Genomic DNA, 72,089 nt, shown 5'->3' with positions numbered 1-72,089 from the left:
AAAGTGATTTTTCAGTGAGCCCCATGAGAACTTGCTCCAATTAGCACCACTTGGCTAGCGGGATAGAGAGAGAAAAGTGATTTTTCAGTGGGCCCAATGAGAACTATCTCCAATTAGCACCTCTTGGGTGGGATATTTTTTTTGGTGGGTTTGGTGCAACTTGCTCCAATTTAACCCTCATGTTTGGATACTTTAGGGCTATTTGAGCCCCAACTAGCTCAAACTAACTCTAACCCGTGGATCCAAACAGGGCCAAAGTTAGTCTTGGAAAACACATTAAGCCCTATATACATGGACAGACGGAGTACATGATACTAGCAAACGCTCACCATTAGTAGTAGTTCATTGGTTGGTTTCGATTTTTGATTCAGTTGTTGTACTACTACCATCCTATAATCGTGTGTGTTTGTTTCTAGAATAAAAAAAGTAGGTAGTACTTACTGTGGGAAAGGTGAAGTGATGGTTGCTTCACCCGAGCAACTTATTACTCTGGGAATCGAGTACCAGCGGATTCAACGAAGAGAGAAATGATGGTTGCTTCATCCGAGCAACTTACTGTGGCGAAGGTGGGGCTCTGTGATTTGACTGCTCACTACTCATTATTACTGTGGCGCAACGACCGGGGTGAATCTTTCTGTGCAGTTGTGCACTCAATATTGTTGCATGGCAGGTGGAGCCGGATGAAGGATGTCCCACATGTCGGTGAAACGAAGTTGAATTGTTACTGGCATTGCTATCAATCCTTCAGGATTTGTTTATATGTACGCATAATTTTCCAGCATAATGAAATTGTACTGTGATGCTATGAAGGTTTCAACTTTGGTTCCCGTAGGAAAAAAGTTTCAACTTACGATTCATGTGTCCTCTTGCCTCAAGATTGTCTTGTTACAACATTCCATCAAATACAAATGAAACTACCATGGCTGCTAATGCATCTCAATGGTTTGCAGATCAACACCAATATTCACATCACAACTGAAGACAAAGTTGTGAGAAGGTGTACACAGGGCCGGTCCTGAGATTTCAGGGGCCCGGGGCGAAACTAGATGCCAATCCCAAAGGCCTTAACATAAACATAGAAAAAATATGAGAAAATATGTTGAATTTTCAGCCAAACAAAATATAGTTTTTTCTCGTATAAGTCGCTTTCTTTACTAATATATCCAATTGAGACTAACCTAATTTTTTGATCACAATCTAGAAGTGCGTCCATCGGCAAGACTAGCAGATGATTTAAATGCCCACAATCACTGCTTTGATATGTAAAGCCTCTTGTCTTATTCCTCCATTTCAATTATAAGCATGTCGCCGAACTAAAAAATTAATAACCCTAATCATACCTATGTATAAGCACTATCTAATAAAACAATTATCAGCGGCCAATTGCCACAGTGAAGAGGCAATGATGATAATGATTTATAAATTTTGATCAATCATCATGCTAAAATCTTATAGGGGATAGACTACATGTATAAATAGATTGTAACTTCTATACATTTTTTGCGGGTCTTTGTAACTTGTCTCCAGAGAGTTAGCATGATCGCACAGGAGACGGCGGCGTGATTATCTCCGGCAGTCATGTACTCCTCCGACTCAGGACTGCTATAACTCTAGGCGGTGGCGCCATGCACTCACAGGAGACGAATATCTGTCGCCAGTTCAGAAAAAAGATGAATATCAATCGCCATGCAGGGGCTGATCCGTTCCCTCGCTTCTGGCCTCTATTCGCATGGTTGTAGGCTAGTGGAAGGAAGGAAATTAAGATATTTTTATTCATAACTACCCTAAATAATCACATACAATAACTGCTACATGTTTCCTAATCACTGCTTCACTGGTAAGGAAGGAAATTATGAGTAAACAGTGCCCCTATTTAATAGGATCGTACATTAAAGAAAGAAATCACAGATTATGGAAGGACATCGTAGAAAAATGGAAAAAGGGAATCAAAGACAATACATTAACTTCCGCATTTTGGGGGCCCTCTAGCACCGGGGGCCCGGGGCGGTCGCCCCGTTCGCCCATCTCAGGGCCGGGCCTGGGTGTACAAATAAAGAAAAATATATAATTGATCGATGTTGTTCATAGGCATGGCTCCATTTCCTGGGCATAGTGTTCGTTGGTTGGCATCTAGTTTCACCCAACTCTGTAGACAAAAAATAGGTGTATGGAGGACATCACAATCCGATCATTTTGTGCAGCTCCTCTAAAATCGTGCTGATCATCCCTGTTTGCAAAGATATTCAGTCAATGCGATTACAATAATAGTGGAACTAGATGATGAAACATAACACACACAAATAGAAGCCGATCACCTCTGCGATCTCTCTTTAGGACTAACTACTTGTTGGAGAAGATTAGGCACGGAGTTGGATGAGGAGGATAGCAAAACCAATCTCCCTTTCTGCAGTCCCACAGAAATGTAAAAACGTTGCCCGTGTGAAATTTTGGCGGAACTGCACAAAACACTCTTAAGAAAAAAGTGATATGTGCAGTTCACCAAAAGGTTGCAATAGCAACAAGATGAAATGGATAGCCATGTTTGCAAAAGGAGGTAGAAAGGAAACAATTACTGCCCAATAACACGAGTTGGAGACACATACCCCGACAAAAAAGAAGCATATTCCATGTAATAAGGGAAAGATAGCAACATGGTGGTTTATCAAAAACGGTTTGAGGACGAGATTGCAAGATGGAAAGTACACCGGCCGAGATACGTTTTAAGCAAACAACTAAAGAAGATCCACATGCAGGATTTTCCACATGCAGCAACATGGGAAGATGGGCAGTGGAGCAAGGCCGGAGGAAGCTGTACCTGGGGGTTGACGGGATGTAACTAGGAGGGCGCCGGCGGCTGGGATCTACCCATACTGCGGCAGCGAGCAAGTGGCGAAGGCCCTACCGTGCTGGAGCTTGGTTAGAGAGAATGGCGGGTACCGCAGATCAGGACATGCTGCCTCAATGCCGTCGAACGGAGAAATGATGCACAGCCTCCCTTTTCGCCGGCGGACGGGACACGGCCGGATCAGTGACCAACGATGAGAGAGAGAGGCCACCGCCGCCTTGTGTGAGATAGTGTGACGAGAGACAAACCTCGGCAGGCAGGCTCCATTGTATATAGTGGAGTGGATTTTTCTTTTTTCCCGACGACAATCGTTTTATATTCTGTACGTGCCATTGAGGAATATAAATTTATTTAATACTAACACGTCAAGTCGAACTTTGTTCCATCCACGCGTGGTACACGACCCTCCTTCGAGTAAACAACCACTACACGCGTCAAATTATCACGTGGGCTACCTTTTCGTACATAAATGAACTCCACCGTGTACCCGCGCGGGTGTGGCCGGGAACGAAACTTGAGTACGTGCGTCGTGTGTGCACCTCTTGTTTAGGTGTAGGTACATACATGGGTGGGTGTGAGAGAGATGGTTTGTGCGAAACAGAGGCAACGTGTCGATGATATCTCAAACAAAAAAAAACGTAACATATGCAATGTGTCTGAAACAGAGTCATGGATATATCATATACAGAGGGAGCGATCCACGATAAGAGAGTGGAGGGATCATCGGTGTGAGATATCGATATAATCAAAAATAGGGATTAAGTGTGTGGGTGTGTGATCAATAAGAGTGCCATCGAATTTGTGTTTGCCCATGTGAAAGATACAGGGTGGCAGGCCTACTGGAATGCGAGTGGGCAGAGGTGCAGTTTTTCTCTGTGGCATGGATACCTACCTACAATGTTCGACTATCGGTGTGTGGGGGGGGGGGGGAGGGGGCAGAGACCTAATTATAGAGAGGTAGATCGACTAGTATATGTGTGGAGAAGGAGAGAGACCTAGCTATGTATTGAGGGAGATCGATCGGCATCCATGCATATGTGTAGCAGAGGAATAAGGTTGGGAGAAAGACAAAGGTAGAGTGTCGGAGGGTTGGTGGTGGAGTTTCTTCTCACAAATGGTGGGAGAGGCTTGCTAGACAAACGGAGGGTACGAGTGCAATATCAATAAGAGAGGGGAGATGTATGCCTGTCTATGCATGTGCGTATGAGGGACGGGTCGGGCAGTATGCAAGGATGATGAGGGGGACGGTATGGTTGTGGTAAGCAGACATAACTACATAGGAAGATCAATCGTCGTGTGTCCGAGAAAGGGAGAGACATAACTAGTGAGGTAAGTCGATCGGTGCATGGGGAAAATGAATTATAGTAAACCTAGCTATATGTAGGGAGATCGGTACGTATACATGCATGCATGTGTTAGATGCAAATAAGGTCCGGAGAGACAGACAGGGGGAGAGGGGTGCAGCTAGGGGGTGGTGCGAGAGGCCTACTATGTCGAGGGCAAAGGAGTGTGCGAGTATGAGATCAATGAAAAGAGGGGCGGGAGTGTGCACCTGCGTGGAACCGTATTGGACATAGGGGGGCATGGACGGTGAGAAGAGAAGAGGGGAAGTGTGTGTTTGTGGTAGGCACACTTGGCTAGAGAGGTACATCGACCGGTGTGTGTGCCGGAAACAAGGAGCCAGGATGCCTACACACTGATACGTATCCAACGTATCTATAATTTATGAAGTATTCATGCCAGGTTTACAACAATTTTATAGGGTTTTGGTATGATTTGCATGGAACTAACCTGGACTGACGCTGTTTTCAGCAGAACTACCGTGGTATTGTTTTTTGTAAAGACATGAAAGTTCTCCAAATGAGCTGAAACTTTTTGAGGATTTTTTTTTGGAACAAAAGAGACCCCCGAAGCTTTGTGGGAGGGCCAGAAGAGCCACGAGGAGGGCACGACCCACCAGGGCACGCCTGGTGGGCCTGGCTTGCCCCAGTGGGTTATGCTCACCTCGAGGCCCATCTTAGCGTGCAACCAACGCCAAAAAATCCTATAAATAGAGAAACCATCAGAGGTTAACCTAGATAAGAAGTTCCTCCGCCGCAAGGCTCTGTAGCCACCGAAAACCAATCTAGACCCTTTCCGGCACCCTGCCGGAGGGGGAAATCATCACTGGTGGCCATCTTCATCATCCCAGCGGCCACCACAATGAGGAGGGAGTAGTCCACTCTCGGGGCTAAGGGTTTGTACCAGTAGCTATGTCTTTAATCTCTCTCTCTCTCGTGTTCTTGAGATGTCACGATCTTGATGTATCATGGGCTTTGTTAATATAGTCGGACCATATGGTGCTTTCCCCTCTCTATCTTGTTGTGAATTGAGTTTTCCCTTTGAGATTTCGTTGTTATCGGATTGAATCCTTTTATGGATTTGAGAACACTTGATATATGTCTTGCAATTGAATACTCATGGTGACAATGGGGTATCATATTGATTCACTTGATATATGTTTTGGCACTCAACTCGCGGATTCCCGAGGTGACATTGGGGTAATCTATGCATAGGGGTTGATGCACGTTCTTGTCTTTGTTTCTCCGGTAGAAATCTTGGAGCACTCTTTGAAGTTCTTTGTGTTGGATTGAGTGTTACGAATATGAATTTTGCTTTGGTGTTATTTTAGTACGAACTCTAGGATAGATCAAATGGAAAGAATAGCTTTGTGTTATTTTAGTACGAACTCTTGAATAGATGGAACGGAAAGAATAGCCTTGAGGTGGTTTAGTACCCTACAAACAATTTATTCTTATGTTCTCTGCTAGATAGCAACTTTGGAGTGATTCTTCATCTCACTTTGAGGGGTGGTTATATGATCCAATTATATTAGCATTGTTGAGAGATTGCACTAGCGAAAGTACGGACCCTAGGCCTCATTTTCAAGCATTGCAATACCATTTTTGTGCCCCTTTACTATTTGCTACCTTGCTGTTTTTATTTATTCAGATTATAAAAATATATTTCTACCATCCATATTACACTTTTATCACCATCTCTTCGCCGAACTAGTGCACCTATACAATTTGTCATTGTATTGGGTGTGTTGGGGACACAAGAGATTTCTTGTATTTGGTTGCAGGGTCATTTGAGAGAGACCATCTTCATCCTACACCTCTCACGGATTGATAAACCTTAGGTCATCCACTTGAGGGAAAATTGCTACTGTCCTACAAAACTCTGCGCTTGGAGGCCCAACACGTGTCTACAAGAATAAAGTTGAGTAATAGACCGTGCGTGAACGACCTAAAGAGAAATAACGAATGTGCGTGATCGAGGGGATGCTGAGGGAGGGTGAGAGGGGGCGGGCGTGTGCATGCACGATAGAAAGTTAGCGCTAGCTAGCTACAAAGAGAAGAGGATCGTGAAGGTGTAAAAGATGAACAGAGATCATAATTCCTTATAAAAAAGTGGATTCAGATATTTGAAGAAGATATCATAGTGTTTTAAACCGACGCATGCATGAATCAATATATATAATGGTGATATGCATGGTGGGGTTATGAACATGTTATACTACATATAATATGTAGAACATTGATTATAATTTGGGATAATGTGTGGCTTTTGCAGCTCAAGGCTAAATACTTGTCATAATGTAGGGGGCGGGGCACTATACTTTGTGTGATAAACACAGTCTACATATGGAACATGGTTTAGATTATGAATATCTAGTTAGTACATCAAATGTACTATTATTTGGAATCAACATCAAGTGTATTCAAAAAATTAAATTCGAGTTCATATAGTAATCATGTGGTGTGTTGTTATGGTAATACACGAATGATGGTTGAACTTGGCAACAATCATGATTGTAGATTCTTATTCAAATAGAGAAATGAATTCAAATTTAATTCGAATTGCAGCGGCAGTATAGACATCTGGAATGCACTAAAATGCTGGTATGAGTAGGTTACATGCATTATACAGCCAGCGAAAAAATTTAATTGGACATAACATGGATTCAGAGCTTTGAATAGCGTTTGTATAGTAAAACAGGACAAGACTCTCTCTTTGTGTGGTGTGAATAGTTTTTTTTGTTTTTTCGTTGAGGGAAGTGCGAATTGATTTGGTACATACAATATTACATGTTAGGCTTGTCCCTAAAATTCAACCCGCGCCTTGTTATATCCCGAAAATTCAGATATCGTGCTCCCAAAACTCGCGCCTTCACAACCCGCGCCTTTTTATCCCTAAATTACAATGCGCGCGAAAAGTCCCTCCAGCTGCCAAATCCCAACACGCGAAATCCCCCTTCTAACCATGAGCCAAAAGGGCCGCTAGTTCAAATCGGTGGGGTACTTTTGTAACATACCCTACATTTTGGACAAGTGCATCCCTAAGTCATGGTTCCCCCCTCCCATCGCCTCCTTTTTGCCATTCAAAATCCCAGGCCGCCATAACCTCTCTGCTCCAGCCGCGAAACCCCACCCTCCTCCGTCAGCCACCTCATCGCTGCCCAGCCGGAGCCTCTTCCTCGACGACGTTGTCCACCACAACTGCTCGACGTCCCTCATCCACCTCCCCGGGTGAGGATCCGTCGTCCATCTCATCGTCTCGTCGGTTCAGCCGCCCCGTCCTCCACCTCCAAGGAGCTGCTCTGACAATCGCCTCGTCTATCGCGGATGCTCCATCCCCACAGCTCCGCCTTAACCTGCTCCACCGGAACCGCATCATCCTCACCGACTCCTCGGACGAAGTCGAGGCCTACTCGGCACCACCAAAGAGGTTGTACACTCATCGCACCGCACCTTCTCCTTAACTCGACCTCCCGGCACCAACGGTGCTCCATCCCGCACCCCCATGGCGCGGCTACCTCGAAGCCGGCGCCGCGGGCGACATCTCCACGACGGCTCTCCCCCAGTGCGAGGCCCCTTCGGCGGTGGCGACCATACGAGCCGGATCTGCTGCTGTTGCTCCGGCTCTCGCTCGTCGTACTACTGCTGCTCTCCCCCTCACTCGTGTTGTTGATGTGCTTCAATTTACCTACACTTCAGTCGACTGAATCGACTTTTGGGTTAGTAGATTCTCAGGGGGTGGGGGGCTCGCCGGAGTTAAGGAAGAACCACCCGCAGCGGGGAGGGGGCTCCCCGGAGAGGTACCCCACTATCTATCTTAGGGTTCAGGGTGGGGGCGGTGGTCGTCGGCGGTGGGGGGCGCGGTGGTGGGGCGGTGGCATGGGGATTGCCAGAGAAAAAGCTCGGCGCGAGGGGGAGCTAGAGGGCTGGCCGGGGCGGCGGCGGAACGGCGGTGGGGAGTAGTTTCGGGGCGGCGAGGCGGTGCGGGAGCGCCGGCGGCCGCGGGCGGCAGGGGTCAGCGGTGAGGCCAGTGGTGGCTGGCGGCTCAGGGGGGTTGTGACACCCAAAATTTCATTTGGATTTTTCAAAAAATTTATTTGACTTGAGGGAGGTGATTTAAATTTTTCCTTCAAAAGAACCCTCCCTTTCAAAATATTTTTATGGCAAGAGTTTTATTTGGTTCCACCCAAGACTTGATTTTGGTCTTGGAGATTCTTTCTTTTTATTTGGACTCAAACCAAAATACTTCTCTCTTGGAAAAATGTCTTTTGAAAATTTCTTTGAAAATGCCCTATGGCTTTTAAAATAATCCTTTACCACTTTCAACAAATCTCTCATGCCATGACCTTAGTGCAAATCCACTCTCCTAAACCTTCCCTCATCTTAGGATCATGATTTGCATCAAATCCAGCAAGTTGAACCTCCCCATATGATTATTTTCCATTTAAATCTTATCAAAACAATTTCTGCCTTCTATTCTAGCCCTTGGAGATTTACAAAGGAGCTACTCCTTCTGCTTTGATTTTTGCCCCCAAACAAATTTCCCTTCCTAGTCCTTTGAGCCCTCAACCAAGATCCATGAAGATCCACTGGTCTCCAGTTCAAATTTTTCAAACTATACTTGCTGCAAGTTTGGACCAGATTTGCCAAATTTGATGAAATTCATTCAAATCTTTCTCCAAAAATTCTGAGAAAAATCAGGCAACCCCTGGGTGCATTGAGAGGTCACCTCACCAAGTCCCAGCCCCAGGAAAAATTGTCTCCTTGCCAAATCATTCTGTCGAACACCTGCAGAGCATTGTCAAAATCAAGTTCAGTCAAGTTCAGTTAACAGTGGCTAAAACCACTGTCGTTTTCTTCAGTGTTCGATCTCAATGTTGCCAGTGCCCCAGTGTCGCCTTGCTCCCCATCCCCTACCCCTTGTTCCTGCGCCGCACGATCCCCTGGAACCTTGCGGACGTCGGCGACGAGCAGGAGAAGGTGCGCCGCCCCGTGACCGACGCCAGCGGCGGCTTTGCGGCCGCTAGAGAGAGGCGCAGCGCAGACGGCGCCACCCAGCGCCGCCCAAGCCACCGGAGACCGCCGCGTGGCCACCCACTCCCCAGTGCGTGCTGCCACCCTCGTCGTGAACCGCTGGGCGCGGAGCACGCTCTTTGCCGCCGTCGTGCCCGTGCGGCCACCCCACCGTGGACCGGCGCCATTACGCCAAGACCGACCGGGATTAGAGGGGGAACGGGACCAGTAACTCCCACTGATGCTGCCTGGCCACCTAAACCCCCTGCCAATCCACTGCCTCGCCGTAATTGCTCGCCGAAGATTATCCGTTCATGGCCACCCCCTCGATCCGCCTAGAAATAGAGGCCCCGAGCTCCAGCTAGTACCCACACCACCTCTACACTCCACCTAGACCACACCAAGCCACTGGAAGAGCCCCGAGGGAGCTTTCTTCCCCGACTCCGGCCGCCGCGACCCGCCACGGGATCCAGCTTGATTCGCTCCCGTGCGTGCACCTCTGCCTCCCATCTCTTGCCAGTAGCTCTCTAGTGCATCCCTCCTTCTGACCCGCGCGTCAATTCGGAGTTTGCAGCACCCACCGGAGTTCTCCACCATCACCCGAGCCGCCGTCCGCCGGAGAAAGTGTCGCCGTCGACGTGGTGCTCTCCGTCGGTCGAGTCCACCACCCACCGACGCGGAAGGACACGCTGAAGCTCTTGGTACACTCCGATCTCCCTGTCTCGCCGTGGTTCGACGCCGGCGACCACCGCAGTCTTCGGGCGCCGGCGAACTTTTTAAACCTGACATGTGGACCCCCCTGTCAGCCTCTATTCTCTTCCCCCTCGAAACGTTTTCTGTTGGCGCCTTCGGGCAAATACGTTTTCTCTTTGAGCTGGCGCGTTTCTTTCCGAAGCGTTTTCTGTTTTCTCAGTTAAGCCCCTGGAACTTTTCTGTTTCATTACAGATGAGTCCCTGGACAGAAACCCTTATAACTTTTTAATAAAAAGTGATTTTTGAGTGATTCTTTTTCTGACAGTCTTATAATTTTGTCTAGTTTTTTATGGGTTTATTTGGAAAAAAATTGGAACAACTTTTATGCACGCGTTGGTTTTCACGTTAGTATGCTTCTTCGCTATACCGTAGGTTCCGGAAGAGGTGACGGAGCCGTGAACTTCGCCGAGCTAGACTCCGACTTCTCCGAACCAGGCAAGCATGTTTGAACCTTTGATATGATAGGTGTTTTGCATGTTTGCGTGAAAGGTTGTGCGTGGCATATGAGTATCAGTGAGTATCTCGTTGCTTGTGAGGCAACTACCCGTGTGTTCCAAAGTTGCGATGATCTCTAATGAGAGATGGCCTAATCATGTGGTGACATGAAGGGCAGCAAGGTGGTACTGTTGTAGCATGCCAGCCTTGCATCATCCGACACTTTCCGACGTTAACGTGGACGGAGTCACGTTATCGTTCTTCCCCCTTCTGTGCTACCACATGTTTTCTGCCAGAATGCGGTTTAGTAAGTTGGTAACCTCTTTCCATGTACACACCAAACAGAGGGGCCGGGATGATGGTTCCATGGCCCTGGATTAAAGCCAGTCATCCGGTCAGGGGGCATGGGTGTTTCCGGTTGGGACCGAGAGGGGGGCACCCCTTAGAGCGCGCGTATAGAAATTTTGATCCCATGCTACGCGAGGTTGTAGCCTCCCCGTCTCAAGGTTTTTCTTGAACGTTGCCGAGGGTGATTCCTGGCTTCGGAATGTTGAATGGGTGTGTACTGGTTAGACGTGTTTCTTCCAAAATACCGTAAACGGAACTAGTCCCCGTGACTACTGAAATCCGTTGGCTGTGGTTATAGTACAAACTCTGCAGAGTCAAATCCTTCCGAGTCATCGTATCCATGGTCCAGTAACGTGATCAGCGTATCTATGTCTATGTCGTAGCCTCGTGGTATATTCTTCTTTCCGGTAAGCGAGCATGAGTAGTAAACTTAGCTGGACATTATTCCTGTGAGTGGACTAACCCTGTTGTTTATCTCATGTCTGATTATTCTCTTGACATGATTTAAGATTCATGTGTTACTAAGTTATGAATATAAGCCCTTTATGTGATGTCGCTCAGACGTCCGACTGTGGCATGTTTGTCTCTTACTTTCAATATAAGCCCTTTATGTGATGTCGCTCAGACGTCCGACTGTGGCATGTTTGTCTCTTACTTTCAATATAAGCCCTTTATGTGATGTCGCTCAGACGTCCGACTGTGGCACGCACTGTCTTTTATTTTCTGTTATAAGCCCTTTATGTGGTGTCGCCCCGACGCCCGACTGCGGCATTATTATTCTTGCAGTTTCCTCTCGAGGAGTCATTCAGACCCTCGTTTGGCACCCGCGGTATTATTATTCTTGCAGTTTCCTCTCGAGGAGTCATTCAGACCCTCGTTTGGCACCCAGTATTTATTTTGGGATTTCGGGAGGACTACCGCCCGACTTCTCTGTTATTTTCCCATGCATTATTATCTCTATGTCTGAACGCGCTTGTTAATCTATTCATATGCTTCATGTTTACATTTGTTATATCTTATGTCCGAACTGTCTTGCGAGTACTTTCATAGTACTCACCTGGCTTGTTGATTTGGCCAGATGTTGACGAAGGCGATCTCTTGGATGAAGAGTTTGATAGTGCGTCCGACGCCTAGAGGAGTCCCAGTCAGTCCCGTGCGATCCTGGATATTGGTCACTTGTTTCATATACGCTTCCGCCACCCGCAATAAGTCTCCTCGAGCCTCACTCCGACGCTCGAAGAGCTGTAGTTTTCAGGAGTCATATCACCCACTTCGCGGTGATATTTCCACCACCGCTGTTATCGTGAGTTAGTAGTCATGCCACCCCATCCGCCGTTATGTTTTATCGGCGTTCATGTAATAAATTGTTGAGCAGTCTCCGCTCAACCTTGTATTATATTCAGTACTCCTGGTATTTTTCTTCTGTGACCAAGATATTGTCTACCAGTGAGAAGGAATTCTTCTTTACTGGTCCGTAAAAGGGATTGGTCTCTCAATAAATATTTTATTGAAAAACCGGTCGTGACAGGGGTGGAGGTTGAAGATGAATTGTGATGTCTGCTAGACTATGTCGATATTTCCCCAAAGAGGAAGGGATGATGCAGCACATCGACGGTAGGTATTTCCCGCAATGATGAGACCAAGGTTATCGAATTAGTAGGAGAATCACACAACACCACGTGAACGGCACCTGCACACAAATAACAAATACTCGCAACCTGACGTGTTAAAGGGATTGTCAATCCCTTTCGGGCAACGGCGCCAGATATTGGCAAGAGGACGTGAGAAAGTTGTAAATAGTTGATAGATAGATCACCAAATAAAATAAAGTGCAGCAAGGTATTTTTGTATTTTTGGTTTAATAGATCTGAAAATAAAAGCAAATAAAATATATCGCAAATGCAAATATAATAAAGAAGAGACTCGGGGCCGTAGATTTCACTAGTGGCTTCTCTCGACAAAAATAGCAAATGGTAGTAAACGAATTACTATTGGGCAATTGATAAAACTTCAAATAATCATGACGAGATCCAGGCAATGATCATTATATAGGCATCATGGCCAATATTAGTAGACCGACTCCTGCCTGCATCTACTACTATTACTCCACACATCGACTGCTATCTAGCATGCATGTAGTTAAGTTCATGGAGAAACGGAGTAATGCAATAAGAATGATGACATGATGTAGACAGGATCTATTTATGAAGAAATAGACCCCATCTTGTTATCCTTAATAGCAACGATACATACGTGTCGGTTCCCCTTCTGTCACTGGGATCAAGCACCGTAAGATCGAACCCATTACAAAGCACCTCTTCCCATTGTAAGATAAATAGATCAAGTTGTCCAAACAAAACCCAAATATCGGAGAAGAATTACGAGGCTATAAGCAATCAGGCATATAAGAGGTCAAAGAAGACTCAAATAATTTTCATGGATAAAAAGATAGATCTGATTTTAAACTCAAAGTTCATCGGATCCCAACAAACACACCGCAAAAAGAGTTACATCATATGGATCTCCAAGAGACCATTGTATTGAGAATCAAAAGAGAGAGAGGAAGCCATCTAGCTACTAACTACAGACCCGTAGGTCTACAAAGAACTACTCACACATCATCGGAGAGGCACCAATGGACATGATGAACCCCTCCGTGATGGTGTCTAGATTGGATCTGGTGATACTAGAACTTGCTGTGGCTGGAATTGATTTTCGTCGACTCCTTTAGGGTTTCTACAATATTGGGGTATTTATAGAGCAAACAGGCGGTTCGGGAGGCAACCGAGGTGGGCACAACCCACCAGGGCACGCCTGGGCCTCCTGGCGTGTCCTGGTGGGTTGTGCTCCCCTCGGAGCACTCCCTAGGTGCTTCTCCGGCCCACTGGATGTCTTTTGGTCCAAAAAATCCACAAAAAGTTTCGTTGTGTTTGGACTCAGTTTGGTATTGATTTCATGCGATGTAAAAAACAGCAACTGGCACTTGGCACTATGTCAATAGGTTATTACCAAAAATGATATAACATGACTATAAAATGATTGTAGAACATCCAAGAATGATAATATAACAACATGGAACAATCAAAAATTATAGATACGTTGGAGACGTATTAGCATCCCCAAGCTTAATTCCCTCTCGTCCTCGAGTAGGTGAATGATAAAAATAGAATTTTTGATGTGGAATGCTGCTTAACATGCTCATCACATATTCTTTTCTTTGTAACATGGACATTTGGACATTTATATGGTTCAAAGCAATTGTCTAGTTTTGACATGAGGACTTAAATACTCGAGCATATCAACAAGCAACCATGTCTTTCAAAATATCAACGCTAAAATAAGTTATCCCTAGCCCATTATGCTCAATCATTGATCCATTCATGAAACACACTCGCATATTAGTTACACCCAATGCTCAAGTATGATCATAGTGCCCCTTAGTTGGTGCTTTATAAGATAAGATGGAGACTCAAATAAAAATAAAAAATTCCATAAAGTAAAAGAAAGGCCCTTCGCGGAGGGAAGTCGGGATTTGTAGAGGTGCCAGAGCTCAAAGCGAAAAAGATAGAGATAAAAACATTTTGGGTGGCATGCTTTTCCTGTCAAGGAGAACGATCGAGTAGTTCCCAATACTTTCCATGCTAGATATATCATAGGCGGTTCCCAAACAGAAATTAAAGTTTATTCCTTTTTTAACCATACTTTCATTTTCCATGGCTAGCCGTATCCACGGGTGCCTTCCATACCAACACTTTCCAAGGAATATATTATTTGGCAACATAAAGTAAATTCATTTTTCATTTCGGGACTGGCCATCCGTAATACCTTTGCCTTACTCTCGTGCAATGACAAGTGAATAAACACTCATCGTGAGAATAACATATCTAGCATGGAAATATATTAGCCACCCCCTACCAGTTCATGAGCGGTACGAGCACACAAAAGAGAATTGATTTTGAAAATTAGAGATGGAACATACAAATTTGCTTAGAACGGCAAAAGAATACCGCATATAGGTAGGTATGGTGGACTCATGTGGCAAAACTGGTTTAAAGGATTTTGGATGCACAAGTAGTGATCATACTTAGTGCAAAATGAAGGCTAGCAAAATATTGAGAAGCGACCAACCAAGAAACGAATAATCTCATAAGAGAGCATTGAGCATAATTAACACTGAATAATGCATCACAAGTAGGATGTAATTTCATTGCATAACTATTGACTTTCATGCTTGCATAGGGAATCACAAACCTTAACACCAATATTCTTACTGAAGCATAATTACTCATCAACATGAGTCACATATCACATCATCATATCTCAAAACTATTACAAGGAATCAAGTTTATTTTGTCCAATAATCTTCATGAAAGTTTTTATTATATACTTCTTGGATATCTATCACTTTGGAACTAATTTTCATGTGTTGCTTTTGATAAGCTCAAACAAATATAAGTGAAGATCATGAGCATAATATTTCTTTCTCTCAAATTAATCTAGGTGAAGCAAGAGAGAATTTCTTAAAAAAATTACTAACTCTCAAATAAATCTAAGTGAAGCAAGAGAGCATTTATTCAAAAATACTAAAGCACACCGTGCTCAAAAAGATATAAGTGAAGCACCAGAGCAATTCCATAGCTCATAAAGATTTAAGTGAAGCATAGAGAGCAATTCTAACATGTCATGGCATAATTTTGGCTATGTCAAATAGGTGTGTCCAGCAAGGATTCATGACTTAAAATAAAAAGCAAAACAAGCAAAGACTCATATCATACAAGACGCTCCAAGCAAAGCTCATAGTATGTGACGAATAAAAATATAGCTTCGAGTAAAATACCGATGGTCGTTAGAAGAAAGAGGGGATGCCACTCGGGCATCCCCAAGCTTAGTTGCTTGCTTCTCTTTGGATAATAGCTTGGGATGCCATGGGAATCCCCAAGCTTAGGCTCTTCTTACTCCTTATTCCTTCATCCATCGTAACATCACCCAAAACTTGAAAACTTCAATCACACAAAACTCAACAAAACCTTCGTGAGATCCGTTAGTATAAGAAAGAAAATCACTACAATAAGTACTGTTGCAACCCACTCATATTTTATTCTTGCATTATATATACTGTATTACAACTTTTCGATGGCAAAAACTCTTCAAAGCAAACCATAGAATCATCAAAACAAGCACACAACGCAAAGAAAATAGAATCTGTCAAAAACAGAACAGTCTGTAGCAATCTGGATATTTCGAATACCTATGTAACTCCAAAAATTCTGAAAAATTAGGACAACTTGAGAAATCTGTATATGAATCTACTGTAAAAAATTCAGAATTTTTCGTCGCTTCTTTGATTTTTTTAAATTGTAACTCTGGACGCAAAAGTTTATGTTTTTCAGCAAGATCAAATCAACTATCACCCAAGAAGATCCTGAAGGCTTTGCTTGGCACAAACTATACTAAAACACAAAAACACACTCATAACAGTAGCATAATTGTGCAAACACTCAAGAACAGAAAGCAAAAGACAAAAATAAATTTTATTCATTGGGTTGCCTCACAACAAGCGCTATCGTTTTATGCCCCTAGCTAGGCATAATGCAAGGATCTAAGTATTGTCATCTTTTTTCTAGATCCATAAGATGCCCTCATGATTGATTCATATGGTGGCCTAATTCTTGTTCTAGGGAAGTGTTCCATACCCTTCCTTAGTGAAAATTGAAATTTAATATTGCCTTCTTTCATATCAATCACGGCACCAATAGTACGTAAAAACGGTCTGCTAAAAATAATTGGACAAGACGGATTGCAATCAATATCAAGATCAATAAAATCTATGGGCACATAATTCCTATTTGCAAGAATAAGAACATCATTAATTCTTCCCATAGGATTTTTAATAGTAGAATCCGCCAAGTGCAAGTTTAAAGAACACTCCTCAATAGCGGTAAGACCAAGCACATCACATAAAGATTTCGGAATTGTAGAAACACTAGCACCCAAGTCACATAAAGCAAAACACTCATAATTTTTAATCTTGACTTTGATAGTAGGTTCCCATTCATCATGTAATTTTCTAGGAATTGAAACTTCTAATTCCAACTTTTCTTCCAAAGCTTTCACCAAAGCATCAACAATATGTTTAGTAAAAGCTTTATTTTGTTCATAGGCATGGGGTGAATTTATCATGGATTGCAACAAAGAAACACAATAAATCAAAGAGCAACTATCATAATTAAAGTCTTTGTAATCCAAGAGAGTGGGCACATCACTAGTTAAAGTTTGACCTCTTCAAACCCATTTTTATCAATTTTCTCAACAAGATTTCACCCTCCGAATTATCGGGACGCCTTCTAGCTAAAGTTGACTCTTCTCCAGTCCGTTTTTCATCAATCTTAATTTTACTAAACAAGGAATCAATAGAAGAAACACCAATCACTTTAAGATCTTTATCATTTTTATCTTCTAGCGAGATTTGTTTGGCGGCCATTTGTTTTACTAGGGTTGCTTGTGCATCAGATATTTTTCCTAGCAAACTTTCAGCAAAACCATACTTAGATTGGAGATTGCAAACTTCTCTACTAATATCATCAAGTTGTTTTGTTATAGCATCTAGCACAACAGAGTGCTCCTTAAGTTCTTCGGTAAAATACTTATGCTCAAATTGTGTAGTCATAACTTCCTTAGTACTTTTCTCAATTTCAAGAAAAAAATTGGGAAAGGAACATCATAATATTTTCTCTAAGGCATCATGACTACGCAAACAAGAACGCATGCAAAAACAGATCCGGCAAGAAAACGGCGAACGAAAAAGAGGGCGAATAAAATGGCAAATTTTTGTGAAGTGCGGGAGAGGAAAATGAGACGCAAATGGCAAATAATGTAAATCGCAAGGAGATAAGATTTTTTATTAGGAACTGGTAGATGTTGATGATGTCTCCCCAGCAACGGCGCCAGAAATTCCTTTTGATGTCTGCTAGACTACATCGATATTTCCCCAAAGAGGAAGGGATGATGTAGCACAGCGACGGTAGGTATTTCCCTCAGTGATGAGACGAAGGTTATTGAACCAGTAGGAGAATCACGCAACACTACGTGAATGGTACTTACACACAAATAACAAATACTCACAACCCGACGTGATAGAGGGGTTGTCAATCCCTTTCAGGCAACGGCGCCAGAAATTGGCAAGAGGACGTGAGAAAGTTGTAAATAGTTGATAGATAGATCACCAAATAAAATAAAGTGCATCAAGGTATTTTTGGTTTAATAGATCTGAAAATAAAAGCAAATAAAATAGATCGCAAAGGCAAATATAATAAAGAAGAGACCTGGGGCCCGTAGATTTCACTAGTGGCTTCTCTCGAGAAAAATAGCAAACGGTGGGTAAACGAATTATTGTTGGGCAATTGATAAAACTTCAAACAATCATGACGATATCCAGGCAATGATCATTATATTGGCATCATGTCCGAGATTAGTAGACCGACTCCTGCTTGCATCTACTATTATTACTCCGCACATCGACCGCTATCCAGCATGCATCTAGTGTATTAAGTTCATGGAGAAACAGAGTAATGCAATAAGAACGATGACATGATGTAGACAAGATCTATTTATGTAGAAATAGACCCCATCTTGTTATCCTTAATAGCAATGATACATACGTGCCGATTCTCCTTCTGTCACTGGGATCAAGCACCGTAAGATCGAACCCATTACAAAGCACCTCTTCCCATTGCAAGATTTCAATAGGTTACACTACAAAAAAAATACACTTCCGTGATGATACGTGTTTGTCACAGTAGGTCGCGTTTTTGTCATGCATGTACATCCATGACGATTTTATGACAGAATCAAGATAGTCATACCTGTGCTGTCGTAGAAATGTTCCATGACATTACCAAAATTAACATCACGGAAGTGTCCACTTCCATGACGATAAATCGCACGTCATAGAAGTGCTTTCGTCAAGGGTGACTGACACGTGGCATCCACCGTAACGGAACGCCGTTAAGCTATCGGGTCGGGTTTTGGATCCAATAACCCGTTAACAGCCCCGACCAATGGGGCTTTTCCACGTGTAAAATCATCATTGGCTGGAGGAAACACGTATCGGCTCACCGTTGGGACAGATGTCATCCGCTCATTGGACCGAAGGCGCCTATGATATGGCGACACGTGGCACGACCCAACAGAGGCCCATTCCTGTGAAAAGGCTGGCCCGTTTGACTTGGTCAAAAGGTGGCGGGCCGGCCCACGGAAGGCCTGTTAACGGCATGTTCGCATATAGCCCATTTACAGCCCGCTAACCCAGGGCCCGTTACGCCCTATCCGAATTAGGCCCAGTAGCATCATCTGGGCCGTCCAATATGATTCAGCCTGTTTTAACTTCCGGCCCATGTGTGGCCCGTGACTTCTTTCGGCCCATATGAGGACCTTTGTAACTCTTGGCCCATTAACGGCCCGTGGTGAAACTGGCCCGTAATGAACAGTGTATCACTTTATACCCATTAACGGCCCGTTATTCCATTGGGCCGTTTCCAGCCCAAGTTATCTTTCGGCCTTCTCAGGGCCCATTGATTCTTGGGCTCATTTGCAGCATTCGGTTACATACGGCCCGTTACTGTCATTTTCTGCTTGTGGGCCAAATTCAGCCCATCGTTACAGTCGGCCCGTTTGCGGACCGTTAATACGTTGGGCCGTTTTCATGTCAATTAACCCGTTGGGCTGTTTTCATAGAGTTATCAAATACGGCCTATTAATGGCCCGTTATGGTCCATGAATAGTACGACCCATGATTGGTGAAATGATGATACGCCCCGTAGAAGGCCCATGGATCCTACGGCCCATATGAGGCCCATGGATAGTACGGCCCGTAGAAGGCCCATGGATCGTACGCCCCGTAGAAGGCCCATGGACCCTACGGCCCGTAGAAGGCCCATGGACCCTAAGGCCCGTATAGAAGGCCGATGGATCCTACAGCCGGACGAAGGCCCATGGATCATACGGCCTGCAGGAGGCCCATGGTTACAACAGTCCGTGTGTTGCCATGATTATTTTGGCCTAGTTACCAAAAATAGGCTATTGTGGCCACTAGAAAAAACAGAAAAAGAACTGCAGTGACTACAAGCAAACAACTAAACAAGACAATAAGGAAATAAATAAGCAAGCAATTAACGCTAGCCTATTACCGCTATTACACATATTACATCCACTGGGCATCAAAGTTCGCCACCAGTGCAAATATAGGGAACAAAGCAGCACATTACATACACTGGCCGTCAAAATTGGCCACCAGTGCAATAAACGCGGCAGCAAAACGAGAGCATAACTGAAACAACTTCAGAAGAGCTCAAGAAACGTTATCCTGGGTATCCACCATGCTGGCAATAAGCTTAGCAAGCTGATTAGCTTTGTCCTGTTTGGCGCTAAAATCCTCCAACGCTTGCTGTTGCACCAGAAAGTATGCATCTGAATGCTCCAGGGACTTCCGCAGTCCTTCCGCTTCTTGTCGCAGCACAGCTCATCGATGTCTTTCAGCTTGTAGTTGAGACTCAAGAAACCGAACTAATTCAGACAGTGAGTTTGAATAGCTTGTGCAAGCGGTAGTGGCCAGTAACTCGAACACTAAACCAAGACAGGACTTTGGGGTTGTCTCGCTGTCTTCAAGATAGTCTTCCTTAGCTGTTTTATTAGCTTTGTTGGAGACCAACAAGGATGTGTCACTATCCTGAACCTTATCTGCATTACTTCCTTTACCATTGCTTAATAAGGCACTCTTCCCCAATATTCTGTCAGCATTCTAAAAGAAGAAACAAGCAGACACATAACAAGTTTAGCATGTACCAGTATATGAAACTCATTTCGGTGAACCAGTTCATTAGTAAGGTGGATAGGATTAAACTACCAAGTCTTCTATTGCCAAGTACTAGTACATAATAAAAGCATCAAACAAACATATATCTATGTCCTATGGTCACTGCATTGTCTTGCCAAATCAAAATAGAGACACGGTTCAAATCATATCAGTTCAAGACAAAGCAGCAGTGAAAGAATACAAAGCGTGGGAAACTACACGGCACAACAAGATTTCAGATGGGTACCACGGGTCTACATGTACAACAACACTATTGGCTCTGTTGTGATGCTAGTAATGTGCATGATATGAAAGTCAACTGTATACATAATTGAAATTGAAATCAACAGAGCTATAGATAAGAGCAAACCTGTTAAAGAAACATGCGTGAACATACCTGCTGTGCCATTGGAGTTTCGATTGGATCCTTTAATTTAAAAATAAGTTTGTATGAGTAAATACAGTGATACAAGAGCAAAGCAATCATAGTTAAAAAAGGCGCGCCTAAGTGAGCGCTTAAGCGCGCCTAGGCTCTAGGCGTTGGCAAAACGCATTGCGCATAACTACGCATAATCTGTGCATAACTGCGCATAAGCATGCGCTTTGGTCAGTAAAGCGCAAGGTGGTGGCAAAACGCACAATTAACGCCTAGCGCTTTTTTGAACTATGATAGCAATAGAATCTTAAATTAGAACAGTTGTTCTTCAAGTTTAGGCACTTGTTCTACATGAACAGAGTACAGTAAGACACAAGAATATAATACTTAAAAATAGAAAATGAGCTCATAGACCTTACCACATTCTTGGTTCGGGACCAGTACAGAACAAGGCGTTCCCAGTCATCGTCCAGTAAATGTGTCTCAGGAGAACGTAAGGGAATTTGATGAGTTTCTTTGTCGGTGAAGTACATTTTCTTCAGGTAATTCCGATACTGACACCATGCATTCTTGAAGATAGCAGAGGTATTAGCACAGGTTACCTCATCCTGAGTTTCCAAATCGGTCCTTCTCTACAGAGAAAAATGGGAAAATTTGCTGTATTATAACCATCATGGAGGTAGGATGTATGGGACGAAGCAAAGTAATTGCCATGAATAACATTACTTACACATAACTCCTGGAAAAACACCTGCAACTGGCATTTTCCTTCATCTTCAGTATAATATTTCCAAGATGAGAATATACGCACATACGATTTAACAACATCAAATGCGATAGATGCTAAACTACGACTAGCTTGTTGTGCTTCCTCCACAGGAATAGGCGTACTAACTCGTGGAGTTGGGGTTCGCCATGATAGTACTAGCCCTTTGGGCACTGGAGCTGCCTTACTAACTGCTCTTGTTTGGGAGCTCTGTGGTGGAGATGGTGATGTGTCAACAAGAACTGGGTTACTATTGGCTGGGGTTGGGGTTAGATGGGGTGAAGCTGGTTCTCTATCCATCGCAGTAGGGGTACAATCTGCGAGAGTTTGGGTTATGTGTGGTAGGGCTGGTTCTTGTGCATGTACAACCGGGGTGCTATCTCCACCAAGAGGTAGCACTGTTTTATTTGAAGACCGTGTTTTTAGTCCGCTAGATACTGGCATCACCCGCTCCAATTCAAATGGCTGATAAACAGGAAACATAGTTGAATGTACAGACATTGTATGAGAGACAGATGCAATAGATAGTGTGGAAAAAAGAGGGCATGAAATAGTTGACATGTATATTGTTTAAAAAACGGATAGCATGACATAATTTCACATATATGATGTCTATCTAAACTGGATAGCATAGCATAACATAATTCAAAGATATGATGAATAACTAAACAGGATCGCATGACATAATTCACCTACATGTTATCTAAGTAATCAGTATCGCATCATTTAATTCACATATGTGATTTATATGCTAAACAGAGGGCATTCGATATGATGTCTGAACTAAGAACATGGTGTTGAATATTGTGTATATGATGTCTAAACTATGCAATGCAAGACACTGTATGCATGATATGAGCAGTATAACCATGCCAAGTTAGAGCATACACCTCAGTGGGGGAATAGGGCTGGTCATCTGTCTCTGAATCCATCTCTGAGGAGCTATCGGAACCCAACAAGAGATTTGCTTCGACAGGTAGCACTGTCTGCTCTGAAGGCCTTGTTTTCACTCCATATTTTTCCATCTCCCACCCAAATGGATGATTCATAGGAAGAGCAGTTTAATGTACAAACATTGTCGACAAATGGAAATGTAATGAAGAAAAGGATGGGCAAGATATCATTCAAATATATGATGCCTGGTTAAACAGGATGTCATTGCACATTTCACATATATTATGGCTGGCTAAAAGACATGAGACTGCATAATTCCCATATATGATATAGAAACTAAACAGGTGGCATTACAGAACATGTCTAAACTAAGCAGATGACATATATGATGTCAAAAGTAGGCACTGCAAGGCAACATATGCATGATATGACTAACATCATCATGCCAAGGTAGAGAAAACACCTTAGGGGGTAAATAGGAGTGGACAGCGGCGTCTGAATCCGCCTCAGAACAGATATCTTCCTCTGGATTACAATCTGGAGAGGGGTGGGGAGGGTTTGCCATTGAACCCACCATGGAGCGATGTTTGCATGACATTGTATTGCCGCACAAAACTCTTCTCTTTTTCTCTACATGTTCAGCATGACTGTGTACAATATCTGACATGCATACGAACAAAATATGGTGAGATTATGTAAGGAGAGCATGCAGAAATTTAGAGTGATGGTAACAACCAGTGGATCGACGTGAATGTATAGTAATAAGTGATGCAACAAGTGTACAACCTCTTTGCCGTAGCCGTGTCGACCTCAGCATCATTGGGTTGGTCGCTGAAGCAGTTGAGGCAGAGGTGGCTGTCGGAGGTGTGGAGGAAGATCTGAGGAATCTGTAGACGGCGTCCAGGGCACTGCTCTGTTGTGACGGATCGTTCTGTCGTTGGAGCAGCTCCGGTGAGCCGTAAGACGTCAAGGCTGAAGCAGCACAAGACAGACATCGTCAATCTCAAGTGGGATTCTAATAGCATCTCCAATAGATGATGTAAAATGGATGTAAAATTAACATCACCAAAAACCACCTGACTACAACAGATGAGGTAAAAACTGTTGACTCTGAACTTAACTGTCGAAACTGAAATTTACTGTGGAATCTGAATGCTACTGTCGAAACTGAACGCAATGGTAGCAGAGAGGCACTTGACATGTAGTTTAGGGAGGGCCTGCAGTTCATCTTCAACCTGCACCCCCCTGAGCCGCCAGCCACCACCGGCTGAACCACCGGCCCCAGCGCCGCCTCGCCGCCCCGAAACAACTCGCCACCGCCGCCCCGGCCAGCCCTCTAGGCCCCCCGCCCCCACCCTGAACCCTAAGATAGATAGTGGGGTACCTCTCCGGCGAGCCCCCGTCCCCACTGCGGGTGGTTCTTCCTTAACTCCGGCAAGCCCCCACAACCCCTGAAAATTGACTGACCCAAAAGTCGATTCAGTCGACTAAAGTGTGGCTTAATCGGAGTAGAGCAGTAGCACGAGCGAGGGGGAGAGCGGCAGCAGCAGCTGGGCGAGCGAGCGATCGAGCGAGAGCCGGAGCAGCAGCAGCAGCAGCGCGAGCGAGTGAGCGAGAGCCAGAGCAGCAGCAGCAGATCCGGCTGGTATGGACGCCGCCTCCGAAGGGGCCTCGCACTGGGGGAGAGCCGCCATGGAGATGTCGCCCGCGGCGCCGGCTTCAAGGTAGCCGCTCCATGGGGGTGCGGGATGTAGCACCGTCGGCGCCGGGAGGTCGAGTTAAGGAGAAGGTGCGATGTGATGAGTGTACAACCTCTTTGGTGGCGCCGAGTAGGCCTCGGCTTCGTTCGAGGAGTCGGTGAGGATGTTGCGGTTCCGGTGGAGCAGGTTAAGGCGGCGCTGTGGGGATGGAGCAGCCGCGATAGACGAGGCGATCGTCGGAGCAGCTCCTTGGAGGTGGAGGACGAGGCGGCTGAACCGGCGGGACGGCGAGATGGACGACGGATCCTCATCCGGGGAAGTGGACGAGGGACGTCGAGCTGTTGCGGTGGACGACGTCGTCGGGGAAGAGGCTCCGGCTGGGCAGCGGTGACGTGGCGGACGGAGGAGGGTGGGGTTTCGCGGCTGGAGCGGAGAGGTTATGGCGGCCTGGGATTTCGAATGGCGAAAAGGGGGCGATGGGAGGGGGTGAAGCATGACTTTGGGACGCGCTTGTCCAAAATGTAGGGTGTGTTACAAAAGTACCTCCCACCAATTTGAGCTAGCGGCCCTTTCGGCTCAGGGTTAGAAGGGGGATTTCGCATGTCGGGATTTGGCAGCTGGAGGGAGTTTTCGCGCGCGTTGTAATTTCGGGATAGCAAGGCGCGGGTTGTGAAGGCGCCAGTTTTGGGAGCACGATATCTGAATTTTCGGGATATAACAAGACGCGGGTTGAATTTTAGGGACAAGCCTACCGTGTAGTAATATTGTAATTGTACGTACCAAATCAATTCGCACTTCCCTCAACCAAAAAGAAAACGAAAAAAATAAAACTATTCACACCACACAAAGAGAGAGTCTTGCCCCATTTTACTATACAAATGCTATTCAAAGCTACTGCCTCCTTCCATCTATATAGGGCCTAATGCGTTTTTCGATGCTAACTTTGACCAAATATCAGAGCAATGATATATGACATGCAACTTACACAAAGCACACCGTTAAATTCGTCTGTGAAAGGTTCTTTCAATGATATAATTTTCACATTGTGCATGTCATGTACTATTAATCTTGTCAATAGTCCAAGGCGGTCTTAAAAATCTCATTACGCCCTATATAGATGGAAGGAGGGAGTATGAATCCATGTTATGTCCGATTAAATTTTTTCGCTTGCTGTATAATGCATGTAACCTACTCATACCAACATTTTAGTGCATTCCAAATGTCTATACTACCACTGCAATTCGAACTAAATTTGAATTCGTTTCTCTATTTCAATAAGAATCTACAATCATGATTGTTGCCAACTTCAACCATCATAGTTTCCTTGCTATCCGCCAGATATAAATCGGACGGCCTATAATGCAGGATGGCAGGCACACCATCATCAACAACTCCGTTTTTTATAAGAGTAGAGATAAAATATATTAAATGTAGTATAACATGTTCATAACCACACCATGTGTATCACCGTTATATATATTCACACATGCGTCGGTTTGAAACACTATGATAAATTCTTCAAATATCCGAAATCGCTTTTTATAATGAAGTATATATGATCTCTATTCGTCTTTTACACCCACACAACCCTCTTATCTTTGTAGCTAGCGCTAACTTTCTCTTGTGCATGCACACGCCCGCATCCCTCTCACCCTCCCTCAGCATTCTCTAGCTCCATCGTGCAAATTCGTCTTTTCACTTTAGGTCGTTCACCCACGGTGTGTGTAGGCCCCCCAGCTCCTTCTTTACGGCACACATCGATCGATATGCCTCTCTAACCAGGTGTGCCTAGCACAAACACAAGCTTCCCCTCTTCTCTTGTCACCGTCCATGCCTCACTCCCACCACTCTTTTCATCATTCTCGTACTCGCACACTCCTCCCCCTCGATATAGTATGCCTCTCGTACCACCTCCTACATGCATCCCTCTCTCTCTATCCTTCTCCTTGTGCCTCATTTGCTTCTAACACACACATGCATGTATACCGATCGATCTCCCAACATATACCTAGATCGACTTTAACTACCCCCCCCATCGATCGACGTACCTCACAAGTTATGTCTCTCCTTTCTCTAACAAAGGGCGATTGATCTTCCTATGTAGTTACGTCTGCTTACCACAGCCACATCGTCCCCCCTCATCATTCGTGCATGCCTCCTGACCCGTCTCTCACACGCACGTGCACAGACAACAAGCAGCCATCTCCTCTCTTATTGATATTGTGGGCGTGCCCTCCGTTTGTCTAGCAAGCATATCCCACCATTTGTTAGAAGCAACTCCACTACCACCCCCTCCAACACTCTACCTCTGTCTCTCTCCCAACCTTATTCCTCTCCTGCACATATGCATGGATGTCGATCGATCTCCCTTAATACATGAGGCAGATCGATCTCCTTAATACATGAGGTAGGCCTCTCTCCTCCTCCACACATATACCAGCCATTGTACCTCTATAGTTAATTGGGCCTCCATCTTCCCCCACCACACACCGATAGTCGAGCGCTGCAGGAAGGTATCCATGCCACAGAGACAAACTGCACATGTCCCATCTCACATTCCAGTAGGCCAGCCACTCTATATCTTTGACGTGGGCACACACAAATTCGATGACACTCTTTATCGATCGCGCGCGCACACACACACACACATCATCCCTCTCTTCGATTCTATGGACACCTCAAGCAAATGATACCTCCACTCTCTTCTCGTGGATCGCCCCCTCTATATATATGTTATATCCAGGACTCTATTCCACACACATTGCATATGTTACATTTTTTGATTGACCCCCCCCCCAAAAAAAACTCTCAAGAACTCACACACTATATCTCTCTAGGTTTGTATCTCTCTCACACAACCCCACGTACGTGGTGTACGTATACAAGAAGAGAATAGGTGCACCGTGCACGTACTCACGCTTCGTGCCCAGCCACACCCGCGTGGGTACACGGTGGAGCTCATTTCTTTACGAAATGGCAGCCCATGTGATAATTTGAACGCCTGTAGCGGTTGTTTACCTAGGGAGGTCGTGTACCACGCGTGCACAAAACAAAGTTCGACTTGACGCGTTGCCGCGTTATTTTTAAATAAACTTATAGCGCTCAATGGCACGTACACAGAATTTAAAACGATTTTTATGGAGAAAAAGGTAGTCCGCTCACTATATACAATGGAGCCTGCCTGCCTGGTTTGTCGCTCTTCAGAGTATCTCACACAAGGCTGCGGTGGCCTCTCTCTCTCTCACCGTTGGTCACTGATCCGGCCGCATCCCGTCCGCCGGTGGAAAGGGAGTGCGGTGGCCCCTCTCTCTCTCACCGTTGGTCACTGATCCGGCCGCATCCCGTCCACCGGGGGAAAGGGAGGAAGTGCATCGTTTCTCCATTTGACGGCGCCGAGGCAGCACGTCCCGATCTGCGGTACACGTCGTTCTCTCTGACCAAGCTCTGGCGCGGCAGGGCCTACGCCACCTGCTCGCAGATTCCGCCCGTCGCCGCTCACCTAGTTACATCCCGATGACCTCCAGGTATCCCCTCCGGCCTTGCTCCATTGCCCGTCTTCCCACGTCGCTGCATGTGGATCTTCCATAGTTCTTTGCCGAAAACGTAGCTCGTCCGGCGTACTTTCCATATTGTATTCTCGTCCTCACACCGTTTTAGACAAACACAACCGTGTTGTTATCTTCCCTTAGGACAAGGAATATGCTTCTTTTTTGTCGTCGCATGTGTCATCAACTGTTATTGGCCAGTAATTGTTTCCTTTCTACTTGTTGCTATTGCGACCTTTTGGTGAACTGCACAAATCACTTTTTTCTTAAGAGTGTTTTGTGCAGTTGTACTAAAATGTCACACGGGCAACATCTCTACATTTCAGTGCGACTGCACAAAGGGAGATTGGTTTTGCTCTATCCTCCTCACCCAACTCCGAGCCTAATCTTCTCCAACTAGTTAGTCTTAAGAGAGACTGCAAAGGTGACCGACTTCTATTTGTGTGTTTATTGTTTCATCAGCAGTCCTCTATTATCGTTATCACACTTAATATCTTTGGAACAGGGACGCTCAGCTCTATTTTAGTGGAACTGCACAAAATGATCGGAATGTTGTATGCTCCAGACAGCTACTTTTCTTCCCAACATGCCTTGTTGATTTAGACAGAGCTGGGGGGACGTTGCTGCCAATGAAAGCATGGATCAATTTTAATTTAACACCTTCTCACAACTCTGTCTTCAGTTGTGATGTAATTATTAGCTCTGATCTGCTAATAATTGACATGCATTAGCAAGGAAGTTAGTTTTTTATTGTTTCCGAAAGAGCATTGATGGCAAGACACGCGAAACAAAAGATGAAAGCTCACACCATTGTACAATTTCATGTCGCTGGAAAATTATTTGTATAGTACGTCAATTATGTAAACAAATGATGGAAGCTTGATAGCATTGCCAGAAGCCTCTTCATCATCCGGGTCCATGTGCCATGCACAAAATTATACTCCTTCGTTCCTAAATATTTATCTTTTTACAAATTTCAAACGGGCATAGTTTAGAGTGTAGATTCACTCATTTTGCTTCGTATGTGTACTCCCTCCGTTCCTAAATATTATATTCGTCTTTCTAGAGATTTCAACAAGTGACTACATACGGAGCAAAATGAGTGAATCTACACTCTAAAATATGTCTATATACATCTGTATGTGCCAGTCCATTTGAAATCTCTAAAAAGACAAATATTTGAGTAGTCACTCGTTGAAATCTCTAGAAAGACAAATAATCCGGAGTATATTTAAGAACCGAGGGGGTAGTGCACAACCGCATGGGAGACTCAGCCCGGTCGTTGCGCCGCATTAATAATGAGTAATGAGCAGTCAAATCATAAGCCCCACCTTTCCCACTGTAAGTTGCTCTGAAGAAGCAACCATCAATACGCTCTTCTTTGAATCCGCTCATACTACTCCATCCGTCATTGTTTATACAGCGCGCTTCAGAAAAAAGAAAAAAATCTATGGGACCAAGGCGACTAGCGATCGGCCTGAAAAATAGCATTGGTAGTTATAGCACGGCGTCTATTACTAGAGGGAATAATGCGTACACACATGCATGCAGTGCTTCCACCCCGCGTACACACAGCATGCACTTACTCCACTCCGTAGTAGTACAGTACATGGAGAGAAAATTGTGGACTTGATTGCGGTTACCACGCCCTAATTAATTGAGCATTAAACCAAACGCGTCTAAAGTCTCTCTGGTGGTGGAAATGCATTGAGAGAAATGCATCATAATGAAGCGCGCCCTGTAAACTGTGACGCAGGGAGGAGTAGTATGAAGGTGCAAAACCAAGTACGCATATGGCCAGTCGGTCAACGCACCTCCTCTTGGCATATCACTGACATGTGGGACAGGAGTGTGAGCAAACCGATCTCAATTGACGGCAAAGAGCCAACCCGCCGTTCCTTGAGAGAGACGAGGAGCGAGAACACACAGACGGGCTCGCACGGAGGCCAAGATATATTCGAGCATGGTTGGTTGATCGATATCATTCATTACATGTTGGGCTGCCGTTTTCCGCCCTTCTACGGAATAAACGTGTACTTTATCAGAGATAAAAAATAAGAGTACAGACGCTCCACCATGCGGTTCTAGTAGTAGTACTACTCGTACTACTGCGCTTGGTATTCGCCTCTTCGTGAAGTCGAACAATGATGGTACTCCGCATTTTGGGTACTACAGTGTATGCCTCTGACAATCTGACACCGAATGGACTGATGGATGTCCACCGAGGGTAGGTTGCATTAGTCAAAAGGCGTAAGCGAGCTTCACCTTGTCCTGCAAGCTTCTCCTCGTTCTGCGAGTTGACGGGACACACCAAAAAGTAGTGCTAGTCCATACTCCCTCCTTTCCGGTTAATATGGCTTAATCTTTTTTGCGGGTAAATGAGAGAGCTTTATTCATATATAAGCATTCTTAGGACGATCAGCCAAGACACTGGTCACTAGGAAGCAAGGTACCCCGCAAAAAAGAAGTAGGAAGCGAGGTGTTTCATCAAGCCAGCTCTCGGCCACATTCAAAGTGCAGCAAGCACGGTTCGCACAAAGATGCGCCGCAAGGTTTGCTGACCTGTTTACATGCTGAATAACAAAAAAAGAGGAAATATTACCGAGTGCTACTATTTGTAACAGGATAGGAGCCAGAATTAAGCGAGAATTGTGGCGAGTGTTCCATGCAATCAACTTCCATTATCACATGCGAGAACCCTCGAAGAGAACCAAATGTGTTGAAGATTGCTTTATCACATTTTAAAATTATAATAAGAGTGCAGACGCTCCTCCATCCGGTTCCTAGTACTAGTATAGTACGTACCTTTACAGACTATAGTAGTAGTACTAGTAAACTTTGTGCTTGGCTGTTCGCCTATTCGGGAAGTCGAACAATAATAGCACTAGTAGTATAGTGTATGCTTCTAGCAATCTGACACCGAATTAACTGTTGCACGTCCACCGCCTGAGCGAGGGAGAGCTTGCATTAGTCAAAAGTTTCTCCTTGTCCTGCGAGCCACCGCGCGCAAGCTTCTCCCGTCCTGCAACCTTCTCCTTGTTCGGCAAGTTGACAGGACACAGCAAAGTAATGCTAGTCCATACTGCCTCCTCTCCGGTTAATATGGCTTAATTTCAAACGAGATAAATACACTGTTTGTCACTGTATATTTGTAAAAATACGGTCAGTGGATTTCATAATACGCTCATTGCGCTCAATATATATATTTTCCGGTGTTTATACGGTCACTAGCTCACCCCGACTGAGTATGTGTGTGCATGCACGTGTAGGTTGAGCACCTGAGCGTGACCGTGTGTGTTCCGTCGTGTGCTCGGACATGCATGCATTAGGGCGTCACGCGCGTTTTTGCGTCCATGTGTATTGTGACTGTTGCATACACGTAGGGGGAGTACGTGTAGGGGCCACTAAGGAGCAGTCAAATCACACAGTAAGTTAGTCGGAAGAAGCAACCATCATTTCACTCTTGAATGACACGTACGCAATATAAAATGGTTGACATGGAGAGAAAAAGAAAACCACTATATATACACTAGCAGGAGGCTAAGCTACAAGCCTGCTTGCTTAGGTTGCTCTCTTCACAATCATAGAACGACGGGCCTGATCCCGCAGCTGGGGGAAGGGAACAATGTTCTGCGTAGACGCGGTCAACATCGGCGAGGGAGAAAACCCACAGTCGGTGTGTCCCAATCGGGGGTCACCGCGGTATGGGCCGATGCCGCGTCCCAACCGCCCTTCTAGCTACAGCCCGACGTCCCAGGTAGTCCATCTTCCTTTTGGAGTCGGCTTGCTCCACTGCCGTAGCTCCATCTCCATGTCGATCTTTCTCTACTTCTACCGGCTTCTACTTGTGATGAGTTTATGTCTCATGAACTAGTGCCAGTACTATTATTCTAATCACACTTCTTCAATATCTTTGCCATCAGGGATGCTAAGGTCGATTTTAGTGGAACTGCACAAAAGCATCGTATGATCCGAGGGTGCCAGCCGTCTTTTCTTCAACAGGTTCTACCTGGCCAGGAAATTAAATCATGTTTAGGGTTTAGGGTTTAAGTCGTAGTGACCCCATCAGTAGTTTTTCTTTCGTACACGCTCTCACAACTTTTTTCTTTAGTTGTGAAGTAAATATTGGCTATGATTTGTGAATCATTGAGATGCATCAGCATGCGTGTTAGTTTTCCTTTGTATTTGATGGAATGTTGTAACGGGGCAACCTTGGAATAGGAATGAAAATGGAGTGGAAAGTTTCCGTTTTTCCGGAGAAAAAATGGAAACGGAGAGAAACCAATGTTTTGTTTCGTTGGATCGCGCCATCGAGCAAAACCAATGTTTTAAATCACGTCTGTCGTGTTCGTGTCTCACCCTCCTCCACGGCTCGACCCCACACGGTCGCTCGGCATGCCACTCACCGCAAACCGAGTATACGATAACTTTCCCGCCTGCTTGTCGATGGATCGCGCCATGGAGTACTAGCACTACTGGAAGAGATTGACGACTTGGGGGAGGACAGCTAGCTGTAGCATGGACTCCCAAGAACTTTTTACATGCATGTTGTAGCCAGCTATTGCGACCTTTGAACGCGGAGCAGCCGCGTGCACCCGGAAGCGGCGCGGGCGACGCTCTCTTGGCCGGCGCGCCGCTTCAATGCCGGCGCCAGTGAGAGGTCGCGTCCGCTCTGGCCGGGCATGAATGCGGCACTGACCGTTTCGGGCGGGAAGCACGCGCGGGTGATGAAGAGGGTTCGGGTTGGTCAGGACCGGCCGTGGCAGTGGTCCGGACGTGCGCAAACAAGAGATGATGTACGTTAATATTGCTGCGTATATAATTAACAACGTAAATAATGTGCCAGTTGGACAAATATGATTGGAGATGGAGATGGAAATGGAATTTTACGTAAACACGGATATGCATGTCTATGTCTATGTGTGTGTGCGCGATGACTCTCGCGACCTGGAAGCGGGGGCGTGTTTTTGATCGAGTTTTCTTTCTTGGTACGTTAGAAAATCAGCTTGTCTAATTCACATCTAGATGTTATTTAAGGATATCACATCTAAGCTCCCACAAGTATATAATGTAGCAACAAGAAACAAAAAAAACTAGGAAAAAAATAGACCACAAACAGAGTGGACATCAACTTAGATGTGACATAACTATGTCACATCTAGATGTGTCCTAGACAGACCCTTAAAAAATTGTCTGCCAGTTTTCGTTTCTTTTTTCCAAGAACGCGCGTATTCTATTTAAAACCACTGCTATGGAGAGATTTTTTTACTCCATTATAGCCTCTTGTTTGATAGATTTTCTCGCGTCTCGCTCTCTCACCCTCTCCATATATGTTACACGCTGGAGGCTCAGCATTCATTTGCTAGGGTTTGCTATATTCGCAGTCTCTCACCCTCTCTTCACCAGATCTAAACAAGACTGCGTTGGCCACTTGTCTCTCTCTCCCCCCTCACAGCTGGTGAAGGAGGCGTCAGTATCCCGTCGCACCGGGAAGGGGAGGAGGTGCAGCGTTCACTCTATCGCCTTCGGCGAGGGAGGCAATCCACTGCCGGCTGCGCTGTTCTCTTTCACCCAGCGCCTGTGCGGGAGGGCCACCGACCCCTTCTTCCTCGCTGTCGTACGTAGTGTGGGCAGATCCGGCCTCCCGCCGGACGCCTTGCCACATCCCGACGACCCTAAGGTATAAGTTTCTTTGAAACCGTCGTTGGTCTAGCTGCATGTGGATCTTTTTCGATCTGTAGTCGAATCTAGGTCTTGGTTCAAAGAGGAAAGGAGGGTGCGGTGGGCTGGAGCAAGAATCTAGGACGTGGTTCAATGAGGAAAGGAGGGGCGGAAAGTAGTATAGACTGGCTATCCAGCCGCTTTGTAGGTCGAAAAGGGAAAAAAGGGGTAACCCAGTACACACATCTGTAAGGAACCGATCTCTTTGTTGAAAAGGGAAATAAACTGGGGGGTCGGGTAGTTTGTGCAGGACTAGATTTGCTGCCCTCACATAGGAAGAAGGTTCAAAGAGAATAAATATGGGACCAGCGCATATATGCTGCTTGGCTACATACTCTGCATCACCCATTTATACGTGTGGGTGCACATGGTGCTGGCATGTCCCATACAGCTATTTTGCTGTTGTTAATCTAAGAATGCCGCCGGAAAATTGAAGCAATGCCACTATTAAAAGTAAATTACATTTTTTAACGAATGTTGTTTCAAGAGAATGTCTCTGTTAATATGAATCAATGCAACCGTTTTAGAAATGCTACTGTCCTATTTTGTTTTCCATCCAAGATAAGTTAGATGCTTCTTTCTGTCACCGTTTGTTTCATCCTCCTTTATCGGCAAGTAATTGTTTCCTTTTTTGCCTCTGTTAAAATAGGGCTATCGATTCAACTTGTTGCTATTGCGACATTTTGCTTCGCTACTCAAAACACTTATGTTTTAAGAGTGTTTTGTGCAGTTCAAGTTGAATGTCACACCGGTGACTTTGCTTAATTTTGGTGGAACTGCACAAAAGGAGATTGAGATTTGTTTCCAGTCTTCGTGGCGAGTTGTTTCAAATCTTGGTCTCAACCACATGATGTGTAGTGTGCTTTGAGATGTTGTGCTACTTGTTTTGGTACTGTTTTAAATAAATGTTGAATTGAAGCTATTGTATTGCTGTCTTTTCCCATTAAGTAGTGAACAAAAATGGGACCAACCCAGACATGATGCTTGTTGCTTTGTTACAACAAATTCAGCATCACCCCCTTTATAAGCCAGTAATTGATGCCACTCTCAGAATTAAATACTGAATCTTATTTCAAAACTGCAACACTTGTTAGGGATTGGCGGGATTACCATTTTTGTGGCCGCATGTTTCATCCTCCTTTATTAGCCAGTAATTGATTCCTTTTTTGCCTCTGTTTAAACAGGGATATCTATTCAACTTGTTGCTATTGCGACATTTTGCTTCGCTACGCGAAACACTTTGCTTGATTTCAGTGCAACTGCACAAAACGAGATTGGATTTCCTATTCGTGTTGGCAGATTCGTATTTTATCTTGTCCGTCTCATGAAAGGTCAGTACATGCCTTCATCCACATGATTGTGCAGTGTGCTTTGAGATGTTGTGCTACTTGTATTGGTATTGTTTTAAATAAATGTTGAATTGAAGCTATTGTATTGCTGTCTTTTCCCATTAAGTAGTGAACAAAAATGGGACCAACCCAGACATGATGCTTGTTGCTTTGTTACAACAAACTCTGCATCACCCCCTTTATAAGTAGATGGAATCACATACTGTTGTTGCGCCCACTCTCCCCTGGAACTGTTTATGCTTTTCTTTAATCTAATGCCGCTGGTAAAATTAAGCAATGCCACTCTCAGAATTAATTAACTACTGAATCTTAGTTCAAAACTGCAACACTTGTTAGGAATGGTACTATCCTGCTTTGTAGTTCTTTCTACATGTTTAACCAAGGTATTGTTAAGATAATGTCTCTGTTAAAATGAATCAGTTGCATTGTTTTAGGAATGGTACTTTTCTGCTTTGTCGTTCTTTATACATGTTGAAACAAGGCATTGTTAAGATAATGTCTCAGTCAATATGAATGAATCACACTGATGGAGAATTGCTACTCTCCTGCTTTGTTTCCCATTAAGATAAAGTAGATCAGTAGATGCTTTTCTTCTGGGAGTACAAGTCATCAACCATTATTTCTCAGTAATTGTTTCCCTTATACCTATTGTTGCTTACAGGGATATCAAAATTAAAGCTCGGTTTTATTCCGACTTCGATTTTAGTTGAACTGCACAAAAGGAGCCAATGTGTCCAAGGCAAACTGCTGCATTACTGGGTCCAGTTGGTCGTTCCACTTTGCAGAAACAAGCAGTCACTGTTTGCGCTACTTACAGAAGGAATGACCGAGAAGCTTTACAGAGTATTATTAGACACCGGTGACATGACTAGTCTGCACAGACCATTGGCAATTTAACAACACGTGGAGTGCCCTGGGCAAAAAGTGCCCAAACAAGTACAAGAAGCTACAACAGGACTCCACGATCATAGGCATTACATATTCTGAATGGGAAAAGCTTGTCAAAGTTTAATCATTGATGTTAGCAAGAAGACGTTAGTTTAATATATTGGAATTGGAAAACCTTGTCAAAATTTGCTCATTGATGTTAGCCAGAAGACATGCATTTGATATTTTTGAGTGGGACGCCCTTGCTGTGAGCAGCGTCGAGTGTTTTTTCCTATTCCTGTGTTCAGTTTAGAAGTAAATAGTTACTCTACTGAGATATTCCTGTGTTAAGAGTTTGTTCTGAATATTGTCTATGTAATGCCAGGCCTTGTGTTTGATTGCAAAGTTGAGCTTGGAATGTTGTGGCATGCGGCATCACGAGCTGTTCACCATGCCTCCTCAGAATAATGCTTCGTATTGTTTTGCATGTCGATCTAATGCCAGTGATTTGCTGGTTAAGAAGATCATCCTCTTCTGTTGTTTCCGTGCTTAAGAAGTTCATCGTCTGATGTTTCATTCATAGCCTATACGACAAGTCGTGTAGGTCAGACATGAAACCATATAATATTCCGACCAACTCATGATATTAGGCCGTGATTGGATCGTCGTTTTCCAACCAAAACCGCTTGTAAAACTGACGCTTGTAAATTAAAGCACATGGTCTCGGGCGATGGCGCTTGGTTGGTCGATTTCGACTAGTAAAATATCGGAAGTACTTCACACACGATAAAAACGCTGAACGACACTCGGACGATTGCTAATCCAGCCGTTAGGTGTTGTTTCAGCCTTGCCCATGGATGGCATGATACGCACGTCGTGCATCTATCGTCTGGTAATGTCGTCCATATAGCAGTGCTCGTAAAATATACACTGGTCTCTCAAATTACACGTGTAATCCACCGGTTTTACTTACAGACCTCGGGCCCTCGGTTTCATTACGCCTGTATTTTACGCGTTGTTTCTGATGACGAGTAAATTACACTTGTATGTTAATACAGGTTTGAAATAAACTAGAGCTCCCAAGCGCGGCCTTACCGTTTCATGCCGTCTCAGTTTCTCAAAGGTGCTCATAGGTGTCCGATGATCCTGGCTTCCTGAATGAGCAGCGGGCGCTGTATCAGACCATCCATAGGGCCCGCGAGGCCCTCTCCGTTGTCCTTCGAGTTGTTGCGCTCGCCGTGGCGCCGAGCATTGTTAACATCGTCAACGAACATGAGGATTCAGGAGATGACTTTATTTTGACTGGATGACACTAGGGACCCACTAGGGCCATAGCTGTACGTACGCAAGTGCCTCCTTATTATGTACAACTATATTTTTTTTTGCTTTCTCCTGGTTTCCTGACATCACGGTCCCACACCATTGTCAACCTATGTAGTCAATATAAACGAGAGAATTGCACAAGGTGCGGCCGACAGCTGGGACCAAGCAGCTCGAGCCGTATTTGTGTTTTTGAGGCGTGAGCACTGCAGAGTTTTTCTTGGCGATGATTTCGTTGTTGTTCAGAGGAGAGCAGGGTATTAAATGGGCGGGCTGTGGCCCGTCTAGCCCAGGCCAGATATCCAGCCCAGATACTAATTTTTTTTCAAGATGAAAATGGCTAGCCCAGCTATACGTCTTTTTGAGGAATACCCAGGCAAGGTCAACTTGTTATTCTCCGCCCCGCTGGGCTGCAAATCTTTCCTAGGAGGGATGCATTAGGCTTAACAGGAAAATGGGCTTTAAAAAATAATAAATGGGATGTAATTATAAAAACTGGGCAGTAACTATAAAAAAATGCACCAAACACGAAATTAGTTTATAAATTATTATTTATGGATTTTGAAAATCTTAAATTTTCATTGTTGCGCGCCAATGTTTCGTTGGATTTTACGTAATGCAAATTTATATTTAATCTGACTAGAAATTTCGGGATAAAAATATTTCGGATCCCATCAAAATGTGGGAAATTTTATTGAATTCTGTCTTCAACGGTTGGTTGAAATTATTAATCGTTGTCCTAGCTAGAAAATGGGTTGTACTTTTAACAAACTGTAAATGGGCTGTTGTAAATTCCATTAGAATTCAAAAATGGGTTGTACATTCTTACAAAACGCAAATGGGCTATAAGTTCTCTGCCACACACTTGTGGGCCTACTAAGTGACGCGTCCCCTAAAAAATAAGTTGACGCGTATGCAAGGCTTTGTCAACTTATTATAGTCAACACACGGTTCTAGCAGCAGTGGCCGTTGGATGTCTATCCAACTGATGTCGTGCTTCTTCTTCAATCTCGGATATTCTTAGCTTCGGCCGCCCAAAAAATGATTCCTCCCCCTGACATCTGGGGCGCCCCGTTTCGGAGGCTGGCCTATGGGCCTACTAAGTTGGAGCGTACCAAGGGCTTTGTCAACTTAGTCAATATAAACGATTCTAGCTTCAGTGACCGTACGATGTCCATCCAACGGCCGTAGTGCTTCTTCAACCTCTGGTCTTCTTGGTCCAGCCGCCCAAAGCAGCGCCGGTCGTGCCGCCTGCTCCTGCCTCCCGTGGCCGGCTGTGCTGCCGCGGAGGCCTCACCGCCCCCATACTACTCCCACCGCTGGCCAGGCCATCCCTCCACTCACCCACACCCCCTGTTATTCTGTGGCGACGGCAGCCTCACACCGCAGCCGAACCAGTGAACCCTCGTACTCCTCTCCGCGCGGGCTTCCACTGCTGCGTCTTCCCCGGCTCCGCATCGTCCCCTTCCTAGGCCTCGCCGTCGTCCACCGCCCTGGTGCTCTCGGCGCGGCGTGGTCAACGTGGTCAACGACCGACTTCCATCGGAAGAGTACTGTACGTGGAGAGGCTGATAGCTGGGTCCACGGCGGCCGCAAGGAAGTGCCTCCTTATTACGTGCAAAATAATTATTCCTCCACCTGACAGCGGGGACCCACCGGACGGGCCACCTTATTTCGTGAAAAAAATGTTTCCCCCCTGACTGCTGGGACCCACTGGACGGGCCACCGTATTTCGCAAAAAAAACGTTCCCCCCGCTGTCAGCTCGGACCCACCGGAAGTGCCTCCTTATTACGCACAAAAAAATGAATACTCCCCTGCTACCTGGGACCCATCTTGGTGGGAGGCTCACTTGTGGGCCTACTAAGTTGACGGGGACGGAGGGGTTTGTCAACTTAGTCAATATGAACGATTCTAGCTCCAGTGACCGTACGATGTCCATCCAACAGCCGTAGTGCTTCTTCAACCTCTGGTCTTCTTGCTCCAGCCGCCCAAAGCAGCGCCGGTCGTGCCGCCAGCTCCTGCCTCCCGTGGCCGGCTGTGCTGCCGCGGAGGCTTCACCGCCCCCTACTATTCCCACCGCTGTCCGGGCCCTGCGGCGACGGCAGCCTCACACCGCAGCCGAACGAGTGAACCCTCATACTCCTCTCCGCGTGGGCATCCACTGCCGCGTCTTCACCGGCTCCGCGTCGTCCCCTTCCTAGGCCTCGCCGTCGTCCACCGCCCTGGTTCTCTCGGCGCGGCGTGGTCAACGTGGTCAAGGAACGACTTCCATCGGACGTGGACTGTACGTGGAGAGGCTGATAGCTGGGTCCACGGCGGCAACAAGGAAGTGTCTCCTTATTGTGGGAAAATAATGATTCCTCCACCTGACAGCAGGGACCCACCAGACGGGCCACTGTATTTCGCGAAAAAAACGTTTCCCCCCTGACTCCTAGGACCCCCCAGTTACACCTTCGCACGCAAGGAAGTGCGTCCGGGCAAAAAAAATGATTCACCCCCTGACTTCTCGGACCCACCAGCTACATCTTCGCACGCAAGGAAGTGCGTCCGAGCAAAAAAAACCAAAACGATTCGCCCCCCTGACTGCTGGGACCCACCAGCTACATCTTTGCAGGCAAGGAAGTGCCTGATAGTCGGGACCCACCTGGTCGAAGCGTACATAGCATTGTCATTCTGGTCGCGAACGTGTACGTACATATATACTGGTCGATGTAGAGGCGCGCACGTGTCGTAGTAGAGGCGCGCACGTAACATGTACACGTACGTACAGCGGCCAGGGTGCAAGAAAGAAAATACGGCCACGTACGTACATACGGGCAGGGTCTCGAACACCTACTCGCGCATACGTACGGCGAGGGCTCGTGTACATGGCTAGGTTGGAACGGAGAAACAGTGTCGTCGTCGTGTTCATGGGGAGGCAACGGAATGCGTCGTGTTCATGGGGAGGCAACGGAATGCGTCGTGTTCATGGGGAGGGGTGTGGCATACCGCAAAACGGAGGAAACGGACCTCCTACGGTCGAAACGGGGGTCTTGTTGATCAGGAGGAGTGTGTTGTACCGCAAAACGAAGGAAACGGACCTCCTACGGTCGAAACGGGGGTCCTGTTGATCGGGAGGGGTGTGGCGTACCGCAAAACGGAGGAAACGGACCTCCTACGGTCGAAACGGGGGTCCTGTTGATCGGGAGGGGCATGGCATACCGCAAAACGGACGAAACGGACCTCCTACGATCGAAACAGGGGTCCTGTTGATCGGGAGGGGTGTGGCGTACCGCAAAACGGACGAAACGGACCTCCTACGGTCGAAACGGGGGTCCTGTTCATTGGGAGGGGTGTGGCGTACCGCAAAACGGGACTCCACGGGATACTGTTCATCTCCACCGTCGACCTCCTCCAGCCTCCACGGGCTCCTGTTCATCCAGCCTCCACCGCGCGCTACTCCACCGGCTACTGTTCAACCACCCCTCCACGGGCACCCCTCCACCGTCTACTATTCATCCAGCCCTCCACACCACGGGGTCCTGTTCAACCACCCCTCCACGGGCACCCCTCCACCGTCTACTGTTCATCCAGCCCTCCACACCACGGGGTCCTGTTCATCCAGAGGCAACGCCACCGCTCACTGTTCATCCACCCCCCCCCCCCCCCCCGCAATGCTCACTGTTCATCCAATCGATCGGCTTCAGTAGCAGCAGTAGCGAAGGAATCGCTTGATCGGGTTCAGTTAACACCCATCGATCGATCGCTCGGGTTCAGTAACGCGTAGCCTGCAGTGCAATCACTCGGGTTCAGTTAGAGCCAACGCCTCGCACACACGCGTGTACGTGTACGAGAGAAACGCGCATCGCTCGGCCCCCGACCTCCCACCGTAACCGAGAACTCCCCGAAATTTTCCTTCCCCTCGCTTCTACCACGGTTTTTTCCGTCATGGACGGCCCAAAGAATGTCATGCAGCTGCGTCTCCGGCCCGCCCAGGACGAAAAGCCCATTTTCTGTCATGATTTTTTGTCATAGAAGTAGGAGCCCACCACATCTATGATGATACCGGGTTTTGTCACAATTATCGTCATAGAAGTGTCATATGTATGACAGAAAAAAATTCATTCGGCCCAAAATGTCACGGATGTGTCTTTTTTTGTAGTGTTAGTACCAAAAATGATATAAAATGACTATAAAATGATTGTAAAACATCCAAGAATGATAATATAACAGCATGGAACAATCAAAAATTATAGATACATTGGAGACCTATCAAATTGCAGGCCCTCCCTAACCTACATGTGAAGTGCCTCTTGGCTACCATTGCATTCAGTTTCGACAGTAACATTCAGATTCCACAGTTAATTTCAGTTTTGACATTTAAGTTCAGAGTCAACAGTTTTTACCTCATCTGTTGTAGTCAGGTGTTTTTTGATGATGTAAATTTTACATCTATCACTTTTTGGTAATGTATTTTACATCATCTATTGGAGATGCTATTAGAATCCCACTTGAGATTAACGATGTCTATCTTGTACTGCATCAGCCTCGACGTCTTACGGCTCGCCGGAGCTGCTCCAATGACGGAACCATCCATCACAACAGAGCAGTGCCCTAGACACCGTCTACAGATTCCTCAGATCTTCCTCCACACCTCCGACAGCCACCTCTGCCTCAACTTCTTCAGCGACCAACCCAATGATGCCGAGGTCGACACGGCTACGGCAAAGAGGTTGTGCACTTGTCGCATCACTTATTACTCTACATTCATGTCGATTGATTATGGCTATTTTGGTTCAAAGGAAAAACTGAAGGAAAAAATAGCAGTAGGAAATTTTCCTATGGCACTCTACTATTCAATTATTCACGCATTTTGTTGAAAGGAATGGAGCAAAACATCCACCTGGACCTACTTTTCAAAATCCTATGCTTGAAAACAAGACCAAGTGCATTAGTGGCAGAATAACATTCTAATTGTACACGCTTTCATATGGTTTCACTTTAATTTGGCCATGTTTCTTTGCATTCCTCTGCTCTTCCAATTCCTGTGAACCAAACACCCAAGTTGACAGAAATCCTATGTTTACAAATGCTCTGTTTCCCACGTGCATTCCTATACTATTCCGGTGTTCTTCCTATCCTTGTGTTTTTAGAATCGTGCAAGCCAAAGGAGCCCTTACAGAATTACTTCAGTTACAGGTAGGTGTCGAAGAAAACTTTGTGTGGTTTGTCCTGCTCCTGCCATGATGTCGTCCACCTCACCTGGGCTGCTCCATCGATAGAAGCATCCACCAAACCAGACATCACGACTCCTGACCATCTTTCGCTGCCTCAGATCTCCTTCCCTGCCGCCGGCACCCACCGCAATTGCATCACCATCATCGACTCAGCAGATGAACCTGAGGCGTACACGGGTCCACAAGAGAGGTCACACTCTTTTGTTTCTGCTTATGTTATGCATTGCTTAATATTACCTACTACTTTATCGTCATGTTCACCTCTTAGACTCCAAGTCAGGTCCAGATTAATGTTCAAACTTGAGTTTTAAAATTACTTGTGAGGTACATATCGAGGCAGCTATGAATAGTATCTCTGTCTATTATCTGGTTCACCTAGGGTATGCCTATGTTGTTCATCTTGGGTGGGAAACAAATAGTAAAGCAATCATCATCTGTCTTTTTATTAAATTAAAGCTATCATCGGCCTGTTATCATTATTTTTGGATCCATCCACTGGTTGTTACCACCACTCTAGATTTCGGCATGCTCTCCTTACACAATCCTATATTATTTTCGTATGCATGTCAGATATTGTACACAGTCATGCTGAACATGTAGAGAAATAGAGAAGAGTTTTGTGCGGCAATACAATGTCATGAAGACATCGCTCCATGGTGGGTTCTATGGCAAACCCTCCCCCCTCTCCAGATTGTAATCTAGAGAAAGATATCTGTTCTGAGGCGGATTTAGACACAGCTAGCCACTCCTATTTACCCCCCAAGGTGTTTGCTCTAACTTGGCATCATGATGTAGGTCATATCATATATGTCATCTGCTAGTTTAGACATGTTCTGTAATGCCACATGTTTAGTTTATATATCATATATGGGAATTATGCAGTCTCATCTCTTTTAGCCAGCCATAATATATGTGAAATATGCAATGCCATCCTGTTTAACCAGGCATCATATATTTGAATGATATCTTGCCCATCATTTTGTTCATTACATTTCCATTTGTCGGCAATGTTTGTACATTAAACTACTCTTCCTGTGAATCAGCCATTTGGGTGGGAGATTGAAAAATCTGGAGTGAAAACAAGGTCTTCAGATCAGACAGTGCTACGTGTCGAAACAGATCTCTTGCTGGGTCCCGATAGCTCCTCAGAGATGGATTCAGAGACAGATGACTAGTCCTATCCCCCCACCGAGTTGTATGCTCTAACTTGGCACGATTATACTGCTCATATCATGCATATGGTGTCTTGCATTGCATAGTTTAGACATCATATACACAATATTCAACACCATGTTCTTAGTGCAGACATCATGTATGCGAATGCCCTCTACTTAGCATATAAATCAATATGTGAATTAAATCATGCGATCTTGATTACTTAGATAACATGTATGTGAATTATTTCATGCGAACCTATTTACTAAAGACATCATATAATTATCTCATGCCATCTTGTTTAGTTAGTCATCATATCTTTGAATTATGTCATGATATGCTATCTAGTTTAGACAGACATCATATATGTGAAATTATGTCATGCTATCCTTTTTAGACAATATACATGTCAACTATTTCATGCCCTCTTTTTTCCACACTACCTATTGCATTTGTCTCTCATACAATGCCTATAAATTCAACTATGTTTCCTGTTTATCAGCCATTTGATATGGAGCGGGTGATGGCAGTATCAAGTGGAGTAAAAACACGGTCTTCAAATAAAATAGTGCTACCTCTTGGTGGAGATAGCACCCCGGTTGTACATGCGCGAGAACTAGCCCTACCACACATACCCCAGACTCTCACGGATTGTACCCCTACTGCGATCGACAGAGAACCAGCTTCACCCAATCTAACCCCAACCCTAGCAGATAGTAACCCAGTTCCTGTTGACGCAGCACCATTGTCGGTGTCAAAACCGGCAGATCTCGGGTAGGGGGTCCCAAACTGTGCGTCTAAGGTCGATGGTAACAGGAGACAGAAGACATGATGTTCACCCAGGTTCGGGCCCTCTTGATGGAGGTAATTGTTGGAAATATGCCCTAGAGGCAATAATAAATGGTTATTATTATATTTCTTTGTTCATGATAATCGTCTATTGTTCATGCTATAATTGTATTGTCCGGAAATCGTAATACATGTGTGAATACATAGACCACAACGTGTCCCTAGTAAGCCTCTAGTTGACTAGCTCGTTGATCAACAGATAGTCATGGTTTCCTGACTATGGACATTGGATGTCATTGATAACGGGATCACATCATTAGGAGAATGATGTGATGGACAAGACCCAATCCTAAGCATAGCATAAAAGATCGTGTAGTTTCGTTTGCTAGAGCTTTTCCAATGTCAAGTATCTTTTCCTTAGACCATGAGATCGTGCAACTCCCGGATACCGTAGGAGTGCTTTGGGTGTGCCAAACGTCACAACGTAACTGGGTGACTATAAAGGTGCACTACGGGTATCTCCGAAAGTGTCTGTTGGGTTGGCACGGATCGAGACTGGGATTTGTCACTCCGTGTGACGGAGAGGTATCTCTGGGCTCACTCGGTAATGCATCACAATAATGAGCTCAATGTGACTAAGGCGTTAGTCACGGGATCATGCATTGCGGTACGAGTAAAGAGACTTGCCGGTAACGAGATTGAACAAGGTATTGGGATACCGACGATCGAATCTCGGGCAAGTAACATACCGATTGACAAAGGGAATTGCATACGCGATTGATTGAATCCTCGACACCGTGGTTCATCCGATGAGATCATCGTGGAACATGTGGGAGCCAACATGGGTATCCAGATCCCGCTGTTGGTTATTGACCGGAGAGGCGTCTCGGTCATGTCTGCATGTCTCCCGAACCCGTAGGGTCTAGACACTTAAGGTTCGGTGACGCTAGGGTTGTAGAGATATGTGTATGCGGAAACCCGAAAGTTGTTCGGAGTCCTGGATGAGATCCCGGACGTCATGAGAGGTTCCGGAATGGTCCGGAGGTGAAGAATTATATATAGGAAGTCAAGTTTCGGCCACCGGGAAAGTTTCGGGGGTTACCGGTATTGTACCGGGACCACCGGAAGGGTCCCGGGGGTCCACCGGGTGGGGCCACCTATCCCGGAGGGCCCCATGGGCTGAAGTGGGAAAGGATCCAGCCCCTAGTGGGCTGGGCCCCCCCCCATGGGCCTTTCCCCCTGCGCCTAGGGTTGCAAACCCTAGGGTGGGGGGGTTTCCCACTTGCCTTGGGGGGCAAGGCACCCCCCTGGCCGCCGCCCCTTGCCCTAGATGGGCTTTGGCCGCCGCCCCCCCCCCTCCCAGGGGACCTATATAAAGGGGGGAGGGAGGGCAGCAACACACAGCCTTAGGCTCCTCCCTCTCCCCCTGTTACACCTCTCCGTCTCGCAGAAGCTCGGCGAAGCCCTGCCGAGACCCGCTACATCCACCACCACGCCGTCGTGCTGCTGGATCTCCATCAACCTCTCCTTCCCCCTTGCTGGATCAAGAAGGAGGAGACGTCGCTGCACCGTACGTGTGTTGAACGCGGAGGTGCCGTCCGTTCGGCACTCGGTCATCGGTGATTTGGATCACGGCGAGTACGACTCCGTCATCCACGTTCATTGGAACGCTTCCGCTCGCGATCTACAAGGGTATGTAGATGCACTCCTTTCCCCTCGTTGCTAGTAGACTCCATAGATGCATCTTGGTGAGCGTAGGAAAATTTTAAATTATGCTACGATTCCCAACAGTGGTATCAGAGCCAGGCCTATGCGTAGTTACTATGCACGAGTAGAACACAAAGCAGTTGTGGGCGTTGAGTTTGCCAATTCTTCTTGCCGCTACTAGTCTTTTCTTGTTTCGGCGGCATTGTAGGATGAAGCGGCCCGGACCGACCTTACACGTACGCTTACGTGAGACAGGTTCCACCGACTGACATGCACTAGTTGCATAAGGTGGCTAGCGGGTGTCTGTCTCTCCTACTTTAGTCGGAACGGATTCGATGAAAAGGGTCCTTATGAAGGGTAAATAGAAATTGGCAAATCACGTTGTGGTCATACGTAGGTAAGAAACGTTCTTGCTAGAAACCTACAAACCACGTAAAAACTTGCAACAACAATTAGAGGACGTCTAACTTGTTTTTGCAGCATATGCCTTGTGATGTGATATGGCCAGAAGATGTGATGAATGATATATGTGATGTATGAGATTGATCATATTCTTGTAATAGGAATCACGACTTGCATGTCGATGAGTATGACAACCGGCAGGAGCCATAGGAGTTGTCTTTATTATTTTGCATGACTCGCGTGTCATTGAATAACGCCATGTAATTTACTTTACTTTGTTGCTAAACGCGTTAGCCATAGAAGTAGAAGTAATCATTGGCGTGACGACTTCATGAAGACACAATGATGGAGATCATGATGATGGAGATCATGGTGTCATGCCGGTGACGAAGATGATCATGGTGCCCCGAAGATGGAGATCAAAGGAGCATGATGATATTGGCCATATCATGTCACTATTTGATTGCATGTGATGTTTATCATGTTTTTGCATCTTATTTGCTTAGAACGACGGTAGTAAGTAAGATGATCCCTTATAATAATTTCAAGAAAGTGTTCACCCTAACTGTGCACCGTTGCGAAGGTTCGTTGTTTCGAAGCACCACGTGATGATCGGGTGTGATAGATTCTAACAGTCGAATACAACGGGTGTTGACGAGCCTAGCATGTACAGACATGGCCTCGGAACACACGCAATACACTTAGGTTGACTTGACGAGCCTAGCATGTACAGACATGGCCTCGGAACACGGAGGACCGAAAGGTCGAGCATGAGTCGTATAGAAGATACGATCAACATGGAGATGTTCACCGATCTTGACTAGTCCGTCTCACGTGATGATCGGACACGGCCTAGTTAAACTCGGATCATGTTTCACTTAGATGACTAGAGGGATGTCTATCTGAGTGGGAGTTCATTAAATAATTTTATTAGATGAACTTAATTATCATGAACTTAGTCTAAAATCTTTACACTATGTCTTGTAGATCTAATGGCCAACGTTGTCCTCAATTTCAACGCGTTCCTAGAGAAAACCAAGCTGAAAGATGATGGCAGCAACTATACGGACTGGGTCCGGAACCTGAGGCTCATCCTCATAGTAGCCAAGAAAGATTATGTCTTAGAAGCACCGCTAGGTGATGCACCAATCCCACAGAACCAAGACGTTATGAACGCTTGGCAATCACGTGCTGATGATTACTCCCTCGTTCAGTGCGGCATGCTTTACAGCTTAGAACCGGGTCTCCAAAAGCGTTTTGAGAAACATGGAGCATATGAGATGTTCGAGGAGCTGAAATTGGTTTTCCAAGCTCATGCCCGGGTCGAGAGATATGATGTCTCCGACAAGTTCTTCAGCTGTAAAATGGAGGAGAATAGTTCTGTTAGTGAGCACATACTCAGAATGTCTGGGTTGCACAACCGCTTGTCTCAGCTGGGAGTTAATCTCCCGGATGACGCGGTCATTGACAGAATCCTCCAGTCGCTTCCACCAAGCTACAAGAGCTTTGTGATGAACTACAATATGCAGGGGATGGAAAAGACCATTCCTGAGGTATATTCAATGCTGAAATCAGCGGAAGGGGAGATCAGAAAAGAACATCAAGTGTTGATGGTGAATAAAACCACTAAGTTCAAGAAGGGCAAGGGTAAGAAGAACTTCAAGAAGGGCGGCAAGGGAGTTGCCGCGCCCGGTAAACCAGTTACTGGGAAGAAGTCAAAGTATGGACCCCAAGCCCGAGACTGAGTGCTTTTATTGCAAGGGAAGTGGTCACTGGAAGCGGAACTGCCCCAAATACTTAGCGGACAAGAAGAAGGCTGGCAACACCAAAGGTATATGTGATATACATGTAATTGATGTGTACCTTACCAGTACTCGTAGTAGCTCCTGGGTATTTGATACCGGTGCGGTTGCTCATATTTGTAACTCAAAACAGGAACTACGGAATAAACGGAGACTGGCGAAGGACGAGGTGACGATGCGCGTCGGGAATGGTTCCAAGGTCGATGTGATCGCCGTCGGCACGCTACCTCTGCATCTCCCTACGGGATTAGTTTTAAACCTCAATAATTGTTATTTAGTGCCAGCTTTGAGCATGAACATTGTATCTGGATCTCGTTTAATTCGAGATGGCTACTCATTTAAATCCGAGAATAATGGTTGTTCTGTTTATTTGAGAAATATGTTTTATGGTCATGCCCCGCTGGTCAATGGTTTATTTTTGATGAATCTCGAACGTGATGTTACACATGTTCATAGTGTGAATACCAAAAGATGTAAAGTTGATAACGATAGTCCCACATACTTGTGGCGCTGCCGCCTTGGTCACATTGGTGTCAAGCGCATGAAGAAGCTCCATGCAGATGGACTTTTGGAGTCTCTTGATTACGAATCATTTGACACGTGCGAACCATGCCTCATGGGTAAGATGACCAAGACTCCGTTCTCCGGAACAATGGAGCGAGCAACCAACTTATTGGAAATCATACATACCGATGTGTGCGGTCCAATGAGTGTTGAGGCTCGCGGAGGATATCGTTATGTTCTCACTCTCACTGATGACTTAAGTAGATATGGGTATGTCTACCTAATGAAACACAAGTCTGAAACCTTTGAAAAGTTCAAGGAATTTCAGAGTGAGGTTGAGAATCAACGTGACAGGAAAATAAAATTCTTACGATCAGATCATGGTGGAGAATATTTAAGTCACGAGTTTGGTGCACACTTAAGGGAATGTGGAATAGTTTCACAACTCACGCCGCCTGGAACACCTCAGAGAAATGGTGTGTCCGAACGTCGTAATCGCACTCTATTGGATATGGTGCGATCTATGATGTCTCTTACCGATTTACCGCTCTCATTTTGGGGTTATGCTTTAGAGACTGCCGCATTCACTTTAAATAGGGCTCCGTCGAAATCCGTTGAGACGACACCGTATGAATTATGGTTTGGGAAGAAACCTAAGCTGTCGTTTCTAAAAGTTTGGGGATGCAATGCTTATGTCAAGAAACTTCAACCTGAAAAGCTCGAACCTAAGTCGGAAAAATGCGTCTTCATAGGATACCCTAAGGAAACTATTGGGTATACCTTCTACCTCAGATCCGAAGGCAAGATCTTCGTTGCCAAGAACGGGTCCTTTCTGGAGAAGGAGTTTCTCTCGAAAGAATTGAGTGGGAGGAAAGTGGAACTTGATGAGGTGATAGTCACCCCTTCCGGACCGGAAAGTAGCGCAGCGCGGGAAAATGTTCCTGTGGTGCCTACACCGACTGGGGAGGAAGTTAATGATGATGATCATGAAGCTTCGGATCAAGTTACTGAACTTCGTAGGTCCACAAGGACACGTTCCGCACCAGAGTGGTACAGCAACCCTGTCCTGGAAATCATGTTGTTAGACAATGGTGAACCTTCGAACTATGAAGAAGCGATGGCGGGCCCGGATTCCGACAAATGGCTAGAAGCCATGAAATCCGAGATAGAATCCATGTATGAAAACAAAGTATGGACTTTGACTGACTTGCCCGATGAGCGGCGAGCCATAGAAAACAAATGGATCTTTAAGAAGAAGACGGACGCAGATGGTAATGTGACCATCTACAAAGCTCGACTTGTCGCTAAGGGTTATCGACAAGTTCAAGGGGTTGACTACGATGAGACTTTCTCACCCGTATCGAAGCTGAAGTCCGTCCGAATCATGTTAGCAATTGCCGCATACTATGATTATGAGATATGGCAGATGGACGTCAAAACGGCATTCCTTAACGGCTTCCTTAAGGAAGAGTTGTATATGATGCAGCCGGAAGGTTTTGTCGATCCTAAGAATGCTAACAAAGTATGCAAGCTCCAGCGCTCAATCTATGGGCTGGTGCAAGCATCTCGGAGTTGGAACATTCGCTTTGATGAGATGATCAAAGCGTTTGGGTTTACACAGACTTATGGAGAAGCCTGTGTTTACAAGAAAGTGAGTGGGAGCTCTGTAGCATTTCTCATATTATATGTGGATGACATACTATTGATGGGAAATGATATAGAATTCTTGGAAAGTATAAAGGCCTATTTGAATAAGTGTTTTTCAATGAAGGACCTTGGAGAAGCTGCTTATATTAGGCATCAAGATCTATAGAGATAGATCAAGACGCCTCATTGGTCTTTCACAGAGTACATACCTTGACAAGATATTGAAGAAGTTCAGTATGGATCAGTCCAAGAAGGGGTTCTTGCCTGTATTGCAAGGTGTGCAATTGAGCACGGCTCAATGCCCGACCACGGCAGAAGATATAGAAAATATGAGTGTCATCCCCTATGCCTCGGCCATAGGGTCTATTATGTATGCCATGCTGTGTACCAGACCTGATGTAAACCTTGCCGTAAGTTTGGTAGGAAGATACCAAAGTAATCCCGGCATGGAACACTGGACAGCGGTCAAGAATATCCTGAAGTACCTGAAAAGGACTAAGGATATGTTTCTCGTTTATGGAGGTGACGAAGAGCTCGTCGTAAAGGGTTACGTCGACGCTAGCTTCGACACAGATCTGGATGACTCGAAGTCACAAACCGGATACGTGTATATTTTGAATGGAGGAGCAGTAAGCTGGTGCAGTTGCAAGCAAAGCGTCGTGGCGGGATCTACATGTGAAGCGGAGTACATGGCAGCCTCGGAGGCAGCACAAGAAGCAGTCTGGATGAAGGAGTTCATTACCGACCTAGGGGTGATTCCAAATGCGTCGGGCCCGATGACTCTCTTCTGTGACAACACTGGAGCTATTGCCCTTGCGAAGGAGCCCAGGTTTCACAGGAAGACCAGGCATATCAAGCGTCGCTTCAACTCCATTCGTGAAAGTGTTCAAAATGGAGACATAGATATTTGTAAAGTACATACGGACCTAAATGTAGCAGATCCGTTGACTAAACCTCTCCCTAGAGCAAAACATGATCAACACCAGGATGCAATGGGTGTTCGATTCATCACAATGTAACTAGATTATTTACTCTAGTGCAAGTGGGAGACTGTTGGAAATATGCCCCAGAGGCAATAATAAATGGTTATTATTATATTTCTTTGTTCATGATAATCGTCTATTGTTCATGCTATAATTGTATTGTCCGGAAATCGTAATACATGTGTGAATACATAGACCACAACGTGTCCCTAGTAAGCCTCTAGTTGACTAGCTCGTTGATCAACAGATAGTCATGGTTTCCTGACTATGGACATTGGATGTCATTGATAACGGGATCACATCATTAGGAGAATGATGTGATGGACAAGACCCAATCCTAAGCATAGCATAAAAGATCGTGTAGTTTCGTTTGCTAGAGCTTTTCCAATGTCAAGTATCTTTTCCTTAGACCATGAGATCGTGCAACTCCCGGATACCGTAGGAGTGCTTTGGGTGTGCCAAACGTCACAACGTAACTGGGTGACTATAAAGGTGCACTACGGGTATCTCCGAAAGTGTCTGTTGGGTTGGCACGGATCGAGACTGGGATTTGTCACTCCGTGTGACGGAGAGGTATCTCTGGGCCCACTCAGTAATGCATCATCATAATGAGCTCAATGTGACTAAGGCGTTAGTCACGGGATCATGCATTGCGGTACGAGTAAAGAGACTTGCCGGTAACGAGATTGAACAAGGTATTGGGATACCGACGATCGAATCTCGGGCAAGTAACATACCGATTGACAAAGGGAATTGCATACGCGATTGATTGAATCCTCGACACCGTGGTTCATCCGATGAGATCATCGTGGAACATGTGGGAGCCAACATGGGTATCCAGATCCCGCTGTTGGTTATTGACCGGAGAGGCGTCTCGGTCATGTCTGCATGTCTCCCGAACCCGTAGGGTCTACACACTTAAGGTTCGGTGACGCTAGGGTTGTAGAGATATGTGTATGCGGAAATACGAAAGTTGTTCAGAGTCCCGGATGAGATCCCGGACGTCACGAGAGGTTCCGGAATGGTCCGGAGGTGAAGAATTATATATAGGAAGTCAAGTTTCGGCCACCGGGAAAGTTTCGGGGGTTACCGGTATTGTACCGGGACCACCGGAAGGGTCCCAGGGGTCCATCGGGTGGGGCCACCTATCCCGGAGGGCCCCGTGGGCTGAAGTGGGAAGGGAGCCAGCCCCTAGTGGGCTGGGCGCCCCCCCATGGGCCTTTCCCCCTGCGCCTAGGGTTGCAAACCCTAGGGTGGGGGGGTTTCCCACTTGCCTTGGGGGGCAAGGCACCCCCCTGGCCGCCGCCCCTTGCCCTAGATGGGCTTTGGCCGCCGCCCCCCCCTCCCAGGGGGCCTATATAAAGGGGGGAGGGAGGGCAGCAACACACAGCCTTGGGCGCCTCCCTCTCCCCCTGTTACACCTCTCCGTCTCGCAGAAGCTCGGCGAAGCCCTGCCGAGACCCGCTACATCCACCACCACGCCGTCGTGCTGCTGGATCTCCATCAACCTCTCCTTCCCCCTTGCTGGATCAAGAAGGAGGAGACGTCGCTGCACCGTACGTGTGTTGAACGCGGAGGTGCCGTCCGTTCGGCACTCGGTCATCGGTGATTTGGATCACGGCGAGTACGACTCCGTCATCCACGTTCATTGGAACGCTTCCGCTCGCGATCTACAAGGGTATGTAGATGCACTCCTTTCCCCTCGTTGCTAGTAGACTCCATAGATGCATCTTGGTGAGCGTAGGAAAATTTTAAATTATGCTACGATTCCCAACAGTAATACCCTACTTCCTGCTTGATTGATCTTGATGAATATGAAGATTACAGGAGTTAATCTAACGCGAGATCGTAATGGCTAAACCCTAGATGTCTATCCTGTATGGTTATGATCCTCTCTACGGACTAAACCCTCCGGTTTATATAGACACCGGAGGGGCCTAGGGTTGTACAAAGTTGGTTTACAGAGGAAAGAATCTTCATATCCGAATGCCAAGCTTGCCATCCACGCAAAGGAGAGTCCCATCTGGACACGGGTGGAAGTCTTCTATCTTGTATCTTCATGGCCCACATCACACAAGCCGGACTTCCGAGGACCCCTTAATCCAGGACTCCCTCGGTAGCCCCTGAACCAGGCTTCAATGACGATGTGTCCAGCGCGTAGATCGTCTTCGGCATTGCAAGGCGGGTTCCTCCTGGGAATACTCCAAAGCAGCCCTCGAACACAGAAAACGTGTCTGGCTCTGCAAAAAAAGTACCACACACAACCGCAAAGAGTACAATATTTAACAAGTCCCATCTACTGATATCTTCTGTAGTGAGACGCCACGTCTCCGCCCGGTCATTATTTCGAACCGTTTTTTAGCCTCCCGCTCCGTGTTTTGAGATGTGGTTTCCATTGGCACGTCTTGTCGAAGCAGAGATCGTGTCCCCTTATTGCGGGATTCTCATCAATACGGGCGTGGGTAATCCAACCGCGCCGTCTGCACGACCCTTGGGGAATAGGTGAGTTTTAAGGCGAATGGGGAGGCGCTTGATATTCGCTACCTTTATAAAGAGATAAGGATCCACCTTTTCACCCACGCCTTTCTTCTCTCTGCACACCCATTCTCGAGCTCCAGCGCCCAAGCTTCCATCCTTTCTGCCTCAAAAAAGCACTCCGACCATGTCCGGATCTGGAGCTCAGGGCAAGTGGATGGCCTCCTCCGTCACGGAGAAGGACATCACGAAGCTCCGGGAGGCGGGTACTTGGCCCAGGAAATCACCCATCGGCTTCCAGCCAAGGGGCAGATCACCCCCACCCCGAAGCCCCATGAGAGGGTGGTATTCATTCCCCACTTTGTCCGCAGCTTAGGGTTTCCTCTCCACCCCTTCGTCTGCGGACTCATGTTCTACTATGGGCTAGATTTCCATGATGTGGCCCCCAACTCCTTCCTCAACATCTTGGCATTCATTGTCGTGTGCGAGGCCTTCCTTCGCATCCCACCCCACTTCGGATTGTGGCTAAAGACCTTCAATGTGAAGCCGAAGGTGGTGGGTGGTCAACACGCAGAGTGCGGAGGCACTATGGTGAGCAAGATGTCCAACGTCACGTGGCCCAAAGGCACCTATGTTGAGACTGTCAAAGGGTGGCAGCAGCAGTGGTTCTACGTCACAGAGCCCCGCGACACCACCTAGGCCACAGCTCCCGAATTCAAGTCTGGGGCCCCAATGCGGCTTACCTCCTGGATAGAGAAGGGCCTGGACTGGGCATCGTCGGACGAGGTGTCAGCGCTGCAGATGCGCATCAAGAGCATGGTGGAGAAGAACATCAAGCTTGTTAATGTGATCTAGGTGATGCTTTTTCGCTGGATCCTTCCTTGCTAAAGCCGGACTTGCAATTTGTGGGAGTTCGATCCGGCCAAGCACCAGACCTTGCAGCAGTTCTTCGGCTCCATGCACGAAGGCATCTAGAAGGTGCTTTTTAAGGCCAATGAGACGTGGCCGCAGACGACCGGACCATGGGTACAACTTGACCCATCCCGCTAGTTCTGTAAGTTTTTCATATTTCAAGGTGTATCCTTCACCTTTACATCCAAGGGAGATGCCTGAGCTTCCCTATCTGCCTTTTTAGGGCTGGACAAAGAAGGCAGAGCGGATCCAGTGTCTGACTCCACTGCCTGAAAACCCAACAATCCCACTTCTGACGAAGATGCTGGTTCCAGCGCCCTACCAGGCGCCGGAGAAGAAGGCCAAGGAGACCAGAAGTGGCCTCCGCCGTAAAGGCACTTCGGACGTGATGTCCAAAGACGCCAAAACCCACTCGTCCCCCGTCGAGAGCGACGAGGAGGAGGAGGAAAGCAATTCTCCCCCCAAGGGGGAGGGAAGAAAAGGGCAGCCTCCGCAGATCTGGAGGCAGAGGCGTCCAAGAAGGGGAAGGTCTCCCTCGCGGACAACTCCGCCTTGGACACTGATAGCAGCTCCGAGTGGCGCCTCAGGGAGAAGCCCCTGGCCGAATCGTAAGTACACAAAGGCACTGACGCACGCATATATCTAGCTCCTTTACTTCATGGTTTTAACATGTTGAATCATGCACTGCAGTCCGGCTTGTTCCCACCTCCAGCGATCCTCATCTTCGGGGAATTCGCTGGATCCCAAGGTGATGGACAGCGGGTCGCCTCCGCCGGCCTTCTCCCCCAAGGCTACGGACGACACTGAAGTGTTGTCCCGAAGGACCCTCCCAGGTCGGGGGAGGCACCGGAGGCCGTCACAGTGGCGCCAGAGGATGATACCTCGGCCCCGGACACATGGGGGAGCAAATCCCCGTGGAGACTAGCGATGGGGGCCATATCCAATTTGGCTCCCTAGCCGAATACTATTCCGGAGGCCCATACGGCTCTGGAATCAAGCAAGCAGCCTCCTTCGAAAGAAGGAGGTGCACCTATTCCGCCGGTGACCTCTGTCCATCCAGAGGCACTGGATACTCTACTGGAAGCGCTGCAAAGTGCTTCCATTGTTGAGGAACACCGTACCCTCATAGGTACGGTGGTTGAAAGGGTTCAGTCCGCTAAGAGCGGACTGACCGAAGCCTGCACCAGCCTTCTAACAGGTTTTGAGGTATGCGACGTAATTATGCAAAAAGAATGTTATAGTATAGACAGTAGCCCCTGAGACTCTGTCCGGTGTTCGAAAAGAAAAGCCGGACAGGGGATCAAATAATTTTCGCAGGAGACTAACCATACATGTCTATATGAATAAGTAGGCGTCGATGCTAGCTGCGACCTCCCATTCTGCCGAAGTCTCTAAACTGAAGCAGAGTCTGGAGCGGCCAAGGAAGAGCTCAGCCGTGTGAAAAAACAGCTAGAGGACAAGCAAGGTATGCAATGGCCTATTCCGATCTAGAAAGATATGAATTGTTTGTGTTGATCATGTTATCATGATACTTCGTAGGAGCTGCGACTGAGGTGGAGACCCTCAAAAACGCGCTGGCCGAGGCCCAGAAGAGAGCGGCAAAGGAACAAGCCTCCCGTGAAAAACACGAGGCAAGGGTCGGGGAGGTCCAACAGGAGCTCCGGGACGCCGTAAAGAAATGCGAGTCCTTAGAGCGCAAGTTTGCGGACCAAGAGTCCGAACTTGCGAAGGCCCGCTAGAGAGCACAAGAGGCCCGGGTTGAAGCCCAGGGCGCCCTCCAGGAAATCCAGGAGGCCAAGAAAATCGCGGTGGGTAAGGCCTTTATTAGGCAGAGCAAGTATGTGAAGAAAAGGTACCTCTTACTGACCCGGATTTGGAGTTCTCCAGGAGCGTTTGTGGATCTGCCACGTAGTGTTGCCGATGCTGCGGAGTTCTTCCGAGCCAACGAGGGGAGCTCAACGGAGAAGCTGTTCTGGTCGCAATACCTTGCGCCAGAGCATCCAGTGCCCTTTAGTGATCAGCTGAAACAGCTGACCGAACTGCATAGGGTAGCCGAATTGGCCATGAAGGATTTGATAATCCGTTTATGGCTTGTCCAAGCCATACCCAGCAGCTACTTCAGGCTCGTGAAGTGGCTGGTCGATGCCTGCCCTCGGCTTGATGCCATTAAGCGGTCGGTCTGCATGGAAGGTGCGCGGAAGGCCTTCGCCTGTGTCAAGGTTCAGTGGGCGAAGATGGACGTCGTCAAGCTCGCGACCGAGGGACCGCCCGCGGGCAAGGAGCACCGCAGGCCCGAGCGGTATTATGATGATGTCCTGAAGGGATCCCGCTGTCGGCGTTCTGGGAACGGGGGTCCCCAGACTTGCCTGCCTGCGGCCCACGGCGTGGCTGTGCTGCAGGCCTATGCTGCCCATATTCATCAGCGAGGCATTCAAGACCCTCGCGAGGGGCCAAGCCTCGCGAGGCGGACGACGCAAGACCTCCTCAGGAGCGGCCTCACCAGGCTGCCTCGCGAGGAGCGGAGAAATCAAGGCAGGGCAAACCTCGCGAGGCTCTCGTGACGTGAGCCATGACGATCAAGATCAGGCGGGCGCCAGGCGGGCGCCAGCGCGCGCAGTGTCCTTGTTTCCTCTTGGGTGCTAAGGAGGCAAGCGCAGACACGGAGTACCGAGGCATCAAGCAAAGGTTTCCATATTGGTGCAACGAGACCAAGACCAGCGGGACGGCAAGACGGAGGTCACCATGGAGCCCAATGCGGCGTCACCACCAGAGCCTTTTGCAGGCGAAGACCACTTTTGTCAGGATAAGTTGTACTAGCTGTCCCCTTTCAAATCGATCGTTGTTGGCTCCCTTCTCGCTCAATATTTGGGAAGAGGACCAGGGCCTATATAAGTAGAACTAGCCACCACAGTAGGGGGCACGTCATCTCATCTTGAGGGAATCAAGTCCTCACCCACACAAGTTGGCCAAGCACAAGAACACCTCAACCTCAGGAGGCTGTTCTTCCCTTTGTACTGTTCATCATCAGCCCCAGAGGCAATCCACCACCACCACACTGGAGTAGGGTATTACACCACAACGGTGGCCCGAACCAGTATAAATCTCGTGTCTTTTGTGTGGTGAGTTCGTCGAGTTCGTCCGCGAGATCTTAGCGAGCCAGGGCATGGATCGGTAGGGAGGAAATCTTCGCGCGCACCCTAGTGTTCGAACCTTGAGGGTTTTGCCGGAACCCGTCCGACATTTGGCGCGCCAGGTAGGGGTGCGCCAGAGCTTCCTTTCCGTCATTTCGCGTCCAGTTGCTCCGTCGTCTCCATGGCGGACGCTCGCCGTGCTCATGCTGAGCACCGGGCTGCCCTAGCCACCCGCGTCGCACAGACGGCTCCCGTTGGTGGGCCACCTCGTCGTTCTCCATCTCCTTCTGCCAACGCCGCCACCGGCCCGGCGGGGAACGAGCAGCAAGCGTCCTCGCTGCACCCCTCGGTGTGGCGGGACGGCCGGACCGCCACTCCATCGCTGACCCCGGCTGGTTCCTCGTCCCACGCTCGTCGCGCTCCCATGGACGCACGGGCCGCGCTCCTCATGGCGCACTGATGTCTACTACGCAACCTTCTCCTCGTAGACGTTGTTGGGCCTCCAAGTGCAGAGGTTTGTAGGACAGTAGCAAATTTCCCTCAAGTGGATGACCTAAGGTTTATCAATCCGTGGGAGGTGTAGGATGAAGATGGTCTCTCGCAAACAACCCTGCAACCAAATAACAAAGAGTCTCTTGTGTCCCCAACACACCCAATACAATGGTAAATTGTATAGGTGCACTAATTCAGCGAAGAGATGGTGATACAAGTGCAATATGGATGGTAGATATAGGTTTTTGTAATCTGAAAATATAAAAACAGCAAGGTAACTAATGGTAAAAGTGAGCACAAACGGTATTGCAATGCTAGGAAACAAGGCCTAGGGTTCATACTTTCACTAGTGCAAGTTCTCCCAACAATAATAACATAATTGGATCATATAACTATCCCTCAACATGCAACAAAGAGTCACTCCAAAGTCACTAATAGCGGAGAACAAACGAAGAGATTATGGTACGGTACGAAACCACCTCAAAGTTATTATTTCCAATCAATCCGTTGGGCTATTCCTATAAGTGTCACAAACAGCCCTAGAGTTCGTACTAGAATAACACCTTAAGACACAAATCAACCAAAACCCTAATGTCACCTAGATACTCCAATGTCACCTCAAGTATCCGTGGGTATGATTATACGATATGCATCACACAATCTCAGATTCATCTATTCAACCAACACATAGAACCTCAAAGAGTGCCCCAAAGTTTCTACCGGAGAATCAAGAAGAAAATGTGTGCCAACCCCTATGCATAGGTTCATGGGCGGAACCCACAAGTTGATCACCAAAACATACATCAAGTGAATCACGTGATTCCCATTGTCACCACAGATACACACGGCAAGACATACATCAAGTGTTCTCAAATCATTAAAGACTCAATCCGATAAGATTACTTCAAAGGGAAAACTCAATCCGTTACAAGAGAGTAGAGGGGGGGAAGAAACATAAGATCCAACTATAATAGCAAAGCTCGCGATACATCAAGATCGTGCCAAATCAGGAACACGAGAGAGAGAGAGAGAGAGATCAAACACATAGCTACTGATACATACCCTCAGCCCCGAGGGTGAACTACTCCCTCCTCGTCATGGAGATCGCCGGGATGATGAAGATGGCCACCGGTGAGGGATCCCCCCTCCGGCAGGGTGCCGGAACAGGGCCCCGATTGGTTTTTGGTGGCTACAAAGGCTTGCGGCGGCGGAACTCCCGATCTATTTCATTCTCCGATCGTTTTAGGGTATACGGATATATATAGGCGGAAGAAATACGTCAGGGGAGCCACAAGGGGACCACGAGGGTGGAGGGCGCACCCGGGGGGGTGGGCGCGCCCCCTCCCTCGTGCCTCCCTCGTTGCTTTCCTGACATGCACTCCAAGTCTCCCGGGTTGCTTTCCTTCCAAAAATAACTTCTCCAGAAGGTTTCATTCCGTTTCGACTCCGTTTGATATTCCTTTTCTTCGAAACACTGAAACAAGGGAAAAAACAGGAACTGGCACTGGGCTCTGGGTTAATAGGTTAGTCCCAAAAATAGTATAAAAGTGCATAGTAAAGCCCATTAAACATCCAAGATGGATAATATAATAGCATGAATACTTCATAAATTATAGATACGTTGGAGATGTATCAGCATCCCCAAGCTTAATTCCTGCTCATCCTCGAGTAGGTAAATGATAAAAGAAATAATTTATGAAGTGTAATGCTAGCAGGTGCATAAGTTTGATCAATGATAATTTCAATCACCTTTTCTAGCATCATTATATGCCATAACAGTAGCTCATATCATAAAACTTGGCATGATCAAGTAACAAATTATTCACATGTTAAAGTATATATCATAAACTTTCTTGAAAACCAACAAACCATGTTATTAGTCATCAAACAATTACAATTCATCTTATTTTCTGGAAGAGTCTATGTCAGAGCTTTGATTTAGCAAACTCCACATACTCAACTATCATTTAGTCTTCCATGATCGCTACCACTCAAAGCATATTTTTAGAACAAATAGTATTCATCGAACACAGAGAAAGATAGGGGCTTAATGTTTCGCCTCCCAACCTTTTACCTCAAGGGAAATGTCAACAGTAATAATTCATGCTCAAATATATTTGAATGGCCATATATGCCTAGATCTTTCCATACATGATGCTTGCCAACTAAAGAGTAGGTTGGAATGAGAAGGATTACTACTGACTCTTGCATAAATGTAAAAGATAGGCCCTTCGCAGAGGGAAGCAGGGGTTTGCAGAGGTGCCAGAGCTCGAAGCAAAAACAGAGATGAAAATAATTTTGAGAGGTATGCTTTCATTGTCAACATAACGACCAAGAGTTCCCAATATCTTCCATACTACATACATTATAGGCGGTTCCCAAACAGAAAGGTAAAGATTTTTACTCCCCCTCCACCAACAATCATCAATCCATGGCTTGCCCGAAACAACGGTTGCCTCCAACTAACATCAAACCTGGGGGAGTTTTGTTTGCAATTATTTTTTATTTGATTTTGATCTTTTGATCATGGGACTGGGCATCCCAGTTACCGGCCATCTTCTCGTGAATGATGAGCGGAGTCCACTCATCGTGAGAATAACCCACCTAGCATGGAAGATACTGCTAGCCCCTAGTCGCTACATGAGTGATTCGGGCATACAAAACAGATTATTATTTGAAGGTTTAGAGTTTGGCACATGCAAATTTACTTGGAACGGCAGGTAAATACCGCATATAGGTAGATATGGTGGACACTCATGGAAGAAACTTGGTTCAAGGAATTTGGATACACAAGCAGTATTCCCGCTTAGTACAGATATTTTGGCTAGCAAAGGATTCTAAATAGCAAGCACCACATGTTAGAGGGTCCATAACAATATAACTTATATACAAATATACCCAAGCATAACTCATTCTGTTGTCTTCCTTGTCCAACTTCAACTAATTTTCTCAGGTTTGAGAATAATTAATGGGGCTCACAATCATAGAAGATGTCCAAGATAGTATTATATGTGAAATCTCTCTTCCTTCAATATTCTTCCATGAATTGTTCAAGTGACTAATACAAAGTTTGCTAACCTTCAATAAATTTACCACCTCTACTTCTTATATGTGAAGTCATTACTCCCCATGGGATAAGCATATGAAACAGATATAATTTCAGATTTATGACATTCAAACCATTCAACTATTTACTCATAGGATATAAGTGAAGCACACGAGTAAATGACAAACTACTCTAAAAAGATATAAGTGAAGATCAATGAGTAGTTAAATAATTATGTAGCTATGTGAAGACTCTCTCTCATTTAAGAATTTCAGATCTTGTGATATTATTCAAACATCAAGCAAAGCTAAAGAAAATAAAATGATGCTCCAAGAAAAACACATATCATGTGGTGAATAAAAATATAGCTCCAAGTAAAGTTACCGATGAACGAAGACGAAAGAGGGGATGCCTTCCGGGGCATCCCCAAGCTTAGACGCTTGGTTATCCTTGAATATTACCTTGGGGTGCCTTGGGCATCCCCAAGCTTAGGCTCTTGCCACTCCTTATTCCATAGTCCATCGAATCTTTACCCAAAACTGGAAAACTTCACAACACAAAACTCAACAGAAAACTTGTAAGCTCCGTTAGCGAAAGAAAACAAAACACCACTTCAAGGTACTGTAATGAACTCATTCTTTATTTATATTGGTGTTAAACCTACTGTATTACAACTTCTCTATGGTTTATAAACTATTTTACTAGCCATAGAGTCATCAAAATAAGCAAACAACACACGAAAAACAGAATCTGTCAAAAACAGAACAGTCTGTAGTAATCTGTAACTAACGCAAACTTCTAGAACTCCAAAAATTCTAAAATAAATTGGTGGACCTGAGGAATTTATCTAGTAATCATCTGAAAAAAGAATCAACTAAATATCACTCTCCAGTAAAAAGTTGAAGCTAATCTCGTGAGCGCTAAAGTTTCTGTTTTTTACAGCATGGTCATAAAGACTTCACCCAAGTCTTCCGAAAGATTCTACTTGGCACAAACACTAATTAAAACAAAAAACCACATATAAACAGAATCTAGATGGATTATTTATTACTAAACAGAACCAAAAAGCAAGAAACTAAAATAAAATTGGGTTGCCTCCCAACAAGCGCTAACGTTTAACGCCCCTAGCTAGGCATGATGATTTCAATGATGCTCACATAAAAGATAAGAATTGAAACATAAAGAGAACATCATGAAGAATATGACTAGCACATTTAAGTCTAACCCAGTTCCTATGCATAGGGATTTTGTGATCAAACAATTTATGGGAACAATAATCAACTAGCATAGGAAGGCAAAACAAGCATAACTTCGAAACTTTAAGCACATAGAGAGGAAACTTGATATTATTGCACTTCCTACAAGCATATATTCCTCCCTCATAATAATTTTCAGTAGCATCATGAATGAATTCAACAATATAACCAGCACCTAAAGCATTCTTTTCATGATCTACAAGCATAGAAAATTTATTACTCTCCACATAAGCAAAATTCTTCTTATTAATAATAGTGGGAGCAAACTCAACAAAATGACTATCATGTGATTGAAAATTAAGATCAAGATGAAAAGTTTCATGGTTATCATTATTCTTTAAAGCATACGTGTCATCACAATAATGATCATAGATAGGAGGCATGCTTTCATCATAGTAAATTTGCTCATCAAAGCTTGGGGGACAAAAAATATCATCTTCATCAAACATAGCTTCCCCAAGCTTGTGGCTTTGCATATCATTAGCATCATGGATATTCAAGGAGTTCATACTAACAACATTGCAATCATGCTCATCATTCAAAGATTTAGTGCCAAACATTTTAATGCATTCTTATTCTAACACTTTGGCATAATTTTCCTTTCCATCATACTCACGAAAGATATTAAAAAGATGAAGCGTATGAGGCAAACTCAATTCCATTTTTTTGTAGTTTTCTTTTATAAACTAAACTAGTGATAAAACAAAAAACTAAAAGATTCGATTACAAGATCTAAAGATATACCTTCAAGCACTCACCTCCCCGGCAACGGCGCCAGAAACTGCTTAGTTGACGGGGTGTGAGTGCCGCTTACCTAGCCTCCCCGGCAACAGCGCCAGAAAAGAGCTTAGTTGACGGGGTGTGAGTGCCGCTTACCTAGCCTCCCCGGCAACGGCGCCAGAAACTGCTTGATGTCTACTACGCAACCTTCTCCTTGTAGACGTTGTTGGGCCTCCAAGTGCAGAGGTTTGTAGGACAGTAGCAAATTTCCCTCAAGTGGATGACCTAAGGTTTATCAATCCGTGGGAGGTGTAGGATGAAGATGGTCTCTCTCAAACAACCCTACACCCAAATAACAAAGAGTCTCTTGTGTCCCCAACACACCCAATACAATGGTAAATTGTATAGGTGCACTAGTTCAGGGAAGAGATGGTGATACAAGTGCAATATGGATGGTAGGTATAGGTTTTTGTAATCTGAAAATATAAAAACAGCAAGGTAACTAATGGTAAAAGTGAGCACAAACGGTATTGCAATGCTAGGAAACAAGGCCTAGGGTTCATACTTTCACTAGTGCAAGTTCTCTCAACAATAATAACATAATTGGATCATATAACTATCCCTCAACATGCAACAAAGAGTCACTCCAAAGTCACTAATAGCGGAGAACAAACGAAGAGATTATGGTAGGGTACGAAACCACCTCAAAGTTATTCTTTCCAATCAATCCGTTGGGCTATTCCTATAAGTGTCACAAACAGCCCTAGAGTTCGTACTAGAATAACACCTTAAGACACAAATCAACCAAAACCCTACTGTCACCTAGATACTCCAATGTCACATCAAGTATCCGTGGGTATGATTATCGATATGCATCACACAATCTCAGATTCATCTATTCAACCAACACATAGAACCTCAAAGAGTGCCCCAAAGTTTCTACCGGAGAATCAAGAAGAAAACATGTGCCAACCCCTATGCATAGGTTCATGGGCGGAACCCGCAAGTTGATCACCAAAAAATACATCAAATGAATCACGTGATATCCCATTGTCACCACAGATACGCACGGCAAGACATACATCAAGTGTTCTCAAATCATTAAAGACTCAATCTGATAAGATTACTTCAAAGGGAAAACTCAATCCATTACAATAGAGTAGAGGGGGAGAAGCAACATAAGATCCAACTATAATAGCAAAGCTCGCGATACATCAAGATCGTGCCAAATCAAGAACACGAGAGAGAGATCAAACACATAGCTACTGGTACATACCCTCAGCCCCGAGGGTGAACTACTCCCTCCTCGTCATGGAGATCGCCGGGATGATGAAGATGGCCACCGGTGAGGGATCCCCCCTCCGGCAGGGTGCTGGAACAGGGTCCCGATTGGTTTTTGGTGGCTACAGAGGCTTGCGGCGGAGGAACTCCCGATCTATTTCGTTCCCCGATCGTTTTAGGGTATATGGATAGATATAGGCGGAAGAAATACGTCAGGGGAGCCACGAGGGGCCCACGAGGGTGGAGGACGCGCCCAGGGGGTGGGCGCGCCCCCTGCCTCGTGCCTCCCTCATTGCTTTCCTGACGTGCACTCCAAGTCTCCCGGGTTGCTTTCCTTCCAAAAATAACTTCTCCAGAAGGTTTCATTCCGTTTCGACTCCGTTTCATATTCCTTTTCTTCGAAACACTGAAACAAGGGAAAAAACAGGAACTGGCACTGGGCTCTGGGTCAATAGGTTAGTCCCAAAAATAGTATAAAAGTTCATAGTAAAGCCCATTAAACATCCAAGATGGATAATATAATAGCATGAATACTTCATAAATTATAGATACGTTGGAGACGTATCACGCACGAGCTCCTGCGCTACCGCCCGGTCGACGACCTCTACGAGGACTGGCTCGACCGCATCGCCGAGCTCGTCCGCACCGCAGGGGGATCCCCTGCGCCGTCCCTCTCTCTGCCTCACCCTCCGCCAGCTACAGGCGATGTAGCTCACGGAGTGCCTCCACCACCTCTGCCCCAAGACGGCGCCCTAGCGCCAAGGCACGTGGCTCCACGACGCGACCCGCCGCGTCCGGCGCCCGTGCGTGAAGAAAGAAGCTGCCTAGAAGTCTCTCGACCGCAAGAGAACGCTCCGCCACTCCCCGCACCGCCGCGCCAGGATCGTCTGCCGCGGCAGGGCCCCGCGCCGCTTGCTGTGGGCGGCACATGGGCGTCAGGACCAAGCTCCACCTCCAAGACGGGCCCCGGCGACCACGGCCGGCTGCCGCGCCTTCACCCCCGAGCTGCGTAGCGTTGCCTGGCCGGGCAAGTTCAAGCCAGATCTGCCTCCTCGCTACGACGGCACCCCCGACCCCGCGGAGTTCTTGCAGCTCTACGAGCTGAGCATCGAGGCGGCCAACGACAACGAGAAAGTCATGGCAAACTGGTTCCCTATGGCACTCAAAGACGGCGCCCGTTCGTGGCTCCTGAACCTGCCTCCAGGCTCGATCTCCTCCTGGGACGAGATGCGCGACCGCTTCGTCACCAACTTCCAGGGCACTCGCGACCGCCCGCCGGCCACGGGTGACCTGCGCCACGTCAAGCAACAACCAGGAGAGACCCTCCATAAGTACATCCAGCGCTTCAACAACATTCGTCTCAAGATCCCCAAGGTGACGGACGAGGCCATCATCTCCGCGTTCTCTGATGGCGTCCGCGGCATCAAGATGAAGGAGGAGCTCGCTATCCACGAGGAGTAGTGCACATCTCAGGAGCTGTTCAACCTGGCGACCAAGTGCGCAAGAGCTGAGGAAGGGCGCCTCTCCCTCCTCGAGCTGCCGGCTGCGGACCCAGAGGAGAAGAAAACCAAAGCCAAGGACGTGAAGCGCAAGGGAGCAGCCGTGCTCGCAGTGAAGCCGGACACCAAGCGAGGCAGAGACCAGCCCGAGTCATCCAAGAGCAGCCGGCCGTTCTGCGCCTTCCACAACCTGAATACCCACAACACCAGCGACTGTCAAGAGCTCAAAGCCATTCGTGAAGGACGCTTCGGTCGACGCCCCGAGCGCAGCGGCCAGGGCTACGGCCGAGGAGGAGGATGTGGTGGCGGGCGCTGGGACGACCGTGGCCCATGCCAGGAGTGGCGCGACCGGCCTCGTGAGGACTGCTGGCAGGATCATCCTCGCGAGGGCGCCTGGAGAGACCAGCCTCATGAGGATCGCCCTCAGGGCAACGCCAGTCTTCCCCCGTTGCCGCCACCGCCAAGAAGGAATGACGACCACCATCAGGACGAGGGGACTGGGGGCTTCCAGGAGCCGCGCGCTATCGCCTGCATCTTGGGCGGAGCCCAGGCCCCAGCCTTGCAGCGTATCTTCAAACAGTTTGCTCGTGAAGTGAATGCAGTCCTCCCCAAGCTTGAAGCCACGCGCCCGCTCAGGTGGTCCCAGTGCGCCATCACCTTCAACTCGGCAGATCAGCTCAAGTGCGCAGCCACCGCTGGCGCCCTCCCGATGCTTTGTTCACCAGTCATCAGCAACGTGCAAGTCACCAAGACCCTCATTGACGGTGGCGCAGGGCTCAACGTCCTGTCCGTTGACACGTTCGACAACCTCCAAGTGTCGTATGATCAGCTTCAGCCTACCAAGCCTTTCTCAGGAGTGACCGATGGCTCCACCACATCGATAGGGCAGGTCCGCCTCCCTGTCACCTTCGGAGAAAACGCAAGAACTACCGCACCGAGCTCATCGACTTCGACATCGTGCATATCTGTCTGCCATACAACGCCATCCTTGGGTATCCAGCCCTGGCCAAGTTCATGGCGGTGACCCACCATGGCTACAATGTCCTCAAGATGCCGGGAAGCGGCGGAATCATCACGGTCCCATGCGAAGAAAGAGACGTGGTGTGCTCCCTCGAGCGTGCCTTTCAAGCTGCAGCAATCGACGACCCCGACAGCAAGGCGAGGGCCCTCAAGAGGCCATCCCCAAGAAGAAGAAGCAGTTGCGCCATGCCAGACCTCTGGAGGGTGGCGTCGCAGCTGGAACCTCGTCAAGATCAGCGCCTGCTCCAAGGGCGCCTCCCTCCATCGCATAGGAAGGCGCGCCTAGCGCCCTCCTCGGGCAGGGCTCGGGGGCTCTCTTCTGGAGGGCCTCAGACCTTGCCAACATCACGAGGAAGGCGCTCGGGCACCACTTGGAGGTGTGCTTCACGGCACGTTTCCCTCGGGAGGACATAGGGAGAGGAGCGCCCACCGCTCAGGAGTTCATCACCAAGACCGCTCATGAGCTGCAAGACGCCAGGGCCATGCGCGGCGACCGCCGCACATGAAGCGCAGCCCCCCATCCGGGCGAGGATGTTGGGCTGCGCGTCTGCATCGACGTTCCAGGGCTCAACAGGGCCGCGACTCAGGAGCCTTTCTGGCCTTCGCGCGTGGGCCGCTGTGAGGGTCCACCACATAGCTATGTTCGCATGCCTTTCGGCCTGCCGAGCGTGTCGTCAGCCTATCAGCGCAACCTGCAGTGTATCCTGGCAGCTCAAGAGGCCAGGCACCACGCTGTCCTGACAGAGATGGAGACGGTCCTCAGGGAACCACCTGAGCCCCCAGAGCCTTCCGAGGTTCAGGGCCCCGGCGGCTCTTGAGGAGCAGCCCCTTCCCCACGTACCTTCAGTTGCCTCGACATCTCTTCATCAACAGAACTAGGTGACATTTTCCAAGTTCATTCACCTGGGAGCGCCCCTTGGGCTGCATCATTCCCAGGCCGCGTGGGTCCGTCCCTGTGGCATGTATCCCTTTTTCTTCATGTCTTTAGCTACCTTGTTGGGGGCGTCCCTCGGGCTGCATCATCCCCAAGCCGCTCGGGCCTGACCCAGTGGCGTGTATCTTCCCTGCTTTTACCTAAGCTTGTTTGCTTCCCATACCTAACCTATCTACCACCGTCACCTGCCTGACTCTCGCCTCCCATGGGGGCCGCCCACGCCGGCACGGCGCTTGTGCATGGGTCCGTCCCTGCAACATCGACAAATCTGAGAGGCTGAGCTCTGGCTCGCGGCACGCCCCGCGCATGTCACCTCACCAGGCCCTCAGTGTCGCCGCCTCCTCGCGAAGCAACCGGGCGAACCAACAACCATAATGGCAAACCGTGTTTCTCCTTGTGCTGGTTCGCAGGGATCTCATGAGGAGGATAGCAGGCAGGACCACGAGCTTCCTCTTCTCTCGTGCAATCCGCTTGCGCGTTAAAAGGGGGGCTCCTGAGCATCGCGACTCAGGAGCTCTTACTGGCTCTCCAGCCCTCACCCCCTGGCCTTGACCACGGCACGTGACCTGGCATACAAGTGGCGGCTGAGCTCACTCGAGGGCCAGGACCTGAGGACGTAGAGCACGAAGGAGAACATGGGAGAAAGGGAGACTCGTATGGGCCCGACCTGGCTACGTTGCGGAAGCTTGCGCACGAGCCTGGCGCATCACAAGGACTCGACCCCAAACCATCAAGATAAGTCCCGCACTCGGACCAACTAATTGTTGTAGCCTAGGGTTTACGCACGCCGCGGCCCTATTGCGGCCACGTCGCCTCCCTTTCTTGCCTTACCATGGCTGCTTGAGCGCTAAAGGGGACCTCCTGAGCATCGCGCCTTAGGGGCTCTTACTGGACCTCGGGCCGCTCACCTCCCGGCCTTGACCACGGCACGCGACCTGGCATACCAGCGACGACTGCAGCCTTCCTGGGGACCGGGACCTATCAGCGTAGAGCAACAAGCTGTCGCGAGGTTGGAAAGGGGAGACCGAGCCTTAACAGGACATGCGTTCGCAGATTTTCATAATAAGGAAGATATACACAAAAGACATCACAGACCCTTACACGCCCCCACGGGGCACTTCTTGGTTCCTCGCAGGGAACAAGAGATGAGAACCTAGGGGAATCCTATCTACACCCTCCTGCGGCTGACACCATCATCAACAGTGGGCCACGGGAGGCCGGCGCCAACCCCATCCAGATCAGCGGTGGCGGCGGGTGGATGCCGCAGCCCTGCTCCGAGCCCGGCGAGAGCTCGGGGGGACGTAGCTGTCGTCGCTCGTCTCCGGAGTCTCGTAGAGCTCAGGAGAACCGCTGGACTCCCATGAGTCGCTGCTGCTGGAGTAGCCACGAGCTGAGCGCGCGTCATCTTGGCGCTCCCCTCCAAGGCAACACTCCAAGCGGCGGCCCTCCGCGTCGAAGACCTTGAAGAAAAGCGTGGAGGCGCCGTCATATTTGAAGTGGATCATGAGGGCGCCCTTCGCACGGCAAACCCGCGCGACCTCGCCCCAGCCGCAGGTCATGAAGATCTTGCCGGTGGAGACCGCTTCGACCTCTGCTCCGGTCGCCGGAGCATCGCAGTCAGCATGCTGCAGCCAGAGCTCGAGGGGCCCCCTCGGCGGCATCGCATCAGAGAAGAACCGCGGGAAGCGGATCCAAGAGCTTGGAGGCATCGGCGCCCATAGCACAAGCTCGCGCGAGGAATCCGTGGCATGGATTCCAGGGGCAACAGCGCGTGTCACCATCGCACGGTGACCACGGACGCGATGCGGGCGGCGCCGCTCGTCGCTCCGCCCTCCAAAGCCATCGGCTTGGGCGTACAAGGGTAGCAGATACCCTAGAGGAGGCCGCTCGCACCAAGGCCTCATCACCACCTGCATCGCCGCTTCGTCATGACGACGAACCGACCTCTTCTTCGACGGGAGCGGCCCCGGATCATCGCGGGGGGCCTTTCCTTTCTCGTCAGCGGAGAACCTTTGGATCGGCGCCATCGGAGCTGCTACTAGCAATGGAGCAGAGGAGGAAAGAAGCAAGCGAACAAGGAAGAGATGGGCGACGGGGGCTCTGCCCCCCTCCCCATTTATAGCGGAAGAAGGCCAACCGGCGCCTCCCACGATCATAGGTAATGATGGTTTTCCTTGCATGTCGCATGGACTTGTCAAGTCGAGCAGTTGCCGAGGTAGCGTGGGGAAGCGGAGACGCCCACGTCCAATCAACCGCCATGCGTCGACCAAGGCCGCAGGCTTTTAGGGCCCGCGGCACTCCGCACTTGACCTTTGGCTTCGCCTCGAAGCCAAGCCCGAGCGCGCCTTGGGCCCGGGGGCTACTGTCGGCATTCTGGGAATGGGGGTCCCCAGACTTGCCTGCCTACGGCCCACGGCGTGGCTGTGCTGCAGGCCTGTGCGGCCCATCTTCATCAGCAAGGCATTCAAGACCCTCGCGAGGAGCCAAGCCTCGCGAGGCGGACGACGCAAGACCTCCTCAGGAGCGGCCTCACCTGGCTGCCTCGCGAGGAGCGGAGAAATCAAGGCAGGGCAAACCTCGCGAGGCTCTCGTGACGTGAGCCATGACGATCAAGATCAGGCGGGCGCCAGCGCGCGCAGTGTCCTTGTTTCCTCTTTGGTGCTAAGGAGGCAAGCGCAGGCGCGGAGTACCAAGGAATCAAGCAAAGGTTTCCATATCGGTGCAACGAGACCAAGACCAGCGGGACAGCAAGACGGAGGTCACCATGGAGCCCAATGCGGCGTCACCACCAAAGCCTTTTGCAGGCGAAGACCACTTTTGTCAGGATAAGCTGTACTAGTTGTCCCCTTTCAAATCGGCCATTGTTGGCTCCCTTCCCGCTCAATATTTGGGAAGAGGACCAGGGCCTATATATGTAGAACTAGGCACCACAGTAGGGGGCACGTCATCTCATCTTGAGGGAATCAAGTCCTCACCCACACAAGTTGGCCAAGCACAAGAACACCTCAACCTCAGGAGGCTGTTCTTCCCTTTGTACTGTTCATCAACAGCCCCAGAGGCAATCCACCACCATCACACTGGAGTAGGGTATTACACCACAACGGTGGCCCGAACCAGTATAAATCTCGTGTCTTTTGTGTGGTGAGTTCGTCGAGTTCATCCGCGAGATCTTAGCGAGCTAGGGCGTGGATTGGTAGGGAGGAAATCTTCGCGCGCACCCTAGTGTTCGAACCTTGAGGGTTTTGCCGGAACCCGTGATCTGACACCCGCATTGTAGAGGGACAGTGTGCAAAAGATATTATCTTTGAATGAAGGCATTCATGTTATCCTGTCTTGTATTATGAAACAAAGCCAATATGTAATATAATGCTTGTTGTTTGTTTTAAAATTTTGCCTCCTGTGCGGCCGTTTTATTAAATCTGAGAGTTGGCCAGTCGTCGGCTTCAGCCCCCACGTAGGTAGTACGGGGGTGTTCGGGTTGAAACCTAAACACTCTTGATCCAATAGTTTTGGTCCTTGAAGGAGGTGTTTAGCGCAGCGAACCAGGCAATCGGACTATGTGGCTTTATCACCCTCACTTAGCCATAGGAGTTTGATAATAGAAATGTAGGCGCAGCCCCTAGTTAGTATTTGTTAATCCGGACTAGGGTGTTGTAGACACCTGATCGGGTGGAGGCCGATCCGTCGCATACTGCGGTAAAAATCGCAAGAAATTTTAACCTCCGAATAGCTGACCAGCTCTCGCCGCATCATGACAGTTAGTTTTCGGCTTTCTCTACTGAGGTGTTTGCCCGGATAAACCAGAAACTATTTTCATTATAATTTGATTAATATGTCAAAGCGTATTTGTACAAATAATGCGATAAGAAACAGGGCTATTTAACATGCCAAGACCAAGCGAGAGCTGCATGCGGGTCCTGAAAACAGGTAGAGTGGTCGTCAAGAAGACCACCTAGAGATTCCCCCATACGTATATGCTGCTTGCCGCCTTGGTA

This window comes from Aegilops tauschii, chromosome 2 (assembly GCF_002575655.3).
Source record: "Aegilops tauschii subsp. strangulata cultivar AL8/78 chromosome 2, Aet v6.0, whole genome shotgun sequence".
In the NCBI taxonomy this organism is placed as follows: domain Eukaryota; kingdom Viridiplantae; phylum Streptophyta; class Magnoliopsida; order Poales; family Poaceae; genus Aegilops; species Aegilops tauschii.
Note: the sequence above shows the minus strand (reverse complement) of the source record.